The sequence below is a fragment of the Mustelus asterias genome, chromosome 5, assembly GCF_964213995.1.
Source record: "Mustelus asterias chromosome 5, sMusAst1.hap1.1, whole genome shotgun sequence".
Classification (NCBI taxonomy): Eukaryota; Metazoa; Chordata; class Chondrichthyes; order Carcharhiniformes; family Triakidae; genus Mustelus; species Mustelus asterias.
Window position 1 is genome coordinate 79017957 of NC_135805.1, and position 72089 is coordinate 79090045.

At 43.9% G+C, this 72089-nt stretch overlaps 1 protein-coding gene across 1 annotated transcript; it reads right to left on the bottom strand.

Annotated features, from left to right (window-relative positions):
* Window positions 1-8270: 8270 nt before the first annotated feature.
* LOC144493988 (adhesion G protein-coupled receptor F5-like) lies at window positions 8271-40890 on the bottom strand. Its single transcript, XM_078213563.1, has 11 exons — window positions 40845-40890; window positions 39472-39578; window positions 37912-37970; window positions 36931-37046; window positions 30886-31058; window positions 26835-27002; window positions 23168-24556; window positions 19499-19540; window positions 17125-17181; window positions 12487-12544; window positions 8271-10223 (listed from the first exon to the last, which is right to left on the bottom strand). Exons 1-11 carry the CDS (start codon window positions 40888-40890, stop codon window positions 10126-10128), a joined length of 2313 nt encoding a protein of 770 aa, XP_078069689.1. The 3' UTR covers window positions 8271-10125.
* Between the last annotated feature and the right edge of the window lie 31199 nt (window positions 40891-72089).

Genomic DNA, 72089 nt, shown 5'->3' on the forward strand with positions numbered 1-72089 from the left:
GCCGTTGCAGTCTCTGACCCCGCTCTTCGGAGGCTGCAGCGGCGACTTCAGACTTTTATTTTGCAGGTCGGTTACAGCGCGGACGCGGATCGGGCCGGAAGACGGTAAAGTGGGATTTGGCGGTAGAGTTGGGCGCACGGGTTATCAAGTCGATTTAAATGCATGCAAATGCATTTAAATCGGCGGGCCGCCCGATTCGGGCGCGGGCCAGACCCGAATCTGCTCGGATTCGGGTGCAGATCATGTTAAAGGCCCGATGCTCAATTTTACCGCGATTTCGCGCCTGAAAACGGGTGAGAAGTTTTGGTAAATTCAGGCCCATTATTTTAAAAAAAGATCCATAGAAATTATTTAAGGGCTCAGCAGGAAGGTGTGCCATCTAATCGGGTACTGTACCAGACCACCAGATTTAATCCTTGGTCTTTGCCACCATGGTGGTAGAGTCTAGCATTGGAATTCTTGGGCAAAACAGGGGGAAGTAATCCAGAACTAATTATTTTGCACACTTACGTAGACATTGGACAAGAACAGATTTGGGTTTGGTTATAATGTCATGCAAATCTCAATAGCCATAAACATAGCCCAACTCTTTTAGCCACCTACATATGAAGAATGCTATTTCACAAAGTACTGGGAGTTGCCTGTGCTGATTGAATAAGTCGGAGTTCTCAAAATAGTTAGGGAGAAATCAATCAATCATACAATCATAGAATCATACAATCATACAATCATAGAATCATACAATCATAGAATCATAGAATCATAGAATACCTACAGTGTAGAAGGAGGCCATTCGGCCCATCAAGCCAACACCGACAACAATCCCAACCAGGCCCTATCCCCGTAACCCCATATATTTACCCTGCTAATCTCCCTGACACTAAGGGGCAATTTACCATAGCCAATCCACCTAATCAAAATAAATAATATTCATGTGGCATTTTTAGCATGGAAGTTATCCAAAATTGAAACTTTAGATAAATTCACTGACACTGATTGCAATGTAAATGAAATCATTTGTTTAACAAATTATTAGATGTTAAATTATCCAGGTGCTATGATGGATGGGGACAGTGGAATATCTTCCCCCCTTTATTCACCTCTTGGTTAATCACAATGAGATGAATTTTTGAGGAGGAACGTTTTAAACTTTGAGGTGTGACATTAAAGTACAGACAGAAACAGGATTTTTCAAAAGTTTAAGTCAGAAGAAAGGGTAAATGTTTATTTACACAATGCACAAAACATGAAAACAACAAACAGGCATTCTCCAAACACACAGACACACATGCACACAAGAAAGGATGCTTTCTAGAGATGTCGCATGCACTTAGATTACTGACAGAATAACAAGAAACAAGTTACTTGTTTAACCTGTCTTCATGAAGGAGGTTAAAACAGGCCGGACTGGACCTCTCCTGGCTCTTTGAAGGCAAAAGGAGGCTAGTAGTTTCTGGTTTTTCCAGGTGAAGCTGTGGATGAGCTCCTGTAGTGAAGAAATATAATCTTGTAGGTAAGACAAATTAAACCCTTTTCACTGCCTGAGATGATTATCTTTTTGAGACAGGGATCTTCTTTGCTGGGTTTGATTACCCTTTGCTATTGGCCTCAGATTTGCCTTGCTGGCTTACTGCCAGGAAGGCGATGGCATAATGGTATTGTCATTGGACTAGCAATCCAGATGCCCAGGGTAATGCTCTTGGGATGGCGTTTGAATCACACAGTGGCAGCTGGTGAAATTTTCATTCAATAAAAGATTCGCAATTAAAGGTCTAACGGTGACCATTAACCTATTGTCGATTGTTGTAAAAACCCATCTGCTTCAATAATATCTTTTAGAGAAGGAAATCTGCCTGGTCTGGCCTACATGTGACTCCAGACCCACAGCAATAAATGTATGGGCAATAAATGCTACCCCAACCAGCAACACCCACATTCCCTGAATGAACAAAAAAAATCTATGGATTAATCAGCTATTGACCTTCTTCCCCAGCTAGCTTCAATCATGTGTAGGCAGTACTGATGCATTATATTGTTCACACAATGGGTTGATATGATTGATGCACAATAGGTGAGAGGGTGGGTGATTGTTACCATCATACTTCCTGTCATGATTAATTCACTGAAAGATTTAGTTTGACCTCCACCTCCATGGTGCCGACGGGTCAAATAATAATTGTCTTATTAATATTTTTCATTGAAATGGCAAGGCGTAGTCACTTTGCACCAGGGAAACCCATTTGCATCTTTAAGTAAACTCCCAGACACATTGGGGGCAATTCTCCCCATTGCAAATCTTGTTATAGCCCCTTGCTTGAGAGTCTCTGGCCATAACTGGAGTTCTGTCTACACAAGTGGGGCTGGAGAATTGCCCCTTTGGTCATTTTTTATAGAGTTGTGCCCATTGTGTCTGCCTGTCCAGAAATCATAACTGGAGACACCTGACTTTCTAGAATCTTTTTTAAGGTATGGTGTCCATTTTCTATTTAAAAGTAGACTTCTCCTCCCAGTCAGCATTTCAGGCATGGTGTGACCACCACACAGATACCAAATCTCAGATTTATCTTGCTGGTTGGCATTTTGGAAAAGTTAACAATTTGGGGTGAGGGGTTGGTGTTTGCTCATCCAGCTATCATTTAGGAATATTGTAAAATGTGCACAGCAGACTTCAGACTGTGGGATGCTCTGTTTTTTTTCATGTGATCGTGTAGCTCATCACCTTTTTCTCTGGAATCTGGGTTTATGAAAACAGGTATGAAGACCATATCTGGAATCCAAAACCCAGAGGTACCCATGGCTACCCGGCACATTAAACAAAAGAAAATTCAAAAGGGTTTTGTTAATCTAAGTTATTACCTGAATTAAACTCTTGACCCAAACTGTTTTTACTGAGTGTGGAAGAATGGGAAGAGCAATCAAACAGGAAGAATAGATTTAAACTTGGTTGTGCTGAAAGAACATTGATTTCTTTTGGTAACTGATTTTACCTTTCAACCAATCTACCTGCCCTCAAATCCTTGACACAGTCCCAACACTTGTTTGTTATCGACCATCATTGCCTAATCTTGTAACGTTCCCATCCCAGCCATTTTCTGGTATAAATTACAGAAATTGTACCATGGATAAAAACAGTCCCTTGCCTTATCAGATTTAAAAGTAAAAATTGCAAATGTTGGAAAAATTTAACAGGCTTCTCCACATTTGATAGGGTGAAGACAGTAAATGTTTTAGATAACCATACTTTGTGATGATTTTGATGATGGGTTGCACCTTAGTTATTTCTCTTCTTTAGATGCTGACTGACTTGCTGTGTAGTTCAGCATTTAGTGGGTCTGAGGATTCTAGCATTTGATGTTTTCCTCCAACATCTCAATCTAGAAGTCTTAAACAGTATTTGTTTTATGTTATCAAGTTTTTCTTTTAAATACAATTTTTGTGAACAACGTGCTGTTATATAACCCTTTAATATAATAAAACCATTCCCTGTGTGTTTCACTGATGTAACCAGCAAAACATATGAGATGAGAATTTGTGGTGGGTTTTTAAGTATCAGGATGGGCCTGGCCAGAACCTCTGCTGCTGCCTCTCTGTCTGGGCACAGCTTTAGGAATGTCTACTCTGTAAAATGTTAAGTGCAGCTACTAAGACTGTAGATATAATGTAGACTTTATAGGACTATAACTCAGACTATGTGCACCTCGAGTGGATCTCCAAATGTTCATGTCCCTCCAGATGCAAAAACTCCATTCTTCCAAAATATTGGCATAGAGCAAGGGATGATGTCCACTTCTTTTTAACATTAAAGAGATATGGCAATAAGCTTTTTAAGAGCACCCAATAAATTAACAACCTATTTTAGCAGTTTTAAGACAACTATTAATGCCTGACTCAGGTTATTCTCCAAACAGTGGTACACCCCAACACTTTGTCTTAGTACATTCAAGATTCACATCAGCACCATCAGTCCCAGTCCAAAGTTAAGCTGTTGCTTTTAGATTCATAGATACCGGAACTTGCTTCATAGCGACGGGAAAGTCTCAGTAGAACTGTAACCAGAATAGTGGAAGAACTCTACAGGAGATATACTTCATCCAAAATCCTCTATTATTTTTTGACACAAAGAACCTGAACATTTTGAAGGAGGGAGCTTGGGCTAGACTAATGGTAAATACGTTTATAGACAACAAAGTTATTAAACATTAGAGGAAATCTTCCACATATCACAATGTGAACCTAAAATATATATTTGAGCAGAAATCTATGTTTTCTTTTGAAAGCAAATTGTTTACAAATGCTGCTCATTTTGAAACAGGAACCTCTTTCCTACCTTTTCTCATAGACTTCAGCTCTTGGCTGGTGTGAAGGCCGCTGGGAGGATTCGAGCCCAATGCAGTATCCTGTAACTTTGAAAACTGACCAAATGAAGTTGTTTCTTTGACTCCAGTTCATTTCCTAACTGCACAGCACTGTGTTCCAGGTAATATTAAGGTAAGGTTGCAAAAGAATGTGCCTGAACATGTTTATATGTGGCAATTGCAATGACGACAGGTAAATACTTCAAATATTCATGATGGAAGGAATCAAAGAAGCAATTTAATTTACTAAAGATGGAAAACACACTGGAAATTGGTCAGCAATGGAATGAGAAATTCAGGGAATTATTTTAGGTATGGATCCAAAATCATAGGAACTAGTTCTCACACATATAAAACTAAAATGTTTTTTTTGCTATTTTTATAAATGATTTGCTGAAGTGGAGATTGGTTGAAGATTGTTGACATTCGTTGTCACCCAGTAGCGTGTGCCACAAAATTTAGGTAGGGCGGGTGAGGTTGCTTAAATTCCCACTCAGGACATTAACTGACTCATGGGTGATGCCCTCAGGCCTCCAGTGTCATTTCCTTTTGAGCCTTGTGTATGGGAACAGAAATCAGTAATGCCAGGCTCACTGGGTGCGGGGTGATGCTAGCAAATACATCAAGCCGACAGCTGCAGCAGTGCCAGCTAAGAGCTGGGTAGTGGGCACTGCCAGGATTGAAACCAGCCCCAAGAAGGAGACCCAATGGACTGCAAAGTGAGGTAAGTCCAAGGTATTGGGTGGGAACGGTTTGACCAGTTTAGGGAGGGGGCCAAGGGAATGGGATAGGTTTGGAGAGCAGGTAGATAGGAATAATGGGCAGTACTATCTAAGGGCGCTGCTTCTGATGTGCAAAGGGCAATACTGAAGGTAGTACCTCCTCCTTCCTCCCTGTTCTCTTTTAAAAATGGGTTGCCCACTTCTGCCTGCTTGCTCACACCAACCGTATCATCAGCATGGGCAGGGCATTATCAGAGTCAACTGGTTTGTTAACAAGCTCAAGTGACCTTTAATTATTTACTTACATGTGATGGATGGGCTGCCAATTTTGGCACCTGCCCACCTACTGTGTCTTGGTGATCTGCGCGGTGGTGATAAGTTGATAGGCTAGGCACCTGCCCTATTTTATATTCCCTCTCCCCCCAGTTGGAGCTATTCAAGATCCAAAGAGACCCTCAATCAGAGCATTACAAACCTCTGCACTGCAGATCACCTCTCTTGAGAAAGCACTGTAGCTGATCGATACATGTGGAGGCAAGCATTGAGATTTGGTTGAGCATGTTTTGAGGAGAATTGATGTCAAACTCACAACGTCCAATGTGCCCAGAGGAAAGCCAGAGGTGACATCCTTGCATAAACTCCCCCGATCACAAACAATGAAAACATGAACTGCCAGTTCTGTGCATGTCCATGCTGATCTCACATCCACTCTTCAGTTATGAGACAACCCAGCGGACAATGAACTCACCTGTTGTTTGGACATGCTGGAATAATGCGGATTCTAGCACTGCCTCACAGTGCCAGGGACCTGGGTTTAATTCCCAGCTTGGGTCACTGTCTGTGTGGAGTTTGCATGTTCTCCCTGCGTCTGCATGGGTTTTCTCTGGGTGGTCCGGTTTCCTCCATAGCCCAAAGATGTGCAGTTCAGATGAGTTGGCCATGCTAAATTCTCCCTCTGTGTACCCGAACAGGCACCGGAGTGTGGCGACTGGGGGATTTTCACAGTAACTTCACTGCAATGTGAATGTAAGCCTACTTATGACTAACAAATAAACTTTACTTTGTACGAGAAGAAGTTAAATAATCAGTTTCTCTTCTGCTTCATTCCATTGGGCGAGCACTGTTCTTATTTCCTAGTTTGTAATATTTCATGGTAATTTGTCTCTATATTGTTGGCGGAAATAGTCACTTCCTAAACTTAAAAAAATTAAGAAATCTTCCAATTAAAGTCATTGCTCATTGAGCCTGCTTATGAGAGAGGGAAACAGCAAAATCATGGGAGTGAAGTGAATGTTGGGAGAATGAAAGACATTGAGCATCTGAGAAGAAGGAGGGGCAAATAAATTAAGAAATGAGTTGTGGAATCTTAGTGACATTCCACAGGTAGAGGTCAGAGGAGAGAAAGATTGTAACTGGTCATATTAAGTAGATATGCATTCCAACCAAATATGAAATCTATTACTTGGGGTACCTAACAACAAATATTTTTAATAACGATAGTGTGCTGTGAACAAGGAAATTACAATCTTATATGAAATATATGACTTACATGATATATTTTTAGCACTCCTTTTTTAACTTTGCTTATTTATGCATGGTATTAAAGAAAATGACAATAATTAACATTTGTTTAAACTTAATGAAATACAATATTGCTGAAAAATGTAAATCTGGGTCATATATGTTCAGTTTTGCATGGACTATTACTATGTTGGAGGAAGTTATACTACATCTGTCAATTTGCATGCACATCATTTCTGCTTTTTGCATCTCATACAGATGTTTATCAATACTGCATTATACAAGCAAATGCTTCTTTACATCCTGTTGGTGGTGCTCTGCATACAGTGTGCATGCTATAAAGTTTAAAGTTTATTAGTTACAAGTAGGCTTACATTAACAATGCAGTGAAGTTACTGTGAAAATCCCCTATTTGCCAGACCCTATGGAGAGGCTGCACAGGAAACTTGGGAATCCATTGGGAGCCCTTGTAGCATAGACATGAATGCACCCACCTGGAGGTCTGGTGCACTGGCTTCCAGGATTGTCTTGCAGTTCAGACAGACAGTGGAGAGCCAGCCTTGTGACTCTCATGAGATAGGTTCCCATCAACAGCAGCACTGCAGAGTCCATGCAGTGTGAGGAACCGTGTTAACACCTGCAGAGCTCCCTTGATTTGGATGACAGGTGCTAGGCCTGGTGCTTGTTCGTGGGGCTTGGGATGGAATGTCTGCGATAAACCACAGAACTTGTCCAGCAGACAGATGGCAGGGTTAATCGAATTCAAGGGGTTGGGGCTCAACCTCATGTGAAACCCATCAGAGGTCACTCAGTGGCCAGGGGACATGCGCGCAACACGAGCATCATGCCAGTGGTGACCTCTGATCTTTGATGACCCTCAGACCAGCAATAGCCCCCCCAAACCCCTGCATGCGTGCAAGCACCTCCCCACCCCCGCACCATGACAGCAGCTGAGACCCTACCCCGCACCTTGGATGTTGGTGCTTAGTGGTACTCACCTCCTCGCTCTCCTTCGTCACTGCTATGTCAGAACCACACTTTCATAGAGCAGTAGTGATTCATGCCAGCGTGACGTCTCACCGGAGAGGTGGGAAGCATTCGGGAGGGGGAAAACTCACTGATGATATTGAGATCCATTCAAATGCATGCTAATAGTCTTCATGCCCATTTTGGGCGCAACATGGCTCAAGCCAGTAAAAAGGGGCTGGGAAGATAGCAAACCGTTTGACGACAGGCGCAAATCTGATTTTTAGCATTGCACGCTATTTTCCACCTCAGCACGCTGATCGACAGGTGCGGCGAGGTGGTAAGATTGTGCCCCTAGTGACATTCCAGTGAAACGTCATGATATCCTTTTCTCAGCTTGGGTAACCTCTTTATAATCGATGCTCCGAAATGTAATAAATTGTGACATCTTCTCAATATCTTTGAATTTCCCCCTCATCTGTTTTCTCAGGTTCACTGCAACAGACTAGAGACTTGTCATTCCTTCCCTACCCTATCATGTTTAATGATAGATAAATTATTACTTTACTGTTGTCATTTAAAACATCACCACCAGAATACAATAATGATAGAAATGTGTAAAATAATACAGAAATATGTAGAAAACTACATATTCCATAACCGTATAACAAATATCACACAAAGAAAAAATCATGAACATTACACTGAAGTGCCCGCCATTATTTATTGCACTAAATGTAGTTTTTGTTCATTCATTTATGTTATTCTTTTAATCAACAAACTCTGTTTACATAGGTCACAACAGGTTGTATCTTGCAATAGCAAATTTCAAAAAAATTTAATAGTACAAATTTTATATCATGTTAAAAATAAACCATGCAAAAAAAACACATTTACAATTTCCCTTTCTCATAATTTCTAAATGCAAACCATACATTCAGTCACAGTAATGTACCCTCAGCATTGAAACCAAAATCATTTCTCAAGGATCCATTTTTCTAATGGTTAAAATATCATTTGGTAGAAATCTAAAACATACAAGTAACACAGATTTTAATATTACTCCTATAATAACTCAAGGCAACTTGATGTGGCAAATAACGAACTAAAGGATTTATTGATCCGAAGAACTATATACAACAAAGGGTCTAACAGCACAGGAACCCAGGTCTACTCCTAATTGTCCAATTGAAGCCCTCCAGCCCTGGGAATGCTCGCCCTCACTCCTGACTGGCCCAGGTTCACACGCTCACACCCAATGGCTCTGGCCCGGGAAAGATCGATCCTTAAAGGGGCAATGCTATCACAATTCCTAAAGATGATTTTTACAGACATCTTTATCATATTAATTTCTTGCACCATAACAATTGTAGCTGCAGCATTTAATATTGTCAACTGGTTACATTTAGTTCATTAACTGTGAACAAAAGTTAAATTTCTTTCTAATGTGCTTTCTTTCATTAAGTATTTTACTCAACTTTTCTCATTGATTTGAAGTTCAATAAGCATTTTACACTGACCTACAGACCATGTAAAATTCATTCCATCGAGGATGAGCAAGACAAATTTTCTCCTTTTGGGTTTTCTCTCTTTGCCCATGGAAGGTGTTGATGTATGGGTCCAAAGACACATGGATGGCATCATATGGCCATTGTTTTTGAACATAAACAGTGCGTGACAGCAAACCATGCAAACATGGGAAGGAGATGTGGTGTGTGTTGGTGTTGGGGGGCGGGGGAGAGGGGGGTGCAATAGAGTGAGGAGGAAAGATGGAGTGCTGGGATACCAAAGCATTATTCTACATCCTGACATGCATCTTTTGCAGGAGGGCTCAGTAAATGATGATGAAAAGTGGGAACACTGGCAATCTTTTCCCCTTCCCTGCAGAGATACCGAGGTTACTCCTAATAGCAATCCTCCTGAGATGAACTCTGCTCCATGCCAACCTGAGGTATTGAAGTTCCTTGAGGAAAGTTTTAGCAAAATTCTCCATACTTTCAACAGAACATTAAACAATACCTCCGTATTCTAACCCAATCTGGCAGTGTTGCTTTGTGAACATTTCAAGCCACAAGTTTGAGAGACTCTGAGTAGACCCAGAGCAGGGATTGGGGGAATACCCTTGGAGATGTGGCCAGGAGTGTGGGGGATAGGGAGAGAAAGCAGTATGTTAATTCTCTCAAATATTAAACAAGACACCAAAACAATTTAACCACAATATTGCAGAACCAGATTGTCTGTTAACTTATACAAATGAGGTACCTGTGATGGCGAATAATTCCACTATTAATAGTACAACCTTATCAAAAAAAAGATGATGACACTACGGGTAATTGTCAGTTTACACCAAAATATTCTTACATGTGTCTTTTTATTGATATGAGCTATTGCCCCAGTGCACAATGAGAAACGTTGCTACTCCATCAAATATTGTGGGCACAATCTTTCCGGCCAGCTGCACTGGTCAATCATCGCAGTGGGTCGGGAAGATAGCATGCGAGGTTTTTCTACCAGGTGTGAACAGGCCTCGCCCCGAAAGCCATCCTCCCAGCTGTGCTTTGTCAAGGGTGCGGTTCACGGCTTGCCGAGAAAACCGACGCCATTCCCTCCTGTTTTCTTGCTCGTTTGGCACTTAGAATATTTTTTGTAAGATCGTGCCCTGTGTGTTAATGAGAATCCCAATGCCATCAAGTTTTATACATTCATTTCTTCTTGAATAACTTCTAAAATGGTTTCTCATGGTATAGATTGATCAGTTTATTATTTCTGGATGTGAAGGTGGTCAGTTTTATCTTTGAGCTCCAGCAGCTAACTCAGAGTAGAATATTAAAGAAGCGTCAGTATCGCTGGAGTGTAATTGTTCAGTTAAAATAGCTTTCTGAAAGATTGGAACAGGAAAACGATCAGCAAGAGTTGGAATCACATAGCAACACCGTATTAATGTACATTTACTTACCTACACAGTTTTTTGTAATTATAGCATTGGGTTAGGTATCTACAGCAACAACAAACTGTACTTAAATAAAAGCAAAATACTGCGAATGCTGGAATCTGAAACAAAAACAGAAAATGCTGGAAAATCTCAGCAAGTCTGACAGCATCTGTGGGAAGAGAATAGAGCCAATGTTTCAAGTCTAGATACAAACTGTACTTGTGTGGTACCTTTAAATATAATAGAAGCATTTTCCATTGTTTGACAATCAGACACTAAGCAGTGATGGAAGAAATGCTGGGCGAGATGGCTGAAGTCGACAAGGAGATTTTCAAACTGAGAAGGGATTGTGGAAAAATGTGGAGCTGAGAAAGCTGAAAGCTTAGACCGACTATTAGAATACTATAACATAATATAATATTAGACCTAACATTAGAGCCTAATGGAATGAAAAGGGGGTTATGATAGAAGAGCAGAGAGCACACCCTGGGATAAAGGACTGAAGAAAGTGGCAGGGGTAGGTGCAGAACAAACGTTTTGAATTTATGCATTGAGGAGATAAGGACAAGGACAGTAAAGGATCAGGATTCTCTGTTTACATTGAGTGAAACCATAGATGGTTGGCATGAGATCGCTGGATAATCAAGCTTGGAAATGAGCAAGTCTTGAATAAAGATTTCAACAGTAATCGGAGAGAGATAAAGGTGGAGTCAGTAAATATTACCAAGATGCAAACTGTCTTATTGTGCTTAGGGTATAGGGTTGGAAATGCAAGTCAGGGTCAAACAGAGCACTAGAGATGTGCATAATCTGCCTCAGATTGCTGCTAAGAAATGCACAAAATATAGCACTAGAGTGCAAACGTTGATGTAGTTGAACAGCAAGATCTTGTGGAAAATCTTCCTCATACATATCGCCATAGGAGTAGAACAATAAGGGGCAGCCTGGAACAACTGAGGTTGAGCCTTGAGCTCTGGTACCATTCCATGTGGTTCCAATAAACACTTAGAAACTCAACAATGTATTATTTCCCTCTTACAATACATTAGGGTGAAGTTTGTGAGGCTTCACTTTCAGCTTGGTGTTAAGATAAGCAGCAGTGAGTTAGGGATGAGACTATGGGAGGGATGGATTCTTTGATCTTGTTCGTTCCCACTCCACTGTCAGCAAGAATGGAGAATTTGGTGCTTAGCCAGAACTCCATTCACTGCAGTGGCACAAGAGAAGGTTGAGAGTTTCGGGTGTATATTACTATATAGTCAACATTGCAACCTGTACTTGTGTTGAATTTATCCTGCATTTTGTGTTTTTAGTTCAGATTTCCTGCATCCATAGTATTTTCCTTTGATTTGAATGCTAGCAGATCCTATTGATGTGGCAGGACATCAGTTTGCATCAATTTATTCAGCTCCTTCTGCTTTAAAAAGCATTTCATTCATTTGCAAGATCGAAAACAGTCGAAACCAATTGGGTGAATAACCTGCTTATTACTTTCTGCCAACCATCCTGGTCTCTGCTGGGTCAAACTGGGATAAAGCAATGCTCAGACAATGTATAGTTGTATTGTTATTAAATGCATAAAAATCTGTGGATGGATCCAATGAATTTAAAAGCACATCGACAATATTTTAAAAATAATCAATCAGCATTGATATGCATGGTTTTATGTCTTTTCCTGTTCACTGAATCCAAAAATAAAAAAAGTATTTGAGGTAAAATAAAAAAGTAAATGAGGTGCAGCCGTTAAAATATTTCAGACTTTATTCTAGTGTGGTTGGACAGGAAACTAACTCGCAAGTGCGGTTTCCTCTAGAAATATACTCGCAGTTAAAATCCAGGCCCAATTTGGTCATTTCTTGGACACAGTTACAAATCTTTTCACTTCAATAATAGCCACAAAATTACAGCTACTCATTTAAAGTGGATTATTTGGAGTAACTTTTATCATGGGAGTGGATCGATTTTTGTTCAGCTTCATGATTATACTTACTCCTTCTAGAGTAAAACCGATGATTTACTTTTGAGGAAGTCTTCGAGGTAGAAGTGCTCTGAAAAATAAAAAAATGAGTGTTAATGTAGGAAACAGCCTTTGTTTATTCGCTGTTAATTTTTTTTAAACCAGCTCTCCCCATTTCTCTGTCCTCTGAACAGAGTGATTCAATAAGGAACAGAACTCACTCAGAGCACATCACAGAAATTACCAGCACACAGCCCAGAATTTCATGAGATCTTCTCTCTACAAATGCTGCTGCTTGCCGGGAACGCAAGACTGTGGCAATTATTTTTCCAAACATATACTACTCCCAATGGGAGCCATCAGCAGAAAACCTGGGCAGAATTTTTTTTTTTTAAATGGCAGTGTCAGGGACTGACTGAAAGACAACACCGTTCTCACCAGAAACACAGCCAGGTTTTCTCACCAGATCTTCTGACAACCTGTCAAAAAGGAAAGGGGATGGGGGGGTGGGAAGGCAGGGAGGGGGGCGGCGGGGGTTAGGTTGCGCCGTCACTCTGGCAGGGCCAACAAGGTCGGCTCCACAGAGAGTGGGGCACCATTTTAAAGAGCACCGCGGTCTCAAATCTCCAAGTTAAGTTGAAGGCCCCCACTCCCCCCATGGACATCTGGATCCTCCCCATGGACAGTGGGACCCCGCGGACGAAGTGAACATCTCTAACCCTTGCAGGGAGAGGGGCACCCCTCCACGAACCAAAGATCAGGGCACGCCCTCCCTCCAACGACATGCAAACATCAGGGTGACCTGGCACCACCCCGCCCCCCCCCCACCCCCTTCTGCCTACATTGGGGCATCCCCACCTTACAGTCTCCACACCCACCTACCATTCACAGACTCTTTTCCCCCTCACCCCAATGTGGGCACAACCAACCTCTCCTCCAATCAACCATCACATCACACCCCAAACACATTAGAAGAACCCTCCTAATGGGGCTCACCAAAAAGACAGCCACACAGTGCCAACCAGCCATCTCCCTCACCACTCCGTGCCCCTGGCATCGTCCTCAATAGTGGTTTTTGTGTATACAATATACCGTGAGATTGGGGCAGCTGCGCAATGGTATCCCTCGAGCTTAGCAGCTGGCCTCAGAGGCATGCTGAGACTCCACACCCCACGCCCCCCCCCCCCCCTCCTGGCAAGATTCACATTACAGCCTCTGTATTCCGCAAAGTGCTGTAAATTACCATGACTTACCTTGTTGAAAAAACGGGTGAGAAAACCTCCCATTTTCTTGCCTATTTTACACTGAGAATTTTTCTGAGAAAATCCCACCCATTACATTTAGTTCCCTCATCTAAATCGTTTATATATATTGTGAATAGCTGGTGCCCCAGCACCAATCCCTGCTGTACACCACTAGTCTCTGCCTGCCATTTGGAAAAACAATCGTTTGTTCTTACTGAGAGTTTCAGCAAAAGACGACACAGGCTGTCTTAGTGATGGAGCGAACATGTGGAAACTCATCTCAGGGGCTGAGCATAGCTTGTATCCGTCTCAGATAGCTGCCAGGGAGAAGGAGGGAGTCAGTGGTTAGCTGGGCGATTTAACGGCCCATCCCTCCAGGAAGGGCATGAGGCTGATTATAATATTTAAATCCTGATTAAAATATTATTTGTGAATCGGGGACAAAATCATCCAGGCTCACTTGCCTCAATGGCTTCACCGTGGAGGTCCTCATCGGCGAGGATCACGTATGATCCCCATCAATGGGAACTTGAGGTGGTGGTCTCTCTGGTGGGACCAGAAGCCAGTGAGGCCTCTAAGAGGCCTGGGACAGGGAGCACAGTGCTTCTTGGCAGTGCCAACCAGGCACTGCCAGCCTGGCACTGCCCAACAGGCACCCTGGTACTGCCCATCTAATGGGAGGTGGGGGGTTGCTGCACACTCTGCAATCGTGGATTAGCCAGGGGGTACAAGCTGTGTACTCTGCAATCAGAGATCAGGCAGGGTGGCGATTGACCAGGCCCCAGGGGTGGGCAATCGACTGGGCTGGGAGCGGGGTTGGGGGAGGCGATCGACCACATCAGGGGGTGATCATCCGCGGGTGGGGGCACTGGGGCAATATCCAGGGGGAGTGGAGGGACAACACAGAACAGAGATCTGTGCATGTGCAATAGCGCCCTCTAGTGTGCGCTGCCAGCTTTCCAGATAGAATAGACTCTGTTCACTCCCTCCACCGGCAGAAATCAGATTGTGCATCATCTTTTGCACTAAGTGGTGTAAGATTTCATTTGTGGCCCCGCTGAAAAAATGGATCTGAAACTCTACCGTTTTCACGCTCATTTGCCATTCAGAATTTTTTTGGTAAGATCACTACCGAGGGAATGGAGTTAGAAGTGCAGACAGGTAGTTAATTTGAGAAAGAATTTTCACGTCGAGCACCTGAAGCCTGGCAATTTAGACATTGGGTGGATCAAGAAAGTTGGTGTTGAGGTATTGTCATCACCATACATCTGGAAAATGTCATGGTTTTTGATGATGATGCTATGATCAGAATATCTCCTTCTTAGTGTGATTGAATATAAAGCTGATAATCCTTATATATTAAGAAGTTTAACAACACCAGGTTAAAGTCCAACAGGTTTATTTGGTAGCAAAAGCCACACAAGCTTTCGGAGCTCTTAGCCCCTTCTTCAGGTGAGTGGGAATTCTGTTCACAAACAGAGCTTATAGATACATCGATGACATTTTCTTCCTTTGGACTCATGGTGAACAATCACTGAAACAACTCTATGATGACATCAACAAGTTCCATCCCACCATCAGGCTCACCATAGACTACTCTCCGGAATCGGTTGCATTCTTGGACACACGCATCTCCATTAAGGACGGACACCTCAGCACCTCACTGTACCGCAAGCCCACGGATAACCTCACGATGCTCCACTTCTCCAGCTTCCACCCTAAATACGTTAAAGAAGCCATCCCCTACGGACAAGCCCTCCGTATACACAGGATCTGCTCGGATGAGGAGGATCGCAACAGACACCTCCAGACGCTGAAAGATGCCCTCATAAGAACAGGATATGGCTCTAGACTCATGGATCAACAGTTCCAACGCGCCACAGCGAAAAACCGCACCGACCTCCTCAGAAGACAAACACGGGACACAGTGGACAGAGTACCCTTCGTTGTCCAGTACTTCCCCGGAGCGGAGAAGCTACGGCATCTCCTCCGGAGCCTTCAACATGTCATTGATGAAGACGAACATCTCGCCAAGGCCATCCCCACACCCCCACTTCTTGCCTTCAAACAACCGCACAACCTCAAACAGACCATTGTCCGCAGCAAACTACCCAGCCTTCAGGAGAACAGTGACCATGACACCACACAACCCTGCCACAGCAACCTCTGCAAGACGTGCCGGATCATCGACACAGATGCCATCATCTCACGTGAGAACACCATCCACCAGGTACACGGTACATACTCTTGCAATTCGGCCGCAAGCCCACGGATAACCTGTTGTCTACCTGATACGCTGCAAGAAAGGATGTCCCGAGGCATGGTACATTGGGGAAACTATGCAGACGCTGCGACAACGGATGAATGAACACCGCTCGACAATCACCAGGCAAGACTGTTCTCTTCCTGTTGGGGAGCACTTCAGCGGTCACGGGCATTCGGCCTCTGATATTCGGGTAAGCATTCTCCAAGGCGGCCTTCGCGACACACGACAGCGCAGAGTCGCTGAGCAGAAACTGATAGCCAAGTTCCGCACACACGAGGACGGCCTCAACCGGGATATTGGGTTCATGTCACACTATTTGTAACTCCCACAGTTGCGTGGACCTGCAGAGTTTCACTGGCTGTCTTGTCTGGAGACAATACACATCTTTTTAGCCTGTCTTGATGCTCTCTCCACTCACATTGTTTCGTCTCTTAAAGACTTGATTAGTTGTAAGTATTTGCATTCCAACCATTATTCATGTAAATTGAGTTTGTGTCTTTATAAGCTCTGTTTGTGAACAGAATTCCCACTCACCTGAAGAAGGGGCTAAGAGCTCCGAAAGCTTGTGTGGCTTTTGCTACCAAATAAACCTGTTGGACTTTTACCTGGTGTTGTTAAACTTCTTACTGTGTTTACCCCAGTCCAACGCCGGCATCTCCACATCAATCCTTATATATCCCAACCTTTCCTCACATCCCTCCATGGTTGAGCCGATCCTTTTGCCATCTTGCGTATATTCCTCCATCCTACAGTCTTCTAGTCTTTCTTTATCTATCACCCTCCTTTTGCCCTTTTATTAGGGAAACAGCTTCTTGTTGGCTGAGCTCTATTGCCATGAGTTCCATTCTCAGACCCCTTCCATTTTTCTATTCCTCTACCTTCCTTCAAAAACCTAATTGAATCCCATTCTTTAAACCAAGTCTTTAACCTCCTTTACCTCTTATCAATTCTGAACTGCACCATGGGACATTGTGTCAAATATATAAAGATAGAGTGCCAGCTGTTATTGTCCTTCCATTCCCATCGTTCTGTTCACTCTCACAATAGCCGACCAATTCCATTTTATATCAGTTCTGAGATAAGGTGTCCATCTAGAGGATTTATATTTTATTTTCTTTTTCAGATGGTAATTTTCTGCCATTCTTATTTTTTAAACCTTACCTTTGTTTGAGAAGAAAATCCTGACAATGAAAATTTCTTCAACAAGGTTTCTCGTATCTAAGTTAATGGCAGAAGAAAGTATTTTATTAGGTGAAGAGAAAATAAATAGAACATACATAGAACAGTACAGCACAGAACAGGCCCTTCGGCCCACGATGCTGTGCTGAGCTTTATCTGAAACCAAGATCAAGCTATCCCACTCCCTATCATCCTGGTGTGATCCATGTGCCTATCCAATAACCGCTTAAATGTTCCTAAAGCGTCTGACTCCACTATCACTGCAGGCAGTCCATTCCACACCCCAACCACTCTCTGCGTAAAGAACCTACCTCTGATATCCTTCCTATATCCCCCACCATGAACCCTATAGTTATGCCCCCTTGTAATAGCTCCATCCACCCGAGGAAATAGTCTTTGAACGTTCACTCTATCTATCCCCTTCATCATTTTATAAACCTCTATTAAGTCTCCCCTCAGCCTCCTCCGCTCCAGAGAGAACAGCCCTAGCTCCCTCAACCTTTCCTCATAAGACCTACCCTCCAAACCAGGCAGCATCCTGGTACATCTCCTCTGCACTCTTTCCAGCGCTTCCACATCCTTCCTTTAGTGAGGTGACCAGAACTGCACACAATATTCCAAATGTGGTCTCACCAAGGTCCTGTACAGTTGCAGCATAACCGCACGGCTCTTAAACTCCAACCCCCTGTTAATAAAAGCTAACACACTACAGGCCTTCTTCACAGCTCTATCCACTTGAGTGGCAACCTTTAGAGATCTGTGGATATGGACCCCAAGATCTCTCTGTTCTTCCACAGTCTTCAGAACCCTACCTTTGACCCTGTAATCCACATTTAAATTTGTCCTACCAAAATGAATCACCTCACATTTATCAGGGTTAAACTCCATTTGCCATTTTTCAGCCCAGCTTTGCATCCTATCTATGTCTCTTTGCAGCCTACAACAGCCCTCCACCTCATCCACTACTCCACCAATCTTGGTGTCATCAGCAAATTTACTGATCCACCTTTCAGCCCCCTCCTCTAAGTCATTAAAACAAATCACAAAGAGCAGAGGACCAAGCACTGATCCCTGTGGCACTCCGCTAGCAACCTGCCTCCAGTCCGAAAATTTTCCATCCACCACCACCCTCTGTCTTCAATCAGATAGCCAGTTACCTATCCAATCGGCCAACTTTCCCTCTATCCCACACCTCCTTACTTTCATCATAAGCCGACCATGGGGGACCTTATCAAACGCCTTACTAAAATCCATGTATAAGACATCAACTGCCCTACCTTCATCAACACACTTAGTTACCTCCTCAAAAAATTCAATCAAATTTGTGAGGCACGACTTGCCCTTCACGAATCCGTGCTGACTATCCCGGATTAATCCACATCTTTCTAAATGGTCGTAACTCCCATCCCTAAGGACCTTTTCCATCAAGTTACCAACCACCGAAGTAAGACTAACCAGTCTATAATTACCGGGGTCATTTCTATTCCCTTTCTTAAACAGAGGAACAACATTCGCCACTCTCCAGTCCTCTGGCACCATCCCCGTGGACAGTGAGGACCCAAAGATCAAAACCAAAGGCTCTGCAATCTCATCCCTTGCCTCCCAAAGAATCCTAGGATATATTTCATCAGGCCCAGGGGACTTATCGACCTTCAGTTTATTCAAAACTGCCAGGACATCCTCCCTCCGAACATCTATTTCCTCCAGCCTATTAACCTGTAACACCTTCTCTTCCTCAAAAACATGGCCCCTCTCCTTGGTGAACACTGAAGAAAAGTATTCATTCATCACCTCGCCTATCTCTACTGACTCCATACACAAGTTCCCACTACTGTCCTTGACTGGCCCTAACCTCACCCTGGTCATTCTTTTATTCCTCACATAAGAGTAAAAAGTCTTGGGATTTTCCTTGATCCGACCCGCCAAGGACTTCTCATGTCCCCTCCTAGCTCTCCCATGCCCCTTTTTCAGCTCATTCCTTGCTAACTTGTAACCCTCAATCGAGCCATCTGAACCATGTTTCTTCATCCCTACATAAGTTTCCCTCTTCCTTTTCACAAGACATTCCACCTCTTTTGTGAACCATGGTTCCCTCACTCGGCCATTTCCTCCCTGCCTGACAGGGACATACCTATCAAGGACACCCAGTATTTGTTCCTTGAAAAAGTTCCACTTTTCGTTAGTGCCTTTCCCTGACAGTCTCTGTTCCCATCTTATGCCCCCTAATTCTTGCCTAATCGCATCATAATTACCTCTCCCCCAATTGTAAACCTTGCCCTGCCGTACGGCCCTATCCCTCTCCATTGCAGTAACAAATAATGCTGGGAAACTGGTGGAAATGGTGAGTGAAGCTTACCTTCTTATCCACGAATGTTCCAAAGACCAGAATAAAGAATCCCTAAAAAAGGAAGACATTCTTCAGCAGTTAACCAATAGATCTTTAACGAAGTGTAAACTTTTTAAAAACTTTGCACTACTTATTATAAATAGAACATTTGTCAATAGATCAATCAGGTTAAAATAGATTTTACAAGCAGAGGTTTCTTTTAACCAGTGATACCCAATGCAAACCTTATCAGAGCAAATTCATGGCAGGTCGGGAAAACAGGTTCCCTCCCTCTCCCACAAAAATGTTGCCTGGTGGTTTTAGATCCACACCCTACATAATCAAACTATGTTCCCTATTAAAACTTGTAAGTTACTAGGGTGGTCAGGATGATTAAAATTCTTATCCTTGTTTTCAAAGTGATGGAAGGGATTATCAACATTGCTATTAAGTGGTAACTCAGAAATGTCAGAGGTAATAGTGGATGCGTTAATGGTTATTTATCAAAATTCGTTGGATTCTGGGGTAGTGCCGGCGGATTGGAAAATGGCTAATGTTACGCCGCTGTTTAAAAAAGGAAATAGACAAAAGGCGGGTAACTACAGGCCGATTATCTTAATGTCTGTAATTGGGAAAATGCTGGAATCCATCATTAAAGAATAAATAGCAGGCCATCTGGATAAGAATGGTTCGATTAAGCAGACGCAGCATGGATTCATGAGGGGAAAGTCGTGCTTGACGAACTTGTTGGATTTTTCTGAAGATGTGACTAGTGCGGCTGACGGAGGGGAACCGGTGGATGCGGTGTTTTTGGATTTCCAAAAAGCGTTTGATAAGGTGCCTCACAAAAGGTTGCTGAAGAAGATTGGGTCACACGGAGTTGGGGGTAGGGTGTTAGCGTGGATTGGGGATTGGCTATCCGACAGGAAGCAGAGAGTCGGAATAAATGGGTGCTTTTCTGGTTGGCAGATGGTAACTAGTCGCGTGCCGCAAGGATTGGTACTGGGGCCTCAACTATTTACCATTTATATAGATGACCTGGAAGAGGGGACTGAGTGTAGGGTAACAAAGTGTGCAGACGACACAAAAATAAGTGGAAAAGTGAATCGTGTGGAGGGCGTAGAAGGTCTGCAGAGAGATTTGGACAGGCTGAGTGAGTGGGCGGGGATCTGGCAGATGGAATATAACGTTGACAAATGCAAGGTTATTCACTTTGGAGGAAATAATAGCAAATTGGATTATTATCTAAATGGAAAAAAATTACAACATGCTACTGTGCAAAGGGACCTGGGGGTCCTTGTGCATGAGACGCAAAAACCCAGTCTGCAGGTGCAACAGGTGATCAAGAAGGCAAATGGGATGTTGGCCTATATCGCAAGGGGGATAGAATATAAAAGCAGAGATGTCTTGCTGCATCTGTACAGGGCATTGGTGAGGCCGCAGCTGGAATAATGTGTGCAGTAATGGTCCCCTTATTTGCGGAAGGATATATTAGCCTTGGAGGAAGTGCAGAGAAGGTTCACCAGGTTGATACCAGAGATGAGGGGTGTTGATTATGAGGAGAGACTGAGCAGATTGGGTTTGTACTCGTTGGAATTTAGAAGGCTGAGGGGGGATCTTATAGAGACCTATAAGATAATGAAGGGGCTGGATAGGGTAGAGGTGGAGAGATTCTTTCCACTTAGAAAGGAAGCTAGGACTAGAGGGCACAGCCTCAAAATAAAGGGGGGTCAGTTTAGGACAGAGTTGAGGAGGAACGTCTTCTCTCAGAGGGTGGTGAATCTCTGGAATTCACTGCCCACTGAAGTGGTGGAGGCTACCTCGTTGAATATGTTTAAATCACGGATAGATGGATTCCTGATCGGTAAGGGAATTAGGGGTTATAGGGGTTAGGCGGGTAAGTGGAACTGATCCACTTCAGATCAGCCATGATCTTATTGAATGGCGGGGCAGGCTCGAGGGGCTAGATGGCCTACTCTTGCTCCTATTTCTTATGTTCTTTATGTTCTTAATAACCTGCTCACAGATGGTCAGTTTGGGTTCCTCCAAGATCATTCAGCTCCTGACCTTATTACAGCTTTGGTTCAAATATGGATAAAAGAGCTGAATGTCAGAGGTGAGGCAAGATTGACAGCCCTTGACATCAAAGCAGCATTTGACTGAGTGTGGCATCAAGAAAACCCTAGCAAAACTGCAGTCAATAGGAATTGGGGGGAAAACTCTCCGCTGTTTGGAGTTATACATGGCATAAAGGAAGACGGTTGTGGTTGTTGGAGATCAGTCATCTCAGCTCCAGGACATCACTGCAGGAGTTCCTCAGGTTAGTGTCCTAGGACCAACGATTTTCAGCTGCTTCATCAATGACCTACATTCCATCATCAGGTCAGAAGTGTGGGTGTTCGCTGATGACTGCACAATGCTCAGTATCATTCACGACTCCTCAGATACTGAATCAGTCCATGCCTAAATGTAGTAAGACCTGGACAATATCCAGGCTTGAGCTGACAAGTGACAAGTTTCATTCACACACACAAGTGCCAAGCAATGACCATCTCCAAACAAGAGAGGATCTAACCATTGCCCCTTGACATTCAATGGCATTACCATCACTGAATCCCCCACTGTCAACATCCTGGGATTATCATTGAACAGAAAATGAGCTGGATTAGCCATGTAAGTACTGCGGCTACCAGAGCAGGTCAAACGCTCGGAGTTCTGCGACGAGTAGCTCACCTCTTGACCCCCCCCCCCCTACCTCGTTCCCCCCACCCCCTCCAAAGCCTGTTCACCATCTACAAGGCCCAAGTCAGGGGTTTAATAGAATACTCTTCACTTGCTTGGATAAGTGCAGCTCCAACAACACTCAAGAAATTCAAAATCATCCAGGACAAAGCTACCCATTACACAGAAGTTCAGTCCCTCCAGCAACGATGAACAGTGGCAGCTATGTATGCCATCTACAAGATGCACTGCAGGAACTCAGCATTTGGCAGCACGACCACTTCTATCTAGAAGGACAAGAGCAGCAGGTACCTCGGAAAACCACCAACTGAAGGTTCCCCTTCAAGATCCTCACCATTCGGACTTGGAAATATATCACCATTCCTTTTCAGTGGCTGGGCCAAAGTCCTGGAACTCCTTCCCTAACAGCACTGTGGATGTATCTACACCTCAAGGGCTGCAGCAGTTCAAAAAGGCAGCTTCAGCACCACCTTCTCAAGGGCAACTAGAGGTGGGCAAGAAATGCTGACCTAACCTGCAACATCCCCATCCTGTAAAATAATTTTTAAAAGTCTCTTCATGGCCCTCCACATTCTATCTCTGCCCTACAATCATTAGAGATCTCTGTACCTTCAGTTCTGTCCTCTTGTGTATTGCCAATAATGATCTTCACTGGCAACCTTGTCTCTTCAGTTGTGTTGGCCTCAAAGTTTGAAATGATCTCCCTAAACATTTCCTTGGTAGTCCATGGCTCTCATTTACAGTGAGGTGGGTGGGGAGAGGAGATAATCAGTGGCTGGGAAATATGAGAAAGGTGGAGAATTTAATACTCCACCTTTAAACTGAAGAATGATCCTTGAAGTATAGAATTTATGGACCATGCTTGACTGATAATAATTACTTCAAATATATTTGACTGCATAAATATGAGTTAACTAAATAGTAAATCAAACATTATAAAACATAAATGATACATACCTGAAAAGCATTGAGAATAGTAAATATGTAATGGAAAGCCTTAGGAGAACCCTTTTGAAAGGTTGGTATTCCAAATGCCCAGGTGAGTCCGAGGATTGGGGTTAACACAGCAATGCTTCTCACAACTTGTTTGAACGTTTCTCTCTCCTGATTATTTTCTCTGGATCTGTACCCGATTGTTGGCCGTAACAGTTTAAATATGACAACAATCAGAATAATGAGGTTTATTGCGATTATAACCAGTGCAGGTATAACAAATGCAAGTAGAGGGTACTCTTTCTCCCAGCCAAGCCAGCAGGCACCTTCTCTTGTGTAACTGTCTCTTGGGTAGGTAACTCCAATGGTGATGACAGAGATTATTAATGGAGATAGATAACCAATAATAAATGATATTCCCAACATAGCTGACTTACTGAGATTATGGAATGGGAAAAGCAAACGATAGACAAGTAGTAGGCCCAGGGTTAACATCCAAAAAAATAAGGCAAGATAGAAAAAGTGAATGAAGAAAGTAGCAGCTATGCAAGCCCCCGTTCCTGGTGTTACAGCTGAAGCCACAATGAACCATATATCAGCTACCAGCAGATTTACCGCTATATTCAGAATTCCAACATGGCGAGTATATGAAGTCTTACTTTTGGTCACATGTTTCCACACCATGGCCTCTATAATAATAGTGATTACTAAACATCCTATTGATATGGCAACTCCAATTTTGGTTATATACCGCAAAGCTGGGTCGCTCACGGAATCGGGAGACATTAAAATAGAAAAGGATGTCAGGTGATCACAGTTACATAAGATATTTTCCCCATTAATTTCAGGTGTACAGCCGGTGTCACTCCATGCGCCATTGCCACTAAAATCCCAAAATGCACACATGGCAGTGTTGCGATCAAGCGTGCGATTTCTTGGTGAAAAGGTCATGCTGATGTTAACAGGTTTCTTAATGTTTAATGTTATTGTCACAACAAGACCATTAATCAAAAAGTCTCCATCGAAGGTTGCAATTTTGGGTAAAATATCAATCCATGTTGGATATGCAATGGTGATAACTATGGCATTTGATGGCATATCTTCAAATTCTTCAGCAGAAATGAACACATTAGCACTTAAATTGGAATATTTTTCAATGGGAAAATTAGCAAAGGTTTCATTAAAAGAAGTGTTATTGTTCTGACGAATTCTAGAAGCACGGAACTCAAGATTCTCTTCTTTGATGTGTAAAGTATCATTCTGCAACTTGAGGCGCGTATTAAAATTTTCCACTGACTGCAACAATTGAGAACTAGGGGGGTTGGGATTATCTTCATATTGTGTGTTTGTGAGATCTTTCCATGTTTCTATTGATGCAGAAGAGATAACTCTGCTTACAGTATGCAAGAAATTCTGAAAAACACAAAAGAAAGCTTTATTAATCAAATAGTCAATTCCAAATTCAAAGGCCTGAATTTTCAGGAGGGTGAGCGCCACATAACCCATCCACATAAACCATCCCCATTGATTCTGTTCCACCTACTGCCATTGGCTAAGCATTCACATTCCTCCGGGTTGGAGAATTCTAAATGTGCACAGCCCTCTGTGTGAAGAAACCTTTTCTCATCTTAGAACTAAATGACTACCCCTTATTCTAATACTGTGACCCTTATGTTCTCGACTCTCCAATCAGGGAAAAGATTTCTCAGTATCTACCCTGTCAAGTCCCTTAGGAATTTTATATGTTTCAATTAGATCACCTTAATCTTTCAAATTTGAGGAAATGTAGGCCTAATCTACACAATCTCTCATCGTAGAACAATCCCCTCATCACAGGGATGAGACTACCGAACTTTTGTTGCATCCCCTCTGGGTTAACTATGTATTTCCATGATAAGGAGACCAAATTTGTATGGCCTCACTAATACCTTGTGTAATTGTTATGGTCTTTTTATGCCTATGCAGATCTAAAGGAGATACACCCAGATCTTTATGACAGGGCGATGGCAGAATGAGGCTATTGGATCAAATGATCAACCATGATCATACTAAAAATCCCACCCAAAAACTACAATGGTGGTGATGAATAATCAGCTTGGTTTTAGCTCAAGACTAAATGCTGACATTAATTAATTAGCGACAGAAAATCCCACATTCTAACCACCCTCCTGAATTTTCTATCAAATTTATTGCTGACCTTTTTACATTTATTATCATAGTTTTGGTCTCCCTAACAAGTGGAAATATCTTCTCTTCACATGCATTATCAAATCCATTTAAAACCTTAAAGATTGTAATGTTGCTGCCCCTCAACTTTCCCTTATCAGAAATAGTTGGTTCAATCTTTCTTGACAGCATACACTACACCAGATCTAAATTGCTGTATCCAAGCCCAAAGTCTCTTCCCCGGGTCTGTTTATTTTAGTGGAACGTAACACAACCAGTGAATCAGTCATGAGGTTTCTTTGGGGGGGGAAATGCTTCTGACTTGCATTTGATTCATTGCTGTTGAGATTGATGTGTTTCCCATTGAACTGTATCCTACTAATTAGGATGAACCATGTTTGGACATTCTGGAAGTCAAGACTGCTTGTTAATAACTTAGGAAATTTTCAAACCTTTTAGCTAATTTTCAAATGAACCTAATGTGGAAAAATACTGATGAGAAGTAAGATTCCTCAAGAAGAAATTATGGATGTTGGCAGGTGAAAGAAATTTCACTTTCCTACACTACAAATTGGAGTATGCACCTCCAGTGCACAAGTAATTTGTGCCATCACAGTTTCTCTTGGAATTATAGAATCCTCGCAGTGCAGTAGGAGGACATTCGGCCCATGCTGAACCACCTTGCTGACAGAACATCTTTCCCAAGCCTATTCTCCACCCTATTCCCATAACCCCACGCATTTACCCCAATAATCCCCCCTAACCTACACATCTTGGGGCACTAAGGGAAAATGGAATAAGGCCAATCTATCTAATCTGCTCATATTTTGAGTGTGGAGGAAACCAGAGCATGCAGAAGTAACACATGTAGACGTGAGGAGAATGTGCAAACTACACTCAAATAATCACCCAAGGCTGGAACCAAACCCAGGTCCCTGGCGCTGTGAGGCAGCAGTGCTAACCACTGTGCCACTCTGCCGCCCATCTTATTTGCGTATCGAATATAAAAGACAGTCCTTTGAGATTAGCGCCAGAATTCTACCACCCCGCCCGCCACGGAATCGGAGCAGGCGAGGGGCGGACAACAGAGATGTCCGTTGACCTCGAGTGGGAATTTCCAGTCTCGCTTGAGCAAGGCCGTAAAATCTCGCTCTAGGTATAGTAAAAGACAAAATATGTGACAGTCATTCAAACCTCAAAAAACTATTCTGATGACACAGTTCTGAAACATACTTAATTTTCTATACAAGCCGTGTAGTGGAAGTTCTGAGAGAAATGTCCATCCCATTGAAGGTGCTATGAACAGAATAAGGCCTGACAAACTCATTTCATTCCACCCAACAATCTGAAGGTTTAAACCAGGTTGCAGTGGTGAAGGACTAACTTCATTACTTAATGCACTGTTCCACAAAAAGTGATTCTATAAGCAACACATTCAATATTTCCCTTGCTACTTCTACATGAAGGAGAGAAATGGAGAAAAGTGTCAGGCTCAAGACTGTTTCCAGCAGATGTTCGTTCTTACCCCGACATCTGTTTCATCAACAGTGGTGTTTACATTTGAAATTGATGTCAGAATGGTAACCACAGCTTGGACGTTGCCGGGGGTGGTTATGTTAACCTCGTCGGTGACATTGGATAATTCTTGAAGTAGATTCGAAAATTTAGTTTCCAAATCGGTGGTATTTACCGCCTGCAAATGAAATTAAAAACGGTTATGGAAACATTTGAAATTGATGGACTGGAAAAGACAAAGTGGTAAATTGTGCACAGTCCACGGAGTCATGGTGTAACTGCCTAGCACGATCCCAGTGCACCCTCTATTCCCACTCCATCAACAATCACATAATCTCCTGGGAAAGGCAAAAGGAAATAGCTTTCTAAAAACCCTATGCAAATTCAGTGAGTCAAAATGGCAAAATTCGTCTCTAGCTCACAAATGCAATCGTAATAAGTTCCAGAAGAACATCGTGACTATGAAACATATCATTTAATACTCAACCTTCAAACCTGGACATGTTATTCTAGATAATGGTGGAATGTCTTGTGAAAAGGAAGAGGGAAGCTTATGTAGGGATGAGGTGACAAGGTTCAGATGGCTCAATTGAGGGTTACAAGTTAGCAAGGAATGAGCTGAAAAAGGGGCTTAGGAGAGCTAGGAGGGGACACGAGAAGTCCTTGGTGGGTCGGATCAAGGAAAATCCCAAGGCTTTTTACTCTTATGTGAGGAATAAAAGAATGACCAGGGTGAGGTTAGGGCCGGTCAAGGACAGTAGTGGGAACTTGTGTATGGAGTCAGTAGAGATAGGCGAGGTGATGAATGAATACTTTTCTTCAGTGTTCACCAAGGAGAGGGGCCATGTTTTTGAGGAAGAGAAGGTGTTACAGGCTAATAGGCTGGAGGAAATAGATGTTCGGAGGGAGGATGTCCTGGCAGTTTTGAATAAACTGAACGTCGATAAGTCCCCTGGGCCTGATGAAATATATCCTAGGATTCTTTGGGAGGCAAGGGATGAGATTGCAGAGCCTTTGGCTTTGATCTTTGGGTCCTCACTGTCCACGGGGATGGTGCCAGAGGACTGGAGAGTGGCGAATGTTGTTCCTCTGTTTAAGAAAGGGAATAGAAATGACCCTGTTAACTATAGACTGGTTAGTCTTACTTCGGTGGTTGATAAATTGATGGAAAAGGTCCTTAGGGATGGGATTTATGACCATTTAGAAAGATGTGGATTAATCCGGGATAGTCAGCACGGATTCGTGAAGGGCAAGTCATGCCTCACAAACTTGATTGAATTTTCTGAGGAGGTAACTAAGTGTGTTGATGAAGGTAGGGCAGTTGATGTCATATACATGGATTTTAGTAAGGCGTTTGATAAGGTCCCCCATGATCGGCTTATGATGAAAGTAAGGAGGTGTGGGATAGAGGGAAAGTTGGCCGATTGGATAGGTAACTGGCTATCTGATCGAAGACAGAGGGTGGTGGTGGATGGAAAATTTTCGGACTGGAGGCAGGTTGCTAGCAGAGTGCCACAGGGATCAGTGTTTGGTCCTCTGCTCTTTGTGATTTTTATTAATGACTTAGAGGAGGGGGCTGAAGGGTGGATCAGTAAATTTGCTGATGACACCAAGATTGGTGGAGTAGTGGATGAGGTGGAGGGCTGTTGTAGGCTGCAAAGAGACATAGATAGGATGCAAAGCTGGGCTGAAAAATGGCAAATGGAGTTTAACCCTGATAAATGTGAGGTGATTCATTTTGCTAGGACTGATTTAAATGTGGATTACAGGGTCAAAGGTAGGGTTCTGAAGACTGTGGAGGAACAGAGAGATCTTGGGGTCCATATCCACAGATCTCTAAAGGTTGCCACTCAAGTGGATAGAGCTGTGAAGAAGGCCTATAGTGTGTTAGCTTTTATTAACACGGGGTTGGAGTTTAAGAGCCGTGCGGTTATGCTGCAACTGTACAGGACCTTGGTGAGACCACATTTGGAATATGGTGTGCGGTTCTGGTCACCTCACTATAAGAAGGATGTGGAATCGCTGGAAAGAGTGCAGAGGAGATTTACCAGGATGCTGCCTGGTTTGGAGGGTAGGTCTTATGAGGAAAGGTTGAGGGAGCTAGGGCTGTTCTCTCTGGAGCGGAGGAGGCTGAGGGGAGACTTAATAGAGGTTTATAAAATGATGAAGGGGATAGATAGAGTGAACGTTCAAAGACTATTTCCTCGGGTGGATGGAGCTATTACAAGGGGGCATAACTATAGGGTTCATGGTGGGAGATATAGGAAGGATATCAGAGGTAGGTTCTTTACGCAGAGAGTGGTTGGGGTGTGGAATGGACTGCCTGCAGTGATAGTGGAGTCAGACACTTTAGGAACATTTAAGCGGTTATTGGATAGGCACATGGAGCACACCAGGATGGTAGGGAGTGGGATAGCTTGATCTTGGTTTCAGATAAAGCTCGGCACAACATCGTGGGCCGAAGGGCCTGTTCTGTGCTGTACTGTTCTATGTTCTATAAGGCCTAGCCAATGTCTTAAATTAGGACAACATACTGATTTTTTTGTTTTATATTCGGTCATTTTAGCAATGCATCCTAATACTCCATTCGATTTCATCACAGTCTTGCTGCATCATTTGTAACTTTACAGCAATACAAGTGCTCATAAATCCTAAGTCATATGGTACACATCTGCTTGGTATTAGCCTACCTGCATACATAACATTGCATTTGTTGGTATTCAGTGCCATCTACCAAACATTAATCCATTTCACCACTGAATCTGGATCTGACTGCATTTATTTGTTAACGTCCAAAGTCCTAACATTTATGCAAAACTTCGTTTCACTCTCAAACTGGAGAAAAGTTCACTTTATCTAGACTATTGAAATAGATTGTGAAGAGAAAAGGTTATAACACCAACCATTTCAGGACTTCATTTGTCTTCACCTGGAAATACAACCATAATGCAACCCATTCCTTAACCAACCCAAAATCAGCCTATCAATTCCAAAAGGAAACTGTCGAGCTTCTCAGTTTATGTTTCTGTCTCTTCCTCTCTCCCTCCTCATTTTGTGTTACTCATTGTCCCTCTTTCTCTTCCTCCCCCAAGTTTGTGTTTCCCTCTCACCAGATTGTGCCTCTTCTCTCTCTCCTACATCACACACTTATCTAGATAGCCACATGAACGGAGTGGGAACGGAGGGATACAAAAGAATGGTCTAGTTTGGACCAGGGAGCAGCACGGGCTTGGAGGGCTGAAGGGCCTGTTCCTGTGCTGTATTGTTCTTTGTTCTTTGTTCTGATGATAGCCATTATTTAACAGTTAGCTGGCATCAATGCTACCCTTCCCCAGCCAAGCCTGGACACCACGTTTTCTGATTCTTAGACCTTCAAGATTGAGGGTAACTTCCTTCCACTCCGGTTCAATGGATTCTGAGATGGTCGATGAGTTTGATGCATAATTTGCAGGCTCTGTTACACGTGGGGAAGTTTGCTTTGAGATTTGGGTGGATGAGATATTGGGAGGTTTGTGCACTTTCACCAAAGCCTTGATTTTGCCTCAAATGTTTCCAACAAAGTCTCTCGGTGTTTTCAGAGCCTTCTGAATAAAACTTCTCCATATTGGTCAGTCACAAGTTAGGAACTCCCATGAGTCAATGGAGGTGTTTGACCTCTTTAGCGATGTTTTGAGGACATCCATAAAAAGTGTTCCTGTCATCCTCCTGGGTGCCCCCTGCCACAATCAAGTTCTGAGTAGAACAGTTGCTTTGGGAGTTTGGTGCCAGACAAAGAAATGATATTTTCAGACCAGTGGAGCTGTTTTTGTGATCGATGCCTCAAAGCTGGGCTTTGGAGAATCTTGAGAAGACGTCACTTTGAGGTGCTTATTCAGCATTTTAACTTCAGTGTCTTTGTGAATTCCATACCTTCCAGTCCACCAAAAAGTGTAAATTCTAATCCTTAGCAAAATGGATTTCAACTAACTAACGACTGTGCTAAAACAAAACAATGAAGAATTTGCTGTGAACACATCTTAGGGAACAGCACTGACTGTAGTTTCTACTTTAATAATTCATACCTGAAGAATATTGTTGATTTCCTCAGAGAGACAAAAATCTAATTCCTTTTCATACTTCCCATTCTCTCCACATCTTCTCTTCTTAACCCCTGGCTGATTTTCACAGGGGATTTCTGCGATGCTATTATAATTTGTTGTGCCATATATTTCATCATGACATGGTATTTTATCATCTGTTTAAAGAAAACAACATTGATACAACTTTCCAAAAGCTACATAATTACTGTTCCTTTAAATAATCATTTGTTCCATATTTATCAGTTCTGTATATACCTGATTATTGATATATGAATATATACCACAGTGCATAGAAGTGTAATGGAGAACAATTATTGACAGACAATTATTTCTATCCTCAAGTTTTATACAAATATCAATGGGTTCATTTGGAACTGGAATGAGTTGCCTTGCTAATAAGTGAAATGAATGAAAGGGAAAAGTAAGAGTCAATGGGAGAAATGGTCAATTCCACCAGGCTGGAATCAGGTGGAAGAAGCCAGCCTTCCACTCCTTCCATCGGATTCCAGCCCAGTGGAGTTGATCACTTCAAAATTGCTTCCAATGTCTTTTTTTTTCCTTCTATTACTTTCATTTTATAGCAAACCAACACTGAAGCAGTCTAGGACCATTTCAATGTCCGGGACTCATTTAAATATAAATGGCGAGCTGCTTGCACACTTGGAAATGGCTGTGCTGATTAAGGTTAGGTTAGAAGGAGGCTTCAGATTGATCATGGATAGTCTCATTATACAACACTAAGGGGGCAATCTTACCAAAAAGCTTCTAAGTGCCGAACGAGCGTGAAAATGGAGAACTGCGCCAATTTTTTTGGATGAGCAATCATCGGGCGCTTAGGAAAAAAAGAGTCCAATGTGATTCTTGCAAGTCGGGTGAGGGGGTGGAGCCCATGTTCACCGAGAAGCTGGCTGCTGAGCTCCAGGGGCGCCCCAATCTCCCATTACACTGTGTGCAATCCGCCTGCCTCCCTCATCATGGCCACGCTCCCTTCATGGGCCCATTGCATTCAGGCCCTGGCCCCCTTAGGCCCCACCCCTTCAGGCCCCATTCCCTTGGACCCTGCCCCCTTGGCACTCCCAGTGGCTTCTTTAAATATATATAAAAAAGAAAAGGTGGGACCCTTACGCTGAGGCTGGGGAAATAATAATAGGGAACCAGGAAATAACAAAGCAGTTAAATAAATACTTTGCGCCATTCTTTTAACTTTCCAAAAATACTAAATAATCAAGGGGCAAAAGGGGAGGAAATAAATACAGTAGCTATCACTAGAGAAAATGTACTAGGCAAACCAATTGAGCTAAAGGCTAATAAGTCCCTTGGATGGGTGGCATCCTCTGAAAGTAAACGAAGTAGCTACAGAGATAATGGCCGGAATTTTACCGGCCCACCTGCCACGAGAATCAGAGCGGGCGAGGGGCGGACAACGGAAAGTTCTGTTGACCTCGGGTGGGATTTTACGATTTCGGGATGAGTGAGGCTGTAAAATCCCACCCACTGAATCCAGAGGATTGGAAAACTGCCAATGCTAAACATTTTTTATTCAAAATGGAAGGCAGACAAAAATGGTAACTGTAGGCCAGTTAGCTTAATATTCGTCTATTGGAAAATGTTAGTAAATTATAAAAGATTATTAACAGAGCATTTACAAATACATAATTTAATCAGAGTCAGCATAGCTTCATGAAGGAGAAATCATGTCTGATAAATTTATTAGAATATTTTGAGATGGTAACGAGCAGGGTAGATAAAGGGAAACCAGCAACTGTAATGTACTTGGATTTCCAAAAAGCGTTTGATAAGGTACAAAAGATTATGTAATAAGATAAGCGCCCATGGTGTTCAGGGTAATATATTAGCATGGATAGAGGATTGGCTAACTTAGAGAAGATAGAGTTGGGATAAGATGGAGATTCCAAGATGGCAACCTGCAACTAGTGGAGTGCCGTATCTATAATATGTATCAATGACTTGGACAAGGGAAGTGAATGTCCTATTGCCAAGTTTGCTGATTAAAGTTTGAGTGGGCAAAAACTTGGCGGATGGAATGCAATGTAGGAAAAGGTGAAGTAATGCACTTTGGTAGGAAGAATAAAGGGGCTGAATATTATCTAAATGGAGGAAAGCTGCAGCACAGAGGGATTTGGGAGTCGTCATGCGTAAATCACAAAAAGCTAGTATGTAAATTCAGCCAGCAGGTAATAGGGAAGGCAAATAAAATGTTGGTCTTTATCAAAGGGAATAGAGTATAAAAATAGTTAAGTTTTGCTAAAACTATATAAGACAATAGCTAGACCACACCTGGAATACTGCAAACAGTTTGGTCCCTTATCTCAGGAAAATGTATTGGCATTGGAGGTAGTCCAGAGGAGGTTCACTAAGTTGATCCAGATATGGAAGGATTTTCTTATAAGGAGAGGTTGAGTAGGTTGGGCCTGTGCTCACTGGAGTTCAGAAGAATGAGAGGCAACCTAAGTGAGACATATCAAATTCTCAGATGACTTGCCTGTATAGATGCTGAGAAGTTATTTTCCCTGTAGGAGAGTTTAGGACCAGAGGGCATAAGCTCAGAATAAGGAACCACCTATTTAAGACAAAGATGAGGAGGAATTTCTTCTCTAAAGGGCGAGTGAATCTGTGGAATTCTTTTCCATAAGAGGACTGTAGAGGCTGGGTTGATAATCGAGTCATAGAGGTTTACAGCATGGAAACAGGTCCTTCAACCCAACTTGTCCATGTTGTCCCTTTTTTTTAACCCCTAAGCTAGTCCCAATTGCCCGTGTTTGACCCATATCCCTCTTTACCCATCTTACCCATGTAACTGTCTAAACACTTTTTCAAAGACAAATTTGTACCCACCTATATTACTACCTCTGGCAGCTTGTTCCAGACACTCACCACCCTCTGTGTGAAAAGATTTCCCCCCGTAGACCCTTTTGTATTTCACCTCTCTCACCTTAAACCTATGCCCTCTAGTTTTAGACTCCCCTACCTTTGGGAAAAGATATTGACTATCTAGCTGATCTGTGCCCCTCATTATTTTATAGACCTCTATAAGATCACCCTTATGCCTCCTACGCACCAGAGAAAAAAGTCCCATCCCAGCCTATCCAGCCTCTCCTTATAACTCAAACCATCAAGTCCTGGTAGCATCCTAGTAACTCTTTTCTGCAATCTTTCTAGTTTAATAATATCCTTTCTATAATAGGGTGACCAGAATTGCACACAGTATTCCAAGTGTGGCCTTACCAATGTCTTGTACAACTTCAACAAGGCGTCCCAACTCCTGTATTCAATGTTCTGACCAATGAAACCAAGCATGCCGAATGCCTTCTTCACCACTCTGTCCACCTGTGACTCCATTTTCAAGGAGCTATGAACCTGTGCCCCTAGATCTCTTTGTTCTATAACTCTCCCCAACATCCTACCATTAACTGAGTAAGTCCTGCCCTGGTTGGGTCTACCAAAATGCATCATCTTGCATTTATCTCAATTAAACTCCATCTGCCATTCATCAGCCCACTGGCCCAATTGATCAAGATCCCGTTGCAATCCTAGATAACCTTCTTCACTGTCCACTATGCCACCAATCTTGGTGTCATCTGCAAACTTAATAACCATGCCTATTAAATTCTCATCCAAATCATTCATATCAATGACAAATAACAATGGACCCAGCACTGATCCCTGAGGCACACCGCTGGTCACAGGCCTCCAGTTTGAAAAACAACCCTCTACAACCACCCTCTGTCTTCTGTCATCAAGCCAATTTTGTATCCATTTGGCTACCTCACCCTGGATCCCTTGAGATCGAACCTGATGCAACAACCAACCATGTGGTACCTTGTCAAAGGTCTTGCTAAAGTCCATGTAGACAACATCAACTGCACTGCCCTCATCTACTTTCTTGGTTACCTCTTCAAAAAACTCAATCAAATTTGTAGAAATGATTTTCCACTCATAAAGCCATGCCGACTGTCACTAATCAGTCCTTGCGTCTCTAAATGCCTGTAGATCCTGTCTCTCAAAATACCTTCTAACACCTTACCCACTACAAATGTGAGGCTCACCGGCCTGTAGTTCCCAGGCTTTTCCCTGCAGCCCTTCTTAAACAAAGGCACAACATTTGCCACCCTCCAATATTCAGGCACCTCACCTGTGACTGTGATTCAAATATCTCTGCTAGGGGACCCGCAATTTCCTCCCTAGCCTCCCACAATGTCCTGGGATACACTTCATCAGGTCCCGGGGATTTATCTACCTTGATGCGCTTTAAGACTTCCAGCACCTCTTTCTTTGTTATATGTACACTCCTCAAGACATCACAATTTATTTCCCCAAGTTCCCTAACATCCATGCTTTTCTTTACAGTGAATACTGATGAGAAATATTAATTTAGGATCTCACCCATCTCTTGTGGATCCACACATAGATGACCTTGTTGACCCTTAAGAGATCCTACTCTCTCCCTAGTTACTTTTTTGCCCTTAATGTATTTGTAGAAGCTCTTTGGATTCTCCTTTGCCTTATCTACCAAAACAATCTTGTGTCCCCTATTTGCCCTCCTGATTTCTTTCTTAATTCTACTCCTACACCCACTATACTCTTCAAGGGATCCATTTGATCCCAGCTACCTATTCATGTCATATGCCTCCTTCTTCTTCTTGTCCAGGGCCTCAATATCCTGAGTCATTCAGGGTTCCCTACTGTCCTACTGTTCAGAGTGGTGAAGAAGACATTCGGCATGCTTGGTTTCATTGATCAGAACATTGAATACAGGAGTTGGGATGTCTTGTTGAAGTTGTACAAGACATTGGTGAGGCCACACTTGGAATACTGTGTACAGTTCTGGTCACTCTATTATAGAAAGGATATTATTAAACTAGAAAGAGTGCAGAAAAGATTTACTAGGATGCTACCGGAACTTGATGGTTTGACTTATAAGGAGAGGCTGGAAAAACTGGGACTTTTTTCTCTGGAGCGTAGAAGGCTGAGGGGTGATCTTATAGAGGTTTATAAAGTAATGAAGGGCACAGATCAGCTAGATAGTCAATATATTTTCCCAAAGGTAAGGGAATCTAAAACTAGAGGGCTTAGGTTTATGATGAAAGGGGAGTGATACAAGTGTTCAGGGGGCAATTTCTTCACACAGAGGGTGATGAGTGTCTGGAATGAGCTGCCAGAGGTAGTAGTAGAGGTGGGTAAGATGGGTATAGAGGGATATGGGCCAAACACGGGAAATTGGGACTAGCTTAGCGGTTTCAAAAAAAGGGGTGGCATGGACGAGTTGGGCCGAAGGGCCTGTTTCCATGCTGTAAACCTCTATGAACTGCAGTTACATTCTCATTTCTAGCTCTCGCCAAAATTTTCACAGAAAGTCTGTTCCGGGATGGAACAAATTGGCTCAGGAAATGTAAGCAGGTGCAACACACATTGGACAGATCTAACCTGATTCCCACCCAACTGAAAAAGCAAGAGAGAAATCAACCCTCCTTAAATAACACTGAGAACTGGAGCATTAACAATACAAAATGGACTGCCTTTCGTAATGGAAGATGCAAATTGTAGCCACTGCACCTTCCAGACACCAAAGTAGAACACGGGTACAACCAGGTGTGTAACCATATCAGTTATTGAGGAAGTGGCAGCATTGGGCCTGAATCATGACTGCGTTTGTACCAAATTGTCCAAATGACAAACCTTGAGAAATTAGGAAAGTCTGCTTTAATTTCTTTTTGTGCTAAATTTGCCAACCATTAAGTTCCCCAAATCTCCAGAGAATGGGGAATCTCCTGATCTCCTAATACCTTAATCTCTTGATATCTCGGTGAGATTACTACATTTTGGCATTAGTGATTCAGACTATGCAGCATCCTAAGGAAATGAATTTCCTTAAATGATCACATAATTGTCCAAAGTGCCTTAACATCAAACAATGCAAATGCAGATACCCAATATTTTAAACTCTACACATTTACAACTTCAAATGCTCACTAGTAAAATTATTCTATTATTCAAAAGATTACTTACCAGGTAACAATTCAGTTTTGTATTTTGGAGAAAGATTTTTGATTTGGGTGGTGATTTCGTTCGAAGTTAAAAGTTTCTTAGAGACTACTTGATGGACTATAATTACACTCCCTTTGCTAAATCAGTAAAGACAAGAAAAAGGGATTATTGTAGCCATTTTCTTAATTCAATTCATTCAAACTAAGAACCGAATGAAGGTGTGAATGAATGGGAAATTCAACTTTTATCTTCGTTGGTAAATGGGGACGGGGTCTCATCCCACTGGAGAAGCCCGAATCGGCATGCTGAGTGGGCAATTGTGCGCGCGCTGATCTGTCAGTGCGGAAATCAGCTCCTGCACATTGCCCCCCCCCCCCCAAATTGCCAGCCTCCCGATTGCCTTCTAATATTTTCCCAGACCCCCTTCGCCCCGATCCTGGCCTCTCCCTCCTGATCACTGGCCTCCTGACCACCGCCCCCAATTGGTGGCCTACCCCACCCCCTCCCGGGCCAGCCCTGATCTCCCCCCATGGCCAGCCGCGACCGACCGACCGACCCCCCCCCCCCCCCCACTCCCCCTCCCCTCCTCCCCTCCCCCACCCCATGCAGACATTTTCAAAATTTGTGCGTTGGGAGGAGCTTTTATACTTTGCATGCTTGTGGAGTGAGGAATCCAAAAATGCTACTAAAAGTGCCCAGATTAAGGGTGGGTGGGAGAGGGGAGGTGTCCACATCCTAGAAGCAGCATCAAAGTGCCCCTGTCAATTTTTACAAAGTGAACCACCCTTAAACTTGTGGTCTTATTTGCAGGGCAGAGCAGTCCAGGCAATGACAACAAAGAAAACATACCATCATGTGCCCGAATTAAAATGTACCTGCATATCTTCCTGTTCCTTCATGTGTTCATTTTCCAACATGTATAAAAGATTCTCTGCTTCGAAATTAGCCCATAAAAATAAAATACGACTATGAAAATGTCTCCTTTCAGAACATCTCACTTACGTAAATCCTAGAATGTTTACTGCAGCATCAGGTTGCACAGATTGGTAGGCATCTTCCAGCTAGAGAAATAAATAGAAATAGGTTAGAAAGATTATGTTCCAAAAATAAATGTCTAAACAGCAAAAGTGTGAATAACAAATTTAATTCTAAAGGAATACATATTTTTAAATATTATTATGCTACATTAGTGCTACAACGTTTGTTATAGCAGGGCATCAAATGATATTTGCAGTTAGTTAGATTTGCCCTTCACATTTAGATTTTTACAAATTGCTAATTTGCTAATGAGGGAAACCAGGTATCTGCAATGTGAGTGAAAATAAATCTTCATATCATAAAGCTCACCGACAATTAAACTCACCTTCTGTACTGCAATGGTTAATTTCCAGTACCAAAGATGTTGATTGGTATTAATTAAAACTTATCACATTGTTGAAAGGCCAATTAGATTGGAATGGACAATACTTACCCTTCTGTGGTAAGATTAATTTGTACCTCAAATGGAACTTCACTCTATTCAAGTCATGTCAATATGAGGCAGACCGTGTTATGGTGCAGTTTACAGAGCAGCAGCGGATCTTGGACAGCAACTTTTGGATATTTGAGCTGAACCACACACACGGCTGTCCCTAAGTGAAGTTGCAGTATCATTTCCATATCATTAACAGTGAGTGTTACTATCCTCACCACCATTTTGACAGCACTGTGCATGGCACGCAATCCTCATCACATGTCACATCTTTGGCAAAGTGATGACAGAATCATATCAAAAAACATACAATGGGTGAATAAATCCACCAAGATTAAGGCAGTATCTATGCTTGAACCTAAAGTTGCTAAATATTTAATACAAATATGCTGTAGTAGAGAGTTCTTGTGGCATAGTGGTCGTGTTCATTACCTCTGACCTAGAAACTCAAGATTTAAGTCCTATGTCTTCGAGATTCAGCCAATGTCCCTGACCACCCGGGGGCTTCAATGGCCTCCGAGCTCCCCAGTTTGGCCATCACGAGGAGTGATTGTTGCCGTTCCCCGCCATGTCCAAAGTTCGGAAGATCCTGGGAGCTGGGAGAATCCGGCATCAAACATGCTCTGCATATTTGAATGTAACTTAAAATATGCTAATCGCCCTCACGCCCTTTCTGAATGTGATCCGGTTTGCACCAGTAAAAAGGGACCAGGACAATTGCAAACCATTTTGCGCTGAGCACGAAACCGATTTTTAGGCTGGCACGCTATTTTTCCGGATCGGCATTATCTGCGCCAGGTGCAGCGAGGTCAGAAAATCAATCCCTCTGCATCCAAGGTGAGGATATTAATCCAATTTTTACTTAAAATTCAAAATATTACATACTGCACAGTGACAGCATTACATTTTCCCATTTAATTGCCTTTTGAAACTTTTCAGATTTTTATTACTAGTTTTACTTTAATGCATCAGCTAGGCCTTCAAGCAGAATTTCTGTCAAACACAGCTGAAAGGCAAGATTCACCAACAGTAGAAGACTGTTAGAAAAAACACTTTTTGATTTTATATATCTTGGTCATTCAGTTACATACCAGCTTCTTAAATTCTTTGGAGAGATTTTTATACAAGCTTGAGGAAGGATTGTTCAGTTCATCTGTAAAGGTCAGTCCTGAAACTCTGACTGCATAGTTCTGTCTTGCTGCAGAAAAACATTGTTATTTCATTATTTCAAATGTAGAGAATGCATAATTATTTGTTTTAAATTACTTTGTGTTATTAATTAATTATGGTTGTCCTGGAAACCAATATCCCACAAAGAATTATGGATGGAATTTTTCAGATAAAATTTTAGCGATTCACAGGTAAGTGAAAACAAAATCATCAGCTTATGAAATTAAAAGGATGCGGCTAGATTTTAACACTTGCTTGGTGTGAAATTGGGATCATTTGCACCCAGCATTTGAGTGCTCACCAGTGTTCTTAGATCTCCCAAAATGGTGTCTACACATATGTACCCTTTTGGAGGGGGAGTTGTGCTGGATACCATATTTGGTGAGGGTATTCGCATGCGTGCAGTAAATGATTGCTGCAAGTAGCAGGCAGGCAACGAATGTGTATTTCTGTGGCTTTGGACACAGGGGAGGCGGGAATTTCTGGCCGCGCTTGCCCCAAAACCAGAAAATCCTGCCCAAGGTCAATGAACCTTTGCATGGACTGTCCCCCGCCCGCTATGATTCTCCTGGCAGGAAACGTCTACCCCCGCACCCCCCCCCCCCCCCGCACCCCCCCGGTATATTTCCTCTTTTCTACTTCCTCCACATAGATCCCTAGGGCAGCTTCTCAAATCCTCGGGGATCCTATTTTCTCCCATTATGTGCCATTATTCGACGTTTCACAGGTTTAGATTCACTTCTACATGCCTGCCAGCATCTGCTCCAACTGCAATAGCCCTCTTCTTTTAACAGTACAAGTTAGCTTTAACTGGTATTAGCCACTCTGAATGTTGACCTCCTGCTAAAGAATCTAGCTGTAAATAAAGATGTTGCATTTTCTTACTTTCACCTTGAAGAATAAGGTTTCTGAAGCTTTGTAGATATAGGGAGAAGACCCTTTGACAAAGGGTCATCTGGACTTGAAACATCAGCTCCTTTCTCTCCTTACAGATGCTGCCAGACCTGCTGAGATTTTCCAGCATTTTCTCTTTTGGTTTCAGATTCCAGCATCTGCAGTAATTTGCTTTTATAAGGGAGAAGTCGTACTGGCAAGCACAGAATTGTGACACTTTGTACTCTCCTTCAGGCTAAAGCTACTCCATAACCCATCCATATCCTGCCCCACACAATGTGTGAATATACATTTAACAGACTCTCGCCCCTCATCACACTATTTCCTTCCTATCCCAGGAATTCCTCCTGTGTGCTGGCAGCACAGCTGTACAAATTTTGCCAAGACAGCCACTACCTACCCAACTCCTCCCCAGTATGTTGTGATGTAAAGGGAACTTGTAGCATTTTTGCTGTCTCAGGCTTGATAGGTTAGACACTCCGAGGATGTTTTTCCTGACTGAGGAATTGAGAATAGTGAGCGGGCTAAAGGGAGGAGGGTGGGGACAGCAGAATCTCAGGGTAAGGGTTTTTCCTCACCTCATCACTTAGGATGAGGTGAGGAAAAACTTCCTCGTGCAATGAGTTGTGAATCTTTGGACTTCTCTGCCCCAGAGGATTAAATGTATTTACATCCGAGGTGGATGGGCCTGGATTATCACAATACTGGGAAGCCTCACTCATTGTGAGAATGGCAGGCATTTGGCGTTCCCAAACATGCTGGAAAGAGTACAGAGGAGATTTACCAGGATGCTGCCTGGTTTGGAGGGTAGGTCTTATGAGGAAAGGTTGAGGGAGCTAGGGCTGTTCTCTCTGGAGCGGAGGAGGCTGAGGGGAGACTTAATAGAGGTTTATAAAATGATGAAGGGGATAGATAGAGTGAACTTCAAAGACTATTTCCTCGGGTGGATGGAGCTATTACAAGGGGGCATAACTATAGGGTTCATGGTGGGAGATATAGGAAGGATATCAGAGGTAGGTTCTTTACGCAGAGAGTGCTTGGGGTGTGGAATGGACTACCTGCAGTGATAGTGGAGTCAGACACTTTAGGAACATTTAAGCGGTTATTGGATAGGCACATGGAGCACACCAGGATGATAGGGAGTGGGATAGCTTGATCTTGGTTTCAGATAAAGCTCGGCACAACATCATGGGCCGAAGGGCCTGTTCTGTGCTGTACTGTTCTATGTTCTATGTTCTATGTTCTACAGCAACAACCATTTTCTCAGGGGTAGCAATTTTGTGCCTTTTGTGGGTGCAGCAGCCCATAGGAATCAGCACTGCCTCCATTCATGGGGGATTTTGGTGGGGTACATTTCTGAAATCCAATCTGTGCAGATTAGACCTGGCAGGAGCAGGTCTGAACTTTATGCATTTATTTGGATAGTGAGGGTAGCCTTTTGAAGAGGTAAGGTATCCCTTTGGATATGATCCCAGGACATCTTTGAGACTGGTGGAGAACTCCCAGCCTGGGGCTGGATCTGGCCCGTGGCACTTTTTTATCAGGCCCCTGGGGAGATTGCAAAATGATGTGGAGATGCCGGCGTTGGACTGGGGTGAACACAGTAAGAGTTTTAACAACACCAGGTTGAAGTCCAACAGGTTTATTTGGTAGCAAATACCATTAGCTTTTGGAGCGTGCCCTGTTTGAGAACACATTTCCACCCCATCTGACGAAGGAGCAGCGCTCCAAAAGCTAATGGTATTTGCCACCAAATAAACCTGTTGGACTTTAACCTGGTGTTGTTAAAACTCTTATGAGATTGCAAAATCCAGCCCCGCTCCATGTGTGCTGCACTCTGGTCCAGCCACTGTCATTGTCTGACACCTGAGTCACTGCCACAGTCTCCAGAAGCCCAGGCTGTGGGAAGCGAGCGAGGCCCAACATCCAGGAGCAGGAGTACAGGGCAGGGACAGTAAGGTGCTGGCTGCCATATTGGATGGTGAAATGTGAGCGGGCAGGGAAAAGGGAGCAGGACACTTGGCTCCATTGGTGGCTCACCCCTCTTCCCTCTTCCTGCTCCATTGGTGTCTCAGGACTGTGACTCAACTCCTGCACTCTGAGGAAGGAACCCCTTCTCCAGGTCCAGGTGCAGCCTTGGACTGGGAGTAGGCCAGAGCCTTGGGTTATTAAGTCACTGCTAGGACTGGTTTGGGGTTGAGACAGATTGGGAAAGGAGAAGAAGAGAAAGAAAGAGAGAAAACAGAAAAGGAAAGAGAGGCCAAGTGGGAAAAGGGAAAATGAGTGCCAGACAGAGAGAATAGGAAAGGAAAGCCAGCAAAATGTTGAGGTGAATTTCAGGAGTGTTATCATTGAGATACAAAAGCTGTGATACCCAGCTTTAAGAAAAATGAATTAAGTTGGTTTTTGTGTGTGTGGGAGAACCACAACTGAGTTTGTCTATTTGAGAGTGGCCCTTAATACAAAAAAGGTTCCCCATCCCTGCCTTTAAGAAAGGTCAAGTGCCCAATGGAAGACATCAGGGCCCCTTTGGGATTCCAAAAGGTCGGCATGAATGTGTGTAAAAAGTGCATAAACTCATTGGAACTGTGAATCTAATTTTCAATTGTCAAAGATGTCAAAACAAACTGTCAAGTGGAGCTCTCAAAATAAACTGTCAGAAGTGCCAAAATGAACTATCCAGGGAACTGTCAAGATGTCCAGGCATTTCAAAATCCAGCCCTTTAATTCTTTGAATAAAAACTTCTGAAGTTTAAAAAAGAAATTACTTGCTATTTCACTCTGACACTTAACCTAAGTCTTACATTAACATTAAGCATTACAGGATTAGTGTTGCATGACTGATTTCACAATCATCCATTATCACAGTGTCTGCCATTCAAGGGTTTAACTAACAGGTCCAAGTGGCTGTGGAGTTCCTATAACTCTGTGAAAACCTAGGTCTCAATGTTAGTTTTCAACAAATTTTTTGCAAATAAATAAAGTTATAGATGTATTTGTAATACAGTTGAATAATGTTACTGTCGTTTCCTTAAAATAATCTCAGCTAGATAGCAGTCAGTTCATATCTGCAAGTGTACTTGCAGGTAAAGAAATAAACATTGCACAATATACCTAAATTATCTGGCGTGGTCAATCTAGTTGTTGACACTGTTGTGGGTGTTGTTGACACGGTTGTTGTTGTTGACACTGTTGTGGCTGTTGTTGACACAGTGGTGGGTGTTGTTGACAGAGATGTTTTTGTTGTTGTTGCTGACACTGTTGCGGCTGTTGTTGACACAGTTGTTGTTGTTGTTGACACAGTGGTGGGTGTTGTTGACACAGTTGTTGTGGACACAATGGTGGGTGTTGGTGACACTGTTGTGGGTACTGTTGATACTGTGGTGGGTGCCGTTGATAAAGTGGTGGGTGATATTGACACCATTGTGGGTGTTGTTGACACAGTGTTGGATGTTGTTGACACCATTGTGGGTGTTGTTGACACAGTGGTGGGTGTTGTTGACACCATTGTGGGGGTTGTTGACACCGTTGTGGGTGTTGTCGACATTGTTGTTGGTGTTGTTGACACCGTTGTGGGTGTTGTTGACACCGTTGGGGGGGTTGTCGACACCGTTGTAGATGTTGTTGACACTGTTGTGGGTGTTATTGACACCGTTGTGGGTGTTGTTGACACCATTGTGGGTGTTGTTGATACAGTGATAGATGTTGTTGACACAGTGGTGGGTGTTGTTGACACCATTGTGGGTGTCGTTGACACCGTTGTGGGTGTTGTTGACACAATGGTGGGTGTTGTTGACACCTTTGTGGGTGCAGTTGGCACCATTGTGGGTGTTGTTGATACAGTGGTGGGTGCTGTTGACAGAGTGGTGGGTGTTGTTGACACAGTGGTGGATGTTGTTGACACTGCAGTGGGTGTTGTTGACACAGTGGTGGGCGTTGTCGACACCGTTGTAGATGTTGTAGACACTGTACTGGGTGTTGTTGACACCGTTGTGGGCGTTGTTGATACTGCTGTGGGTGTTGTTGACACATTGCTGGGTGTTGTTGACACAGTGGTGGGTGTTGTTGACACCGTTGGGGGTGTTGTTGACACCGTTGGGGGTGTTCTTGACACCGTTGTGGGTGTTGTTGATACTACTGTAGGTGTTGTTGACACCATTGTGGCTGTTGTTGACACAGTGGTGGATGTTGTTGACACAGTGGTGGGTGTTGGTGACACAGTTGTGGGTGTTGTTGACACCATTGTGGATGTTGTGGACACCGTTGTGGGTGTTGTTGACACAATGGTGGGTGTTGTTGACACCTGTGTGGGTGCTGTTGATACAGTGGTGGGTGTTGTTGACACCATTCTTGGTGCGGTTGGCACCGTTGTGAGTGTTGTTGATACAGTGGTGGGTGTTGTTGACACAGTGGTGGGTGTTGTTGACACAGTGGTGGGTGTTGTTGACAAAGTGGTGGGGGTTGTTGACACCGTTGTGGGTGTTGTTGACACCGTTGTGGGTGTTCTTGACACCATTGTGGGTGTTGTTGATACTACTGTGGGTGTTGTTGACACGATTGTGGCTGTTGTTGACACAGTGGTGGGCGTTGTTGACACCGTTGTGGGTGTTGTTGATACTGCTGTGGGTGTTGTTGACACAGTGCTGGGTGTTGTTGACACAGTGGTGGGTGTTGTTGACACCGTTGTGGGTGTTGTTGACACAGTCGTGGGTGTGGTTGACACCATTGTGGGTGTTGGTGACACCATTGTGGGTGTTGTTGACACCGCTGTGGATGTTTTTGACACAGTCGTGGGTGTTGTTGACACAGTGGTGGGTGTTGTTGACACCATTGTGGGTGTTGTTGACACAGTGGTGGGTGTTGTTGACACCATTGTGGGTGTTGTTGACACCGTTGTGGGTGTTGTTGATACAGTGGTGGGTGTTGTTGATACAGTGGTGGGTGTTGTTGACACCGTTGTGCGTGTTGTTGACACCATTGTGGGTGTTGTTGACACCGTTGTGGGTGTTGTTGACATTGTTGTGGGTGTTGTTGACACAGTGGTGGGTGTTGTTGAGACCATTGTGGGTGTTGTTGACACAGTGGTGGGTGTTGTTGACACCATTGTGGGGGTTGTTGACACCGTTGTGGGTGTTGTTGACATTGTTGTTGGTGTTGTTGACACTATTGTGGGTGTTGTCGACACTATTGTGGGTGTTGCTGACACCGTTGTGGGTGTTGTTGACACCGTTGGGGGGGTTGTCGACACCGTTGGGGGGGTTGTCGACACCATTGTAGATGTTGTTGACACTGTTGTGGATGTTGTTGACACCATTGTGGGTGTTGTTGACACCGTTGTGGGTGTTGTTGACACCGTTGTGGATGTTGTTGACATCGTTGCGGGTGTTGTTGACACCGTTGTGGGTGTTGTTGATACAGTGATAGATGTTGTTGACACAGTGGTGGGTGTTGTTGACACCGTTGTGGGTGTTGTTGACACAATGGTGGGTGTTGTTGACACCTTTGTGGGTGCTGTTGACACCGTTGTGGGTGCTGTTGATACAGTGGTGGGTGTTGTTGACACCATTCTTGGTGCGGTTGGTACCATTGTGGGTGTTGTTGATACAGTGGTGGGTGTTGTTGACACAGTGGTGGGTGTTGTTGACACGGTAGTGGGTGTTGTTGACACTGCAGTGGGTGTTGTTGACACAGTGGTGGGTGTTGTCGACACCGTTGTAGATGTTGTTGACACTGTACTGGGTGTTGTTGACACTGTAGTGGGTGTTGTTGACACTGTAGTGGGTGTTGTTGATACCGTTGTGTGTGTTGTTGATACTGCTGTGGGTGTTGTTGACACAGTGCTGCGTGTTGTTGACACAGTGGTGGGTGTTGTTGACACAGTGGTGGGTGTTGTTGACACCGTTGTGGGTGTTGTTGACACCATTGTAGGTGTTGTTGACACCGTTGTTGGTGTTGTTGACTCCGTTATGGGTGTTGTTGATACAGTGGTGGGTGTTGTTGACACAGAGCTGGGTGTTGTTGACACCGTTGTGGCTGTTGTTGACACAGTGGTGGGTGTTGTTGACACCGTTGTGGGTGTTGTTGACACCGTTGTGGGTGTTGTTGACACGGTAGTGGGTGTTGTTGACACTGTAGTGGGTGTTGTTGACACAGTGGTGGGTGTTGTCGACACCGTTGTAGATGTTGTTGACACTGTACTGGGTGTTGTTGACACTGTAGTGGGTGTTGTTGACACTGTAGTGGGTGTTGTTGACACCGTTGTGTGTGTTGTTGATACTGCTGTGGGTGTTATTGACACAGTGGTGGGTGTTGTTGACACAGTGGTGGGTGTTGTTGACACAGTGGTGGGTGTTGTTGACACCGTTGTGGGTGTTGTTGACACCATTGTGGGTGTTGTTGACACCGTTGTGGGTGTTGTTGACACCATTGTAGGTGTTGTTGACACCGTTGTTGGTGTTGTTGACTCCGTTATGGGTGTTGTTGATACAGTGGTGGGTGTTGTTGACACAGAGCTGGGTGTTGTTGACACCGTTGTGGGTGTTGTTGACACAGTGGTGGGTGTTGTTGACACCATTGTGGGTGTTGTTGACACAGTGGTGGGTGTTGTTGACACCGTTGTGGGTGTTGTTGACACCGTTGTGGGTGTTGCTGACACCGTTGTGGGTATTGTTGACACAGTGGTGGGTGTTGTTGACACAATGGTGGGTGTTGTTGATACAGTGGTGGGTATTGTTGACACCATCCTGGGTGTTGTTGACACAGTGGTGGGTGTTGTTGACACCATTGTGGGTGTTGACACCATTGTGGGTGTTGTTGACACCGTTGTGGATGTTGTTGACAGAGTGGTGGGTGTTGTTGACACCGTCGTGGGTGTTGCTGACACTTTCGTGGGTGTTGCTAACGCTTTGGTGGGTGTTGTTGACACAGTGTTGGATGTTGGTGACACCGTTGTGGGTGTTGTTGACACCGTTGTGGATGTTGTGGACACAGTTGTTGGTGTTGTTGACACAGTGATGGGTGTTGTTGACACCACTGTGGGTGTTGTTGACACAGGGCTGGGTGTTGGTGACACCGTTGTGGGTGTTGTCAACACCGTTATACGTGCTGTTGACTTAGTGGCAGGTGTTGTATTGCTTGGTGTAGTTGTGAACACAGTGCTGTGTGTGGGGGTTGTTGTTACAGATGGGAGCTCGCAGTATGTCCCTTCTGTTGGCTCACTCCTGATACAGTCGCAGCTTCCAGCTCCTGGATTATTCACACTGCAGGATTGGTATTTACTACAAAATGCTGAGTTCCAAGAAAATCCACTGTCACATTTGCACTGAGTTTCATCGTTCACATATCGACAAACTAGGAGAAACAATGAAAAGGTAATTAAAACATTGCCAGTATTCTGTGGAGGAGAAATTAGTCAGTGTATAATGCTGTTTCAAGTGTGCTGCAGTGTATATTAATTCCTCAGCAGCAGACAACAGCTCTCATGGGTTTCTCATTGATTTCAATGAGGAAATCTGTCTGGGCAAAGCTGGTCACATCATGTGATGCTGTTTGCCCTCGGAGAAGTGCCTGTACAGAAACAAATTTCTCCCTCATGGTTTCCATGTACAGAATAAAGATTTATTCACCCCACCACTTCTAATGGATTCAATATATACATAGAACATTACAGCACAGAACAGACCCTTTGGCCCACGATGTTGTGCCGAGCTTTATCTGAAACCAAGATCAAGCTAGCCCACTCCCTATCATCCTGGTGTACTCCATGTGCCGATCCAATAACCGCTTAAATGTTCCTAAAGTGTCTGACTCCACTATCACTGCAGGCAGTCCATTCCACACCCCAACCACTCTCTGCGTAAAGAACCTACCTCTGATATCCTTCCTATATCTCCCACCATGAACCCTATAGTTATGCCCCCTTGTAATAGCTCCATCCACCTGAGGAAATAGTCTTTGAACGTTCACTCTATCTATCCCCTTCATCATTTTATAAACCTCTATTAAGTCTCCCCTCAACCTCCTCCGCTCCAGAGAGAACAGCCCTAGCTCCCTCAACCATTCCTCATAAGACCTACCATCCAAACCAGGCAGCATCCTGGTAAATCTCCTCTGCACTCTTTCCAGCGCTTCCACATCCTTCTTATAGTGAGGTGACCAGAACTGCACACAATATTCCAAATGTGGTCTCACCAAGGTCCTGTACAGTTGCAGCATAACCCCACGGCTCTTAAACTCCAACCCCCTGTTAATAAAAGCTAACACACTATAGGCCTTCTTCACAGCTCTATCCACTTGAGTGGCAACCTTCAAAGATCTGTGGATATGGACCCCAAGATCTCTCTGTTCCTCCACAGTCTTCAGAACCCTACCTTTGACCCTGTAATCCACATTTAAATTTGTCCTACCAAAATGAATCACCTCACATTTATCAGCGTTAAATTCCATCTGCCATTTTTCAGCCCAGCTTTGCATCCTATCTATGTCTCTTTGCAGTCTACAACAGCCCTCCACCTCATCCACTACTCCACCAATCTTGGTGTCAACAGCAAATTTACTGATCCACCCTTCAGCCCCCTCCTCTAAGTCATTAATAAAAATCACAAATAGCAGTGGACCAAGCACTGATCCCTGTGGCACTCCGCTAGCAACCTGCCTCCAGTCCAAAAATTTTCCATCCACCACCACCCTCTGTCTTCGATCAGATAGCCAGTTACCTATCCAATCAGCCAACTTTCCCTCTATCCCACACCTCCTTACTTTCATCATAAGCTGACCATGGGGGACCTTATCAAACGCCTTACTAAAATCCATGTATATGACATCAACTGCCCTACCTTCATCAACACACTTAGTTACCTCCTCAAAAAATTCTATCAAATTTGTTAGGCACGACTTGCCCTTCACGAATCCGTGCTGACTAGCCCGGATTAATCCGCATCTTTCTAAATGATTCTAAATCTTTCTGTGGGAAGGCAAAGGGATGTCTGGTAAGTGGCATGCATTCAAAAGTGTGTTAACCAGGGTTCAGGGTAAACACATTCCTCTTAGAGTGAAGGGCAAGGCTGGCAGAAGTCGGGAACCCTGGATGACTCAGATATTGAGGCCCTGGTCAAGAAGAAGAAAGAGGCACATGACATGCATAGGCAGCTGGGATCAAGTGAATCCCTTGAAGAGTATGGGGGTGTAGGAGTAGAGTTAAGAGAGAAATCAGGAGGGCAAAAAGGGGACACGAGAAAAAGTAATTAAAACATTGCCAGCATTCTGTGGGGGAGAAATTAGTTAGTGTATAGTGCTGCTACAAGTGTGCTGCACATTGTGCATTAATTCCTCAGCAACAGACAACAGCTCTCATGGGTTTCTCATGGATTTCAATGGATAATTGTTAACATTTCTATATTGTACTGTTTTATATAATAGAAACTCATATACATGAGCGCTGTAAGATATTTGATGTAGAATTGTCCAGACTTTGTGGTTGTAATGACAGTGAAGTTTCACATTTTTTTCATTGTCACAATGACTTTTTAAAATTCATTTATGGGATGTGGGCGTCGCTGGCTGGACCAACATTTATTGCCCATCTCGAGTTGCCCTTGAGTACAAAGAACAAAGAACAAAGAACAAAGAACAGTACAGCACAGGAAACAGGCCCTTCGGCCCTCCAAGCCTGTGCCGCTCCTTGGTCCAACTAGACCAATCGTTTGTATCCCTCCATTCCCAGGCTGCTCATGTGACTATCCAGGTAAGTCTTAAACGATGTCAGCGTGCCTGCCTCCACCACCCTACTTGGCAGCGCATTCCAGGCCCCCACCACCCTCTGTGTAAAAAACGTCCCTCTGATGTCTGAGTTATACTTCGCCCCTCTCAGCTTGAGCCCGTGACCCCTCGTGATCGTCACCTCCGACCTGGGAAAAAGCTTCCCACTGTTCACCCTATCTATACCCTTCATAATCTTGTATACCTCTATTAGATCTCCCCTCATTCTCCGTCTTTCCAAGGAGAACAACCCCAGTCTACCCAATCTCTCCTCATAGCTAAGACCCTCCATACCAGGCAACATCCTGGTAAACCTTCTCTGCACTCTCTCCAATGCCTCCACGTCCTTCTGGTAGTGCGGCGACCAGAACTGGACGCAGTACTCCAAATGTGGCCTAACCAGCGTTCTATACAGCTGCATCATCAGACTCCAGCTTTTATACTCTATACCCCGTCCTATAAAGGCAAGCATACCATATGCCTTCTTCACCACCTTCTCCACCTGTGTTGCCACCTTCAAGGATTTGTGGACTTGCACACCTAGGTCCCTCTGTGTTTCTATACTCCTGATGACTCTGCCATTTATTGCATAACTCCTCCCTACATTATTTCTTCCAAAATGCATCACTTCGCATTTATCCGGATTAAATTCCATCTGCCACCTCTCCGCCCAATTTTCCAGCCTATCTATATCCTGCTGTATTGCCCGACAATGCTCTTCGCTATCCGCAATTCCAGCCATCTTTGTGTCATCCGCAAACTTGCTGATTACACCAGTTACACCTTCTTCCAAATCATTTATATATATCACAAATAGCAGAGGTCCCAGTACAGAGCCCTGCGGAACACCACTGGTCACAGACCTCCAGCCGGAAAAAGACCCTTCGACCACTACCCTCTGTCTCCTATGGCCAAGCCAGTTCTCCACCCATCGAGCCACTTCTCCTTGTATCCCATGAGCCTTAACCTTCTTAACCAACCTGCCATGTGGGACTTTGTCAAATGCCTTACTGAAATCCATATAGACGACATCCACGGCCCTTCCTTCATCAACCGTTTTTGTCACTTCCTCAAAAAACTCCACCAAATTTGTAAGGCACGACCTCCCTCTTACAAAACCATGCTGTCTGTCACTAATGAGATTGTTCCGTTCTAAATGCACATACATCCTGTCTCTAAGAATCCTCTCCAACAACTTCCCTACCACGGACGTCAAGCTCACCGGCCTATAATTTCCTGGGTTATCCCTGCTACCCTTCTTAAACAACGGGACCACATTCGCTATCCTCCAATCCTCAGGGACCTCACCCGTGTCCAAAGAAGCGACAAAGATTTCCGTCAGAGGCCCAGCAATAGGTGGTGGTGAGCTGCCTTCTTGCACCGCTGCAGTCCCCCTGGTGTAGGCACACCCCCGGTGCTGTCAGGGAGGGAGTTCCAGAATTGTGACCCAGTGACAGAGAAGGAACGGCAATAAATTTCCAAATCGGAAAGTACAGGACATGGAGGGGAACCGGCAGATGGTGATGTTCCCAGATATCTGTTGCTCTCCTTCTAGAGAGTATTCGGTTTGGAATGTGCTGCTCAAGGAACCTTGGTGGGTTCCTGCAGTGCATCTTGTAGATGATGCACACGGCTCCACTGTTGATCAGTGGTGGAGAGATTGAGGGGACGCTGTCACCAAACAAATTATAATTACTGAACGAGCATGAAAACGGGAGAGATTCACACGCCATTTTTTCAGCGCGCTTTTAGAAATGATCTTATTGCACTTAGTGCAAAAAAGAGGCAAAGTGTGGTTTCCTCCAGTAGTGTGAACGGATGGAGTCTATACTTGCCAGAAAGCCAGCTGCTCACACTAGAGGGTGCTGTCACTCATGCGCAGATCTGTGTGTTCTGTGCAACAGATCAGGGAGATCCGTCAGTCGCTGGCCTCCTTGTCCGATCGCCACTGCACACCCCTCCAACACCCAGTCGATCGCTGCTCCGGCCAATCCCTGATTTGAAAGAGTGCGCCCCCCCCCCCCACTCCCCCCACCCCCCCCCACCCCCCCACCCCCCACCCCCCACCTCCGTTTAGATCCTGCGCACATTATGGCCCCACCCCTGTCCCCTCCACTTACACCCTGCCCCTATCCTGGCCCTGCCCCTTAGCACTGCCCAGTGGATGGAGCCAGGGTGCCCGGTGTGCAGTGCCATCTTGGTACTGACAGGGCCCTGGTCTGGCATTGCCAGGATCCAGGCTGGCACTGCCGAAGGGTGACTGCCCATCCTGCCCCTGACCATCCAGGGAGCCTCAAAGGCCTCCGGTCCCACGAATGAGGCCATCATGTCAGGTGCAAGCAACTCAAAGGACAAGTAAATTGCTATTTCAACTGGGAAGAGAACTCGGAGGGTTGGAAGGTAAGGAGGGAAACGGTAAAAGAGTGGGTTTCACATCTCCTGCACTTGTATTTAAAAGGACCTGAAGAAAGGGAGAGACTGTTTGGGGTGACTGAGGGGCAGCCTGGATGCCATGGAAGGAATGGTCCCTCAGTATGCTGAGAGGGGAGGGGAAGCTGGATTTGGTGTTGGCAGCATCATTCTGGAAGTGGCAGTAATGGCAGAGAATGATCCATTGAGTATGGAGTCTGGTGAGGAGGAAGATGAGAACCCTAAGGTGGTTCCGGCTGGGTGGGGAAGAGGTGAGAGCAGAAGTGTGTGAAATTGCACAGCCATGGTTGAGGTTCCCGTCAACTAAAGTGTGCTGGAATCCTCAGCTGAGGAAAAAGACATATTGGAAGTTTTATTATGGAAGGTTGCATCATTTGGACAGACGCAACAGAGAGAGAGAAATTTGGAGAATGTGACAGAAGAGCTCTTGGAAGTGGTGTGTGAGGGAGTATAGTCAAGGTAGCTGTAGGTGTCAGTGAATATTGGCTAATAGCCTAAGAAGGGAGACAGAAAAGGCAAGGAAAGGGAAGGGCTGAGGAAAACAAAGGGTCAAAACTGAAAGCAAAGTTTCCCAGTTCAGAGCAAGAGCAGGAAGTGGCCTAACAGGGGGAAAGAAATTCTCCAAGATGGATTTATCTCAGGCCTATCTGCAGATGCAGGTGGTGAAGGAGTCACAACCACTGCTAACAATAGTCAAGGGGGCCTGTTCCACTATAAGCAGCTTCCCTTTGGCATCACACCAGCTCTGGCTCATTCCAAGGGGCCATGAACCAAATCTTGAGCAGATTGATAGGCGTCCAGTGTTACCAGGATGACATGTTAGTCATGTGTACGACAGAGGAAGAATATTTGAAGAATTTGGGGAATATCTTAAAGAGATTGCAGGAGCACAGGCTGAAGAGAGAGAAATGTGACTTCTTTGCACTCAACTGAATACCTGGGTCATGTAATTGATGGCAAGGGGTTAAACAAGGCATCCACAAAGATGCATGCCATCATGAAGGCCCCAAGATCAGACAATGTGTCCTTACTGAGGTCATATTTGATGCAATTATGATGTAAAGTTCATTCCAGATCTGACGATAGTGTTGAAACCGATGCACTTGTTGCTGGTGAAAGCTCAGCTGTGGAAGTGAACAAAAGAATGTGAGGAGGCTGACAGGAGGTAAAGCAGGCTTTGAAGAGAGTGGGAATGCTAGTTCACTTCAACCCAAAGTTACCACTATCGCTGGCACGCGATGCCTCACCCTATGGGATTGGGATTGTCCTGTCTCACATTAGGCCAAACGAGGAGGCAAGACCTACAGCATTCACTTCCAGATCATTGACAAAAGCTGAGGAAAAGTATGCTCAGGTGGCAAAAGAAGCCTTGGGATCATTTTTGATGTCAGAAAATGTTATTACTTCCTTTATGGTAGGCATTTCATGCTTCTAATAGACCATAAGCCATTGACACCCATCTTAGGACCGTACACTGGGATACTGTCTATGGCAGTGGCTCAATTGCAAAGGAGGGCATTGGTTCTGTCAGCCTACTCATATGAGATCTGGGATCTTCAGTTAGAGAAACATCGCAATACGGATACTCTGTCAAGGCTACGTTTGCCTGGAAGTAAAGACGTGCAGTCGGGCAGCATGGTCGGTGCAGGCTTGGAGGGCCAAAGGGCCTGTTCCTGTGCTGTAATTTTCTTTGTTCTTCTTTGTTCTCTTATTGTCTTAGTGGTAGTGGATGCTCACTCCAAGTGGCCGAATTCGAGGCTATGAAGTCCACGATGGTGGAGTCAACACCAGACAAACTCGATGAAATATTTGCCTGGTTTTGGAATCCGGAACAAGTGCTCAGTGACAATGGATACAAGTTTGTGGTACAGGATTTCGCACAGTACATGGAGCACCAGGGAATCAATCACGTGAGGTTGGCACCCCATCACCCGATGATCAATATTCTGGTGGAACGATTTGTTCAGACCATGAAACAGTCTCAGTTTTCTATAGCTCTTAGAGCTAAAGGGATCATGGGCTCTGGGAGGAAGGGGATCAGGATACTGAATTTGACCATCAGCCATGATCAAAATAAATGGCAGAACAGGATTGAAAGGCTGAATGGCTTTCTCCTGCTTCTATTTTCTATGTCTCTGAAGTCATCGCAAGGGGAGGGGTTACAAGTGTGCGGATAATTAAATTTCTGAGTATGTACCGCAACACACCACACACAAACATTCAGTGTTCACTCGCTTCATTGACATTCAACAGAAATTTAAGAGCCATGTTGAACCTGCTGCGGCTGGAGGAGAGCCAAGGAGAACCAAGAGGGATAGGTGGCCAGAAGAGCAGAAAGTGCCAAGTTGGGGACTTTTCAGAGAGGGGAGTTTGTTCTGGCCAGGAATTGTACCTCTGGAAAAAAGTGGGTACCGGCTACCATTGTTGCACAAGCGGAACCTTTATCCTACACGGTACAGACCAGGAGCGAGCTGCTATGAAGAAAACATGCTGAGCAGTTGGTCTCAGCACCGCAACAGAGGTGGGAAGCCCACAAATGATGGAACTGTTCACGTTGGCCCCAGTGGGTTTGCCTGAACCTCGTATTTCAGAGTCAGAGTTGATCACCCCAGGGAAGGATTCAACATCTGTGGCACCAACCACCTGCGGTCAATCAGAAAGGGACCCTCATGCTGAACGACAGAATCTTCCAGAATCCCAGGAGACTACTCTGGAACAGGTTCCAGCAACAAGGAAATAAACTCACGAAACTGCCATCCCCCATCATTATGTCCATGTGAACTGTCTGAAGGGACTTTACATTGGGGACTGTGATAGTTTGCAATGCTCTGCACAAATTGTAGTCATTATAGGGTGTGTGTGCGTGCATGCGTGTTTGTGCGTGTGTGTTTGCAGTTGGGAAGTATTGGATTTAAGGTGGAAGGGTGTTATGTATGTTTATATACATTGTATGTTGAGGTTTGTGGTTTATGCCCTTTAGCCCACAGAGGCATACAGAACAAAAAGGAAATGGTTAGGACCTGGAAAATGGAACCTGGTAAAGTGATGGAGAGCTTTGGAGAATCTTATGTGTATATAGGAAGAGACTGGAGAAGGGAGAATAAATAGATTTGAGATAGGAAGAAAGTCAGTTTAGAGGACAGAAAAATGCCTCAATTAAGAATTTGCCAGCACAGACCTGGTTGTGGATTTTGAGAACAAGGTTGAAGTGGACTTTTTGGCATTGGGGAACTAGGAGGTTGAATACATGGAGGGAAGATCTCCAGAGGAGGTGAGTTCAGTGACAGCCCTGGAAACAATAGTTTGATGTTTCATGGTGGGATCATAGTCTGGGGGAGTTAGCAGCAAGTGATGAGTTGACTTTCAGACACTGCTAGGTAGAGATTGATACACCAAACAGAAACAGCACCACCATTATCAGCAGGTTTGATGACAATAGTCAATCTGTCATATTTGGTGATGATTTGACTAACGTAGCATGCTAAGTTGATAAATCAAAGCAGATGTGTGCAGTGGAAGGTCCACCATGTGCCTCTTTCTGTACTGTAATTATTTATGAGCCATAGTTAAAAGTGACTTCTGAGCAACATATTAAATCAAATTCTAATATGAAAATGAACCACATTGAAAGTATTGGTTAATTTTTACCAGCTCACAGTTAATCACAGGGCAATTTTAAGATGGAATGAAATGTATTTTCCACAATGATATATATTTGATATATTCTGTCCACACTCACCTGTTGTCAGGGTGATGTCAGTAACATTAAATGTGCCATTTTCAAAAGGAATTTGAATGGGATACAATAAACTTTCCAGGTGTGATTTCAATACACTATCAGGCGTGCTATTTCCAGTTAGGATCAGTACAACATCCAGCTCATATTCACGCTGTGGATCGACTGTAACATTAAACAAATAAAGAATGAGTTAAATGCCACAATTATTAACAGCAATATCTCACAGCGAGCAGTTAAACCTGGTTAGTATTTACTAATAAACAACAATTGACAAAGATTCAGATAACGAAACTCCTGCCTAATCAATCACCTCAAATTCTTTCAGGAATAGTCATTCCAAGTGCACTGTGGAAGTTCTACAGCGTGATGTCATTGGACTTTCAAATGGAATTTGCTGAAGTTTCACATTAAAGGCCATGTGGGAGATTTTAAATCCCACACCTTCAATGCACCTCATGAAGGGTGGGGAGATTTAGGGAGCCAATTATAAGGAAAATGTGCCAAACCTGCTGTCAACATACCTACATCTGTCTTTGCTATAGCAACTGAGTAACTCACTCCAGAAAAGCAGCTACCTTTGTTTTATTCTTTCATGGGAGATGGGTGTTGCTATCTAGGCCAGCATTTTTGTTTCTGCTTTTTAAATGTCCTTGAGAAGGCCGTGGTGAGCTGCCTTCCTGAACTGCTGCAATCCCTGTGGCGCCGTCAGGAAGAGAGTTCCAGGATTTTGATGTAGTGACTGTGAAGGAAGGCCAATACAAGTCTGTGCGTCTTTGTGGGGAACTTGCAGCTGGTGGTGTTCCCAAATATCTGCCACTCATGTCCATCGAGTGGGTTTGGAAGGTTCTGTTGAAGAAGCCTTGGCGAGTTGCTGCGGTGCATCGCAGCGTACGCTCTGCTGTCAATGGTGAATACCTGTTTGTTGTCACTGATGGATATGGCACATTTCCAATCATTTAGTTTAAGTTTATTTATTATTGTCACAAGTAGGCTGACATTAACACTGCAATGAAGTTACTATGAAAATCCCTTAGTCGCCACACTGCGGCACCTGTTCGGGTACACTGAGGGAGAATTTAGAATGGCCGATTCACCTGACCAGCATGTCTTTTGGACTGTGGGAGGAAACCGGAGCACCCGAAGGAAACCCACGCAGACACGGGGCGAATGTGCGGACTCCGCACAGACAGTGACCCAAGCCGGGAATCGAACCCTGGTCCCTGGCGCTGTGAAGCAGCAGTCATTGATTTACGAGGGAAAATAGGATCTCTGGATAATGGAGACAGGACTTCGGGATCAATTTTGATAAGATGTTGAGGCTCCGTAATTCTTAAAATCTAGGTCTAAATGCTAGTTTTCAACAAATTTACATTTCTTACACAGTTCAGTAATGTTACTGTTATTTCTTTAAATTAATCTCTGCTAGATGGCAGTCAGTTCATATCTACCAGTGTACTTGCATATAGAGAAATAAACATTGAACAAAATACCAGTATATGGTGTGGTCAATGTTGTCGTTACAGTTCCAGGTGCACTAGTGGACGCAGTATTGTGTGGGGGGGTTGTTGTTACAGATGGGAGCTCGCAGTATGTCCCTTCTGTTGGCTCACTCCTGATACAGTCACAGCTTCCGGCTCCTGGATTATTCACACTGCAAGACTGGTATTTACTACAAAATGCTGACTTCCAAGTAAATCCACTGTCACACTTGCACTGAGTTTCATTTTTCACATATTGACAAACTAGGAGCAACAATGAAAAAATAATTAAAACATTGCCAGGATTCTGTGGGGGAGAAATTAGTTAGTGTATAATGCTGCTTCAAGTGTGCTGCACATTGTACATTAATTCCTCAGCAGCAGACGACAGGTCTCATGAGTTTCTCATGGATTTCAATGAGGAAATCTGTCTGGGCAAAGCTAGTCACATCATGCGATGCTGTTTGCCCTCGGAGAAGCGCCTGTACAGAAACAAATTTCTCCCCCATGGTTTCCATGTACAAAGTAAAGATTTATTTAGCCCACCACTTCCAATGGATTCAATATATATTTAACAAACCTAAGAAATCAATGATCAATAATGTGAAATAAGTCAAGATTTGTAAATTGAATTTACCCATTCAGATACTGGGATAATGGAAAAATATTTACTAACAAAAAATAAGACCTTCGCTAAAGCTGTTTGTGTAATTTCCACATAACTAAATGAGACAGAATCAGTAATTTCTGATATATTGTTAATTAAAGTCACATCCCACTTTAAATTTGAAGTGAATTATTTCAGTTTCACCTTCATTATCATGAAGTGAACTAGCAAAAAAATGTTTGCTAATTCTTAACTTTTATTTACTGTGTTGTTTTATAACGCAGGAAACAATATACATGATTTCTGTAATATGTAATATACGTAATGCATAATGGTCCAGATTTTGTGTTGTAATTACAGTGAAACTATTTAATTGTTTAGCTTTTGCCATTGTTACAATGGTTAAAAAGGCATATGGGATACTTGCCTTTAGTAGCCGAGGCATAGAATATAAGGGCAGGAGATTATGATGGTGCTGTATAAAACACTCATAAGGCCACGACTAGAGTATTGTGTGCAGTTCTGGTCACCACACTATAGGAAGGATGTGATTGCACTAGAGAAGGTGCAGAGGGCATTCACCAGGATGTTGTCTGGGCTGGAGATTTTCAGCTATGAAGAGAGGCTGGTTAAGGTGGAGTTGTTTTCCTTAGAGACGAGAAGATTGATGGGGATTGAGGTTTACAAAATTAGGAGGTATATAGGTCGGGTAGATAAGAAGAAACATTTCCCCTTAGTAGAGGGGTCAATAACCAGGGGAAATAAATTTAAGGCAAGAGGGGATTTGAGGGAAAACCTTTTTACCCAGAGGGTGGTGGGAATCTGGAATTCACTCCTGAAAGGATGGCAGAAGCGAGAACCCTCACAACAATTAAGAAGTATTTTAAGTTTATTTATTCGTCACAAGTAAGGCTTACATTAACACTGCAATGAAGTTATTGTGAAACTCCCCTAGTCACCACAGTCCGGCACCAGTTCGGGTCACTGCACCTAACCAGCACCTCTTTCAGAATGTGAGAAGAAACCGGAGCACTCGAAGGAAACCCACAAGTACAAACTCCACACAGACAGTGACCCAAGCCGGGAATCGAACCCGGGTCCTTGGCACTGTGAGGCAGCAGTGCTAACCACTGAGCCACTGTGCCACCCATTTGCTGTGGTCTGGAGTTACGCATTAATAATGATACCTTCCCTAAAGAACATTAGTGAACCAGATAGGTTTTTATGGCAATTAATTCATTGTCATCATTAGACTTTTAATTCCAAATGTATTTGTTATTGAATTGAAACTCCATCACGTGCCGTGGTAGGGTTCAAACCCAGGCCCCCAGAGTATTAACCTGGGTCTTTGGATGACTAGTCCAGTGATCAGACCTTTGCTACCACCTGCTCAAGTTTGCACTGAGCTTCATTGGAACATTGCAGCAGGCGAAGGACAGAAAAGTCAGTGTGGAGCAAAATAGACAATTAAAATGATAAGCAACTGAAGGCTCATGACCATGCTTGCTCATTGAATGGGGGTGTTCCACAAAGTGGTTCTCAGTCTGCAGTTGGTCTCCCCAATATGGTGCAAGCAATTGAAAGTACAAGCAAATTGCCATTTCAACTGGGAAGAGAGCTTGGGGGCCTTGGAAGTTAGAGAGCGAGGAGGTAAAAGGGCAGGTTTCACATCTCCTGCACTTGTATTTAAAAGGACCTGAAGAAAGGGAGAGACTGTTTGGGGTGACTAAGGGGCAGCCTGGATGCCATGGAAGGAATGGTCCCTCAGTATGCTGAGAGGGGAGGGGAAGCTGGATTTGGTGTTGGCAGCATCATTCTGGAAGTGGCAGTAATGGCAGAGAATGATCCATTGAGCATGGAGTCTGGTGAGGAGGAAGATGAGAACCCTAAGGCAGTTCTGGCTGGGTGGGGAAGAGGTGAGAGCAGAAGTGTGTGAAATTGCACAGCCATGGTTGAGGTTCCCGTCAACTAAAGTGTGGTGGATCCTCAGCTGAGGACAAAGGAAGACATATTGGAAGTTTTATTATGGAAGGTTGCATCATTCGGACAGACACAACAGAGAGAGAGAAACTTGGAGAATGTGATAGATGAGCTCTTGGAAGTGGTGTGTGAGGGAGTATAGTCAAGGTATCTGTGGGTGTCAGTGAATATTGGCTAATAGCCTAAGAAGGGAGTCAGAAAAGGCAAGGAAAGGGAAGGGCTGAGGAAAAGAAAGGGTCAAAACTGAAAGCAAAGTTTCCCAGTTCAGAGTAAGAGCAGGATAATTTACAGGAAAAAGAGCTGATGAAGTGGGACCTCAGTATGACTGTAATGAGGAACATTTCACATATCCCAAAATGGCTGGCATAGCTATCACCATGCAAGCGCACTCAGCAACAATGTTCATGTGGAGGAAGTTAGTGGAGCAGATGACGCTGTTCAATGTGAAAGCATGTTCATCCAGGTGGAAGAAGGTGGTAGTTGATGTGGTCTGGTTGGGCCTTCATTCAAAGTAGAAGTGGAAAGCTCTCCAACTGTCCTAATGGGGTTGGAGGTATGGGATTGACATCCATGGTGAAAAAGAAATGGACATGTAAGGAGAAGAATTCCAAATAAGTGAGTGAAGATTTTTAAATCATTTTTAAACCATTAGACATTAAGACACAAGAGTTAAATAACTTTAAAACAGACTTACAAGCAAATAAGAAAGCAGTTTACACACATATAAAATGCATAATAGATTTAAACAAGTGATTATGATTTAAAAACACATATGCTGATATTTTGAATGTATTAATGTATTTTTAAGAATCATTATTCACTTCAGCCAAAGGCAGATTGCTGCAAAGCATCCTGGTAAAGGGCATTAGGACAAAGCCATATTCTGAGGGAATATTTAAACCTTGGAAATCTACAAGTTGTTAATGAGCAGAGTTCCAAATGGTAAGAACATTCAGAACACTTAATCAAATTTCATGAATTGGGTTTATTCACTGTCCAGATAAGATGCAACAAATGATCGAATTTATCGGTTTGATATTTTCCTCTTGGGACCAGTGGCATTTAAGAATAGACTGAAAATGATTTTGGAGGACTCTGGTATACTTCCTTCTTAGGCTATTAGCCAATATTCACTGACACCCACAGCTACCTTGACTATACTCCCTCACACACCGCTTCCAAGAGCGCATGGCATCCATGGAATCATGTGTTAGTCTGACTTGACAGTGACCTGGAAGGAAATTTGTGGGAATGTTAATTTTAACCTTAGTGGCCAGGCATCTGGTTACTGAGAGATACTGGATGTTGAGTTAGCCAAAATTGGAAGATACGTCCGGATTTTATAGACAAATGAAATACCATTATGCCAGAGGATAAGATGCAATTGGCTAAAGTATATGACAGGTATTATTGTTGATTTATGCATATTGAAGATGATTGATTTAAAGCTAATGAAAGGCAGGAATAATTGATAAGAAAATCTATAATTGATCTGTTTTGAATTATATACTTTAGAATTCATTGGAGAGGTCTAGCTGCTCCATCCCGACCCTTGGGTGGTTTCTCCTAGCGGCTGCTGGTCAAAATAAAGGTTACGTCTTTAAACTGAGACACTGGCTTGTGAGTCTTGTATTGTCTGAATTTCTGTCGGTACCCGGCCGTCTTGAAATCCCCACCAACAGCTTAGGGCCTGGAAAATTGTTATGTTGTAGTTGTTCGGGCATCATCAACAGATTTTGGAACAAAAGGTATTCATTGATAAGAGAAACTTTGTACAGGAGGGTTGGAGCTCTGGCTGCCCTGGAGCAGTGCTCCAGTCGTCACATGCTTACAACATGGCTTCTGCCTAAGAGAGGACTCCACCCTTTGGTGTGATCACTCACTGTCAGTTCCCCATTGGTTCCTCAAGTCAAGTGACTCCCTTCTGCTGTACTGTCTTAAAGAGACAGACCCCACAATCACTATAGAAATGGAACCTGTTAAAATGATGGAGCGCTTGAAAGAATTTCAGGTATAAATAGGAAGAGACAGGAAAAGGGAGAAAAAATAGATAGCAGATAGGAAGATCATCAGTTTAGTGGACAGGAAAATGCCTAAATGAAGAGCTTGCCAGCACAGACCTGGTTGTGGATTTTGAGAACAAGGTTGAAGTGGGTTTTTTGGAGATGGGGAACTCGGAGGTTGGATACATGAAGGGAAGGTCGCCAGAGGAGATGAGCTCATGACAGTGCTGAAAACAATCATTTGATGTTTTGTGGTGCGATCATAGTTCGGAGAGTTTGCAGCAAGTGATGAGTTGACTTTCAGACTCTGCTAGGTAGAGGTTGATACATCAGACAGAAACAGCAGCACCATTATCAGCAGGTTTGATGACAATGATCATATTGTCACATTTGGTGATGATTTTACTAAGGCAGCACGCTAACTTGGTAAACCAAAGCAGATGTCTTCAGTTGAAGGTCCACCAAGTGCCTCATTTATGAGCCATAGTTAAAAGAGACATCTAAATGACATTTCAAATCAAATTGTTGTCTGAAAAGAACCACATTAAACGTGTTGGTTAATTTTTACCAACTCACAGCTAATCACAGGCCACTTTTAAGATGGAATAAAATATACTTCCCACAATGATATATATTTGATATATTCCGTCCACACTCACCTGTTGTAAGGGTGATGTCAATAATATTAAATGTGCCATTTTCAAAAGGTACTTGAATGGGATACAATAAACTTTCCAGATGTAATTTCAAGTCACTCTCAGAAATTCCAGTTTGAGTTAGTGCAATATCCACTGTATATTCACGCTGTTGATTGACTGTAACATTAAACAAATGAAATTGGTAACATCCATGAAGTCTGATCTGGTGCTCATGTTTAAACAGAGGATAAAACAGATACTGGCAACTATAGACTGATTAGTCTTATTTCTATTTCCTGTTAATTAATGGAATAAATAAAGAATTAGTTCAATGCCAAAATAATAAATAGTAATATTTCACAGCTAAACAGTTAAATCTGGTTAATATTTACTATCACCAAAAACAAAGGTGGGGGAACGATCTTACCATCGTGCCCCGCCGGCCGATGGGCAGGGCGAGCTAATAAGACCGCGAGAGAGTCGAGAAATCAGGTTAGCGCCTGATTTCTCACCTCTCGCGATCTAACTGGCACCGGATATCCAGCGCAATCAGCCTCATGCCCATTTCCGGCTTGAGGCTGAATTTCAATGTTACACTTGCTTGTGTAGCCTTGCCGGGGGAGGTTCTCTCCGGCGAGGATCACAGCTGGTCCCCATCAACAGGGACCAGACATGATTGCCTCGCCGGTAGAACCGGAGGCCATTGTGTCCCCCATCTCCTGGAGGATGGATGAAAGGGGGCGTGCCTGGCACCCTGACAGTGCCAAGAGGGCAGGGCCTGAGGGGCTGGGCCTACTGGGGGCAGGGCCAGACCAGCGGCAGGCCAATCGAGGGGGTGTTCGCTGCTACGCTGCATAGCATTCGGTGGGGGGGGTTGATGGTGGCTGGCAATCAGTCTGGCCGGGTTGGGGTGGTGCAGGGAACAATTGGTCCGACAGGAGGGCTGCTGGGGGCAATTGTTCCAGCCAGGGCAGGGATCACAAATGGTTGCAGGGACCCGCAGTAGTTGTGGGAGGTGCAGGGTTTAGGCCACAGAGGCCAGCTACAGCATCAGAGTATGTGTGTCAGGTCTCTGCTGCTCTCAGAGCAGAGACATGCACATGCACAATGGCGCCCTCTATCAGTCAGCTTTTGGACACAAAGCCAATTTAAATATTTATGAGTCCCAGATGCTATTGTCCAGGCTCACTTGTGTTTAGTCCCTTGCTGGCTGAGGTCCTCACCAGCAAGAATCACAGATGGTGCCCACCAACAGGGACCAGACATGATGGCCTCGCCAGTGGGACCGGAGGCCATTGAAGCCTCTCGGGTACTCTGGGGCAGGGCCTTACTCCAAAACACGACACCATACCCTCTTAAAACTATATTGTATTTCTCATACTTAATAATCCAACCCCTCAAAACCAACTCTGTTTTTCGGACACTATGCATCTGCTGCTCTCGTCCGTCTTAGTGGGTTTTTGGAAGGTTCTGTCAAAGAAGCCTTGGTGAGTCACTGCAGTGCTTCTTATAGATTGTACACACTGCTGTCACTGGTGAAAAACTGCTTGTTGTCACTGATGATAACAGCAGATACCCAATCTTGGAAATAGTTACATTTATTTACTATTGCCTTTACTCAAAAGATTGGTCTGCATTTCATTGTCCTTTAGGCCTCCTACGCAAATGTCGCTAAGGCTGACCTCTGAGTTTGTACTGTATCCACAGTGGTAAGAGAGTTTCTTTAACTCAAGACTATAATTCACTGCAGTCTCACTGGGGGCAGGGCCAGACCAGCGGCAGGCCAATCGAGGGGGGGTTCATGACAATTGTTTCCTTTGATGGAATGCAACTCTTATTGCAATTTCATTCTTCGTCATGACATAACAGGAGTCCAGAATCTCACGTATTTCAATGTATTTCATTGTACTGGCATCTCTCAGGTAATGACTTTGGGCCCCATCCAGGTGAGACAGGCTTATAATGTTTATATTGAAATATAAATTTTAAAAATATATATATTTAATGCCTATAATATTTAATTCCAGCCAAAGGCAAAATCTTCATACATAATTACACCAGCCCTCCTTTTTAGATTTTAGTTCACACATTTTTCCTAAATATGCCTTTTGTGCTATTTTTTTCTTTCAATTGCGAATTGTGCTGACTTACTAAATTATCCATGAACATTATTTTGTAGCAATCTTCCAAAGTATGTCACAATGTTCTTGAGTTCTTAATTACTGTAGGGGACGCTATAATTAGGGGGATTAATAGCATCCTTTGTAAACCGGATCGTGAGTACCGCTTGGTATGTTGCCTGTCCGGTGCCAGGGTGAGGGACATCTCTGACCGGATTGAAAGAATATTGGAGTGGGAGGAGGAGGATCCAGTTGTTGTAGTCCACGTTGAGACAAACAATATAGGCAAGACTAGGAAAGAGGACCTGTTTGGGTATTATCGGGCTCTAGGAGCTAAATTAAAGAGCAGGTCCTCAAGGGTTATAATCTCTGGATTACTACCCGAGCCACATGCAAATTGGCATAGGGATCAGAAAATTAGAGACATGAACACGTAGCTAAAGGAGTGGTGCAGGAAAGAGGTGTTCCATTTCATTGGGCATTGGCATCAGTATTGGAACAGGAGGGATCTGTTCTGTTGGGACGGTCTTCACCTGAACCGATCTGGGACCAGTTGTTCCAGCAGAAAGGATAAATTGATTGGTCTCAAGGACTTTAAACTAGCAAGTGGGTGGGAAGGGAAGGCGGGAACTATAATGGTTAATAGGCAGCAAAGCAGCAGGTTAGCATGTGGGGAGAAGGTTTCAACTACATGGAAAATTACAAAATAAGTTAAAAGGAAGGAGGACTCAGGAGATGTTGTTAATGGAGTTGTTAGGATTCAAAAAGAAGATTTAAAAACTAGCATAAGGGCATTTTACCTAAATGCTTGTAGCATTTGAAACAAGGTAAATGAGTTGATGGCACAAATCATCTCAAATGAGTATGATTTAGAGGCCATTACAGAGACGTGGTTGCAGGGTGGGCATGACTGAGAGTTAAATAGCCAGGGGTGTCAGACTAGTCGGAAGGACAGACAGGAAGGTAAGGGAGGTGGTGTAGCTCTGATATTTAAGGATGACATCAGGGCAGTAGTGAGCGATGATATAGGTTTAATTGAGAAAAAGGTAGAATCCATTTGAGTGGAAATTATAAATAGTAAGGAGAAAAAGTCACTGATAGGCGTAGTGAGTAATAAACAAGGAAATAACTGGTGCGTATAAAAATGGTACAGCAATTATCATGGGGGATTTTAATCTACATGTCAATTGGTCAAACCAGGTCAGTCAAGGCAGCCTTGAGGAGGAGTTCATAAAACGTATCCGCGATAGCTTCCTTGAACAGTACGTAATGGAACCTACGATGGAGCAAGCTATCCTAGATCTGGTCCTGTGTAATGAGACAGGAATAATTAATGATCTCACAGTTAGGGATCCTCTCGGAAGGAGCAATCAGAGTATGGTTGAATTTAAAATACAGATGGAGTGTGAGAAGGTAAAATCCAATACCAGTGTCTTTGCTTAAACAAAGGAGACTACAAAGGGATGAGGGAGGAGTTAGCGAAGGTAGACTGGGAGCAAAAACTTTATGGTGGGACAATTGAGGAACAATGGAGGACTTTCAAAGCAATTTTTCACAGTGCTCAACAAAAGTATATACCAGTAATAAGGAAGGACTGTAGAAAAATGGATAATCAGCCATGGATAATTAGGGAAATAAAGAAGGATATTAAATTGAACAAAAATGTATATTAAAATGGCCAAGGTTCGTGGGAAATTAGAGGATTGGGATATCTTTAAAGGTCAACAGAAAACCATGAAAAAAGCTCAAAAGAAAAGTAGGATAGATTATGAGAGGAAACTAGCTCAGAATATAAAAACAGATAGCAAAAGTTTCTACAAATATATAAAAAGCAAAAGGTTAGTTTAACTTCTCTAGTAGGGAAAATGCTAGAATCTATCATCAAGGAAGAAATAGCGAGACATCTGGTTATAAATTGTCCCATTGGGAAGACACAGCATGGGTTCATTTCTCAATGCCAGTGGCGATTCTCCCACCCCGCTGCGCTGCTTTTTTAGCGCAGCAGGCTGGGAGACTTGAGCGGTGGCCAATTTGCGCCATTCGCACTGGGCATCTGGGCCTGCGCGTGTCTCCCAGCTCTGGAAATCTGGTGCTGTCAGCTTCAAGCCTGAAATCGGCATGCAGTTGCATAATTTATGCAAATATTCATTTGCATACAATTTTAATATCATTAGTGGGTCTGGGACTGAAGTCTCCAGGCCCACTAGCCTCTCCCCCCCCACCAGGAGTATTTCACTCCAGCGGGTTTTACTATAGCTCCCCAATTGCAGGGAACTGGCGGCCCAACCCCGTAGAAGTGAAGGGAAGGCAATCGCCCCCCCACCCCCCCTCCCTCCCGAGGGTCGGGCACCAGAGGTGCCCCCTTGGCATTGGCATCTTGGCATTACCAGCCTGAGCCCCCTGGCACTGCCCAAGGGACAAATGGCCAATGCCCAGGGGGCACCTTGGCACTGCCCACTGGGCATGGGGCAGTGCCAAGGGGGCGGGGCTTAATGGGACCAGGGGCTAATATGGGGCAGGGCCTCAGGGGCGATCGGTGGGGGTGGGGGAATCCCGCTGCCACTCTACAGTCGGGATCGGTGGTGGAGGGAGGGAGGCCAGCGATCGGGGCTGGCCATCCAGGTGGTGGGGGGGGGCAATAGACTGGGAGGGGGTGGGATTGTGGGGGGGTGGGTTGAGACTGCCGGTTGGGGTGGGATGATCATGGGGAGGGGAGCGGGTTGCAGGAGATCAGGGCAGGCCTAGCCCAGATATGCCTGGGAGACCAGCAATCAGGCTGTAAAGGAGTCACATGGCTGGAAATGTGGGGTCGCAGGGCTGGTCAGCAATCGAGCTGGCCAGCAATCGGGAGACTGGCACTGCAGGGCCACTGCGCATGCGCCATTCTTGGCACTGACAGATCGCCGCATGCACAGTGGCTCACTCAGCCACTGCCGGCCTCTTCAGCGGGAATAGGCCCCACCCACAGATTTTTATCGAGATTCACACCTGGGCACTCTGCAGTGCACAGAGTGCCGGAGATTCATTTTGAAAATCTAGCTGAAAAAAACCAGCGAGATTTATTCCAGTTTACGCAAATTTGACACTTCGAATTTTTTTGGAAGAATCCCACCTGTCACCTTCACATTTAGGGACCCGACAGGAAGTCCTAAAATAGTAACATGTGCTAATCTCTTACCATCTTTTTTCAGTCTGTGGAGATGGATTTGATTATCACTGTCTTCTGTTGGGGAAGTGTCTTCTGCCTAAATTATAACACATTGAGGTTATTAGATTGCACAGTTCAGTGTAAAACATCTTGTAAATTCACCATTTTCTTTAGAAGCAACAGTGAAGACATGCTCATGTTAGAATGTTGCCTCAGTTTAGTTCATAGATCTAATTGCAGAGAGTTCATCCTATTCAATAATAACAAATGTGATTAATAAACTGAACAGAAATAGACTTCATAATTTCACTTTGTACATTATTTCAAACGATTAGACTTGCACCCTTGGCTGGCACCACCATTCTGGTGAAAATATCAGAAATGTTCATTTCTTCTTCTAATTTCCCATTTTCCTCTTTTCACAACCAGCACTCTCTGTATCATCTACCTGCGAGAGGGTGAACATTTGATAGGATAATGGACATTTGCAGAACTTTACACGAGTGATATCCAGCACATCATCTATATAGATGTATAAAAAATCTTTTAAAAAAGATATATAAAAACAGCTGTTCCTTCATATAACTCTATCATTAATTCTCCCAGACCCTATCAAAAATAATCGCATATCTTTTCCAATGGTTGAAGGGATTGGAAGGCATGTAAATGAATGAAAACTGGGTAGAACGCTTATAGAAATCTGCAGTGCCTGCACATTCATCAAGGAGCGTGACCACTTGAACGCATCTATATATCCATACTTGAAGAGAATTCTTGTACCTATCGCCCTGCTTTATTGTATCCAGTCATTTAGTGACATAATAGACTAATTAGCCCACAAGCACCAAAACAAATCCAAGCTTGTTGTGCAGGGACTTGCTGGCTTAACTGTACATGAAGCTGGCTCCTAACTGGCTGTCCCAGCATTAACCATCCAATTGAAGATGGTGAGTGGATTCCTGAGCTGGGAGAAGCAAAGAGTGAGGCCACAGCATTGGCTGACCAGCAGACCCACTGGGAGTGCTGGGTGCTGCTGAGGAAGATAGGTGAGTGTGAGGGCATCTTAAAATGGGGGTGCTTTATAACAAAAGGTATGTAATGGTAGTGGGGGAATTTAATCTTCATATAACTGGGATATTCCAATTAGCAAGGATGGTCTAGAAGATGGGTTTGTGGAAAGTTTTCATGACAGTTTGCTGAAGCTGGACATTGTGGGACTTACTAGAGATAAAACTATAATTGATCTAGTATTGTGTAACAAGGATGGGTTCATTAGTAATATCAGAGTGAAACATCCACTGGGAAATAGTGATCATAAAACAATTGAATTTCATATTGTTTGAAAATGAAATACTTCAAAGACAAATAAGAATTTTAAAATTAAACAAAGTTAATTACAGGGATATCATGGGAGAAGTGATTAAGATTGATAGGTTAAATAGACTAAAATATATGGTGGTAAATAAACAGTGGGAAACATTTAAAGAAATCATTCAAAATTTTCAACTAAAATACATTCTATTGAGAACAAAAGCTCAACAAGAAAGGGGCTCACTCAAGAGTTAAGGATTAGAAGAAGAAATTTATAAGGAGGTGAAGAATAGTGGGCAGTATCTTCTTCAAATTCTTCAAAGTGTCAGGTTCAGACAGAAACAGTGGTGTGAAGCTTTCCAGCTCCACTGACCAGTTTCCTCTCCCCTCTGGCAGGGCAGAAACTCTTAGAAGTGGGAAGGCCAGTTGCACAGAGATCTGGGCATCCTTTTTAAAGGGTGCTCTGATCAGAATAAAATTGAGGTCAACACTCCAGTGTACTACAAATGAGCTGCCACGTTGTTAGGGGTGCCATTTTTCGGTTGGGTAGGATCCCATGGTATTCTTTAATGAAGTGTAGATGAGATCCAATATTGATCCCTCAGCTAGCATCACTAAAACGAATGATGGGTGGGATTTTCTGGTCTCACCATGGCAATTTCCCATTGACTGTACCCAGTAAATTGTCAATCTTTTCTGGCTTCCACAACTGTTCTTTTACATTACACACAACCATATCTGTTATGAACTCAAACTCTGCTGCAGAGTCTCATCCATCAGGAATACATAGTGAGCAATCTTACCATCGCACCCTGCTGGCCGTTAGGCGGGGCGAGCCAGTAAGATCGCAAAAGAGCCGAGAAATCAACTTCGCGCCTGATTTCTGCCCTCTCGCGATCTTACCGGCACCGGTTTTCCGACAAGGTCAGCCTCGCTCCCATTTCTAGCGCGAGGCTGAATAAATTATTTAAATGTATTAGTGAGCTCGGGACATTATTCTTCGGGCTCACTTGCCCTTGTGACCTCGTCAGTGGAAGTTATGTCCAGCGAGAATCACAGCTTGTCCTCAGTAACGGGGACGAGAAACGATGGCTTAGTCGGTAGAACAGGAGGCCACTGAGGCCCTTCCGTGAGGTTGTTGGCAAGGAGCAGGTGCTCCTTGGGCAATTCCAGCCTGGCACCTTGGCACTCCACCAGGCATTGGGCAATGACAAGGTGGCAGGGTTTGAGAGGGAGGAGCTTACTAGGGGGTGGGGCATGACCAGGGCGGGCCAATTGTTGGGGGGAGGGAGAGGGACTCACTGCCGCTCTATATTAGAGATTGGTGGGGGGAGGGAGGGGAGATCGATCCAAACGGAGTGGGTTGCAAGGGTCGATCTGTGGGAGGACGGGGGGGGGGGGGGGGGGGGGATCACGATATTCCACAAGGCCCTGCGGTAGTACAGCAGGGGTGCGGTGTTTTAGGCCACGGAGGCCGGCTTTATACAGCAGAGGCTGAGTGACAGGTCTCTCTGCCCTCAGAGCAGAGAAACCTGCATATGCGCAATGGAGCCCTCTGCTGCTCTCAGTCAGTGTTTGGGTGATTTAAACCCTGCCCCCTCTCCCTACAAGTGAGAAACGGATTTTATGGTACTTTTTTGCTCTAAGTGCAGAAGATCGCAGATTTGGATTCGCCCAAAAGTCCGATCAGAAACTCTCCTGTTTTCACTTAGAATTTTTTTCATAAGTTCACCCCATTTGTGTCCAATCTGAAGAGACAGAAAATCCTATCAGGCTTACAGACGGGTAAAACTCTACTTTAGAAGTTCATTCCATTTACAATCCAAGTGTACATTAAAATTGAGTTCCTTTTTGTAACTCCAAATTATGCGGATGAAATTATACTGCATTATTTGTAAAAAAAATGTAAATCAGCATGAAGGCACCGGGGCTGAAGGCTTGTGTCATGGGAGGGGACTGGTATTATCCCAATGTGGCAGGAGGGTGATGAGGACTTGCAATGAGGACAGTGCACAGATCCTCAAAGAGTGATTGTTATTGCCCTGCCACCCCCTGGCATTGGCACTTGTAGTTGCCCACAAAGGTCTGCACCATGGAGTGCATGTCCTGCAGCAGAGCAGTACAGAAGTCTTACACCAAGGGCTCCGCTGCGGCTGCCACCCTTGCTGTGTTGACCTGGTTGCCTCAGATGCCAACATCCTTTCCTCAGCCTGAAGGCGGTAGGACTCAGCGCTTCTGCCTTTAGATCTGTGCAGTGTAGTTGACATCGCTCCTGACATTCTAAGCTTTGCCTTTGGAGCCACGATGATTTATGCACTCAGATACCTCCCCTGTCAAAGTAGGTGATGACCATGGAGAATTTTTTTTTTTCCAAAGTGCCTAACAGTTTGTGAAAACCCGCCGTCATCACCTACGGGCTAAAGACCACTTTTCCC

Coding starts and splice junctions, on each gene's coding strand:
- LOC144493988 (XM_078213563.1), bottom strand. CDS start 40,890: ATGCTACAAGTTCCCTTTACATCACAACATACTGGGGAGGAGTTGG. Junction 39,579..40,844: donor ACATACTGGGGAGGAGTTGG/GTAGGTAGTGGC, acceptor GTTTTTCTGCAG/CAAGACAGAACTATGCAGTC. Junction 10,224..12,486: donor TCGGTTTTACTCTAGAAGGA/GTAAGTATAATC, acceptor ATTAACACACAG/GGCACGATCTTACAAAAAAT.